The following is a 72,089-nucleotide window of genomic DNA, read 5'->3' as shown; positions in this document are numbered from 1 at the left end:
GGGTGTTCAATCTCTTATGAAGTTGTTCGACCTAATATTGAAAACAAAAAGAATATCTGATCAGTGGAGGGTAAATACTCTAATCCTTGTATAAAAACAAAGGAGAATACAAAATTGTGCAAATTATAAAGGCATTAAATTAATGAGTCATCCTATATAACTTTGAAAAAAAATGATAGAAAAAAGATTAAGGAAACCAAGATGATCGAAAATCTATTTGGATGCATACGTGTAAGGTCGATAATAGAAGCTATACATTTTCTCAAACAACTGATTGAATAGTATATGACAGAATCTCAATGCAAATTATGTATAGAATTATGGAGGAGAAAGGTGTTAGCACAAAATATATTGAATCAATTAAGGATATGTATAAGGATGTAATGGCAAGAGTGAAGACTCTAGACGGATTAATCGAAATATTTCCTATAAAGATAGGGTTATATCAAGATTGAGCTCAAATTTCATATCTTTTATACTAGTCAAAAATGAACTCACTGAATACATCTAAGACACGTTACCATGGTCTATATTGTTTGCAGATTGCATTGTTTTAATCGATGAGACATGTGAAAAAGTATATACTAAATTCAAATATTAACTAAAAACATTGAAAGTAAAAGGTTTTCAGCTTAGTAGAATAAAGATAAAATATATGAAATTTAACTTTAATAATATTAGATGTAGCAAAGCAATTGTTAAATAAAAGATGACAAGTTATTTATAACTGAGAGTTTTAAGTATCTTGGATTGTTATTGTAAAAAGATAGAGGGGTTAATAGAGATGTTTTATATAGGATTCAAACAACATGGCTACACAAGGTTATGCGAACTCATGTTGCTAGCCAAAATATGGCCTCCAACCACTTTGCAACCCAAAGATCACCTTTGTTGGTGCACACTCCGATAAAACTTACTAGAACTATCATAGCATATCTAAAAAATTTAATGACATTTATGAAAAGAGCAAACATTTTATTTTTCATATCAAATAGAGTGTTAGCTACAATAAATTATTTTAAATAAAAAACCACTTAATCCCTCACAGTTTATGCTAGTCACCAAGTGAATAAAAACCCCTAAATAATCCTTGCTAAAAAAGTATAATTGCAACATATTAGAGAAATTGGTAAGCTAGATTCTCATGAAAAGGCTAAGAGTTTGAATAACGAGCTACATAACTCAAATATAGAAGCAAATAAGATAAGTTTCAAAAACTAGCAATGCACATATAAGTGTAACATGAGATATCGTTAACATGAGATATCAAGATACATGAACAGTGGACATTAGAATATTATCTTCTATGATCAGCATCTCACACTATTAATCTCGCCAATGGCAAACTTACAAGTGCTTGCAGGAGCCATGGTCAATATCCAAAAGCAAATAAGGTTAAGCACATCCCCAAGACATACACGAGTGGCCAACGGAGAAATTCTCACTACCTTAGAGTGGTGTACACACTTGCCATAATGTGCTATAAGTTTACTATGTCTTCCCAACAACAATGAACTCTGTCATTGCCAAGTATGACAACTTAGATACTAGACCATATACTATAAACAATCAATATTGATCGCCCACAATATTGGGATAAATAAGTTCATACAATGTCAACAAATAATGAAAAAGTCAAATTGGATTTCTGTCTGAAGGATATCAAGTGATAAAACTAAATATATGATACAAGTTGTTCTCATGGACTATAGAATAATGACTGAGTGACTCAAGTCTAGTATTGAATAGGGCCAATTATAATTAATTTATCACACTGATCAAGTTCATTAAGTAAAATCATAAAGCTACTTTGTGCTAAACCTAATACCAATGATAGATTAATGTTGAGTCCACTAGTCAACATTATATAATAAATCATTCCTTAGTATTATTAAATTATATATCGTACATACTAGTTATTAATGCTAATATATCTTGGGCTAAGTTTATTAATATAGTTGAATTTAGAAATTGTAGATATATCGTACATACTAGTGATCACGTTCAGTCGACTGATTCTTCCAAACGACTTAGCCACAACCTTCCTTCAATGCTTCAATCTGATCCATCGATCCCATAAAATCCAGTTGTTCAATCGACTAATCTGCCTGATCAGTCGATTAAACCTCAAACCTTCCTTTACTGAGCGATCCGAGCTTATCCGATCATACTTTCCAAACTTGTTCGGTCAACAGATCATCCAAATCAGTCGATTAAACCTCCTGATCATTCGACTAAACCTCTATTTCCATTTGAGTTTGAACACAACCTAATGTGTGCTTTTCTCATGATCGATCGACCAAACCTTTCAGTCGACCGATACTGTTGTTCAATCGACCAAACCCTTTAGTCAACCCAAACTTTATTTTCCTGCAAAGTTAGCATAACAAGAATCCTACAAGATAGAGCTAGAACAGTTATATAGATGCATGAGTTATTCTGGCAATTAGACTATCTAGTCTCGACTTAGAATTCCGAGTTAGTTTCTTAGTCAGACCATCGCCTAAGTGTTTTGTCCTAACTGGGGCACGTTAATCAAAAGTAGTAATAGAAAATATTGTACTTTAATCGACCAAATACATTGGTCGAAGTTCACTCCTCCAAAACTTCTCATTATCTAAGGTTCACTCCCTTAGAATTTTCCACTTGCTTGGTTTTTACTCCTCCAAGACTTCTCACTACCTAAGGTTCACCTCCTTAGGATTTTCCTTTTGTTTGGAGTTCACTCCTCCAAGATTTTTCACTAGCTAAGATTCACTCTCTTAGGATTTTTCTTCTTATTTAGAGTGCACTCTTCCAAGGTTTATCACTACCTAAGGTTCACTCTCTTAGGATTTTTCCTCTTGCCAAGCATCCGGTCACCCTTGACCTGTCAAAACTTCTCCCTTGTTAGTCATCCAGTTAATCTTGACCTGACTAGACTTTCTCACTTAACTAGATCAACCTTGACCAGTCATGACTTCTTATTGACTTGGTCAACCTTGACCAAATCTCATTAAACATATTAACAAACAAACATCAAAACCCTGAAAGTCGATTGCACCAACATTTATCCATCAAGGACCAATTGATCACTTATTTAGGATACCCACAGACTTGACTAGATTAGGACAATGTTAAATTGATATTCTATTACTTGAAATAATTAAGGTTTGGCTATAAATCTAAGCAACCTCACTAACTATAACATTGCAACATGAGTCAATACCATATGTATCAAGGTTGGCCTAATTAATTATTAGATCAAAATAAGCAATAGAAGTTAATTCATGTACAAATTATTCTAATTAATTAGAAAATGACTGCCTAAATGCAAGGTTCATCACATTCGATAATTATTGAAATAAATCATTTAACATTTAATGAATCTATTAAAAACATAGCAAACCGACCCCACCTAGTATGATAAAGCTTGATTGTTGTTGTACTAAAAACATAGTACTCCAGAAGGTTTTATTTATATGCACATAAGTTAAACTATAGTATAAGTTATACCATGTTAAAAGTGCTAAGCACATTTAAAATATTAACAAATCAAATTATTATATTAGCCTAATAATGTGGTTAATAGTTTTAAGTATTTAATTATGGACGACTTCTAATTAACAAGTAACAACGGACTCCAATTAATCCTATTAATGATGTCTCTAATTTATCTAATTATAGGTTAACTCTAGCATAATTATCCAATTAACATATTATAATATTTTATTACTTGTAACGCCCGAAAAATCTCAAAAATAATTTTAGAAATATTCTATGATTTTTCTAGAATTTTAGAATATTTTTTCTGGAATTTTTGGATTAGCGGAATTAGCAAAAATAAATAAGAATAAAGTGTCCGAGGCGGGATTTGAACCCGCGACCTATAGAAATATGCAATTTTTAAGATATTTCCAATAACCAAGTGTCCAGCAGATCTGTTTCGAAAAAGAAGGAACCGAATTTTATTTATCGGCGAGTTAGGTCTAGGAATCACTTAATATAAATAGGAGGCTTAGGAGGGGGTTTTGATTATCTTCGAAAACCCTTCCCTCACCTCTCGCCCAGAACGTCGTCACCCTCTTTTCTCCTCCCTCTCGGCGTCCCAAACTCGAAGAACGAGGAGTCCGTCCCTTAGGATCACAAGGAAGGCTTCCGGAGAACTTCTTCTACAAGGACGTTCCTCTCCACGAGAAGAACGCGTAGACATAGAAAGATCGCCGAGAAGATCTTCTTCTCTAACGGAAGAATTGTAAGGAAATTAGCGCAGAAGGTAAGTACCTCTCACCTGCAGTATAAGTAGCTCCGTTCGTATGCATAAATCCATAGTTTTAGTTATTCAAAAAGTTATGTATGTATGTGGAGATTAGTTTCTCTTACAGAATGTTTATGAAAATAATTTACCTTGCCTGAGTAATTATGGACTCGAGTTCGTCCATGGGTGGGCTCCCAAGATCGCCCCTAGGCCCGAGATCACCTAGTATATGCAAGGTTAAAGAAAAGAAGTATTAAAGAAAGTATTTTACTTTTGTTTATGGCATGTGCTTGGACTCGAGTTCGTCCATGGGTGGGCTCCGAGATCGCCCCTAGGCCCGAGATCGCCTAATAGTACCCTAATGGGTTCGGGATTAGCTACCTCGGATCTATTTAGGGATGCGCGCATAGTTAGCACAATACCGGGCCCACAGCAGGATGATTACTATTTTCACTTACTATATGTATAAGTTTTCAAAAGTTCATTACTAACTTGAAGTGAAAGTAGTTTTTAAGATCATGTTTAGTTCAGTTATGAATTTAGTCCATGTGCTTGTTATGATGCGTATGTCATGATATTTATCTAGCTTACATGTTTCAGTAGCAATAAATGATAAGCATGAAGATATTTTCTTTCATATTTTTCAAAAGCCTGATTTTAAAATATGCATCGTTTTGTGAGTAGGATGGTACTTACTAAGTTTTATGCTTATAGTTTTATTTTCCTTGTACTGCAGATAAGGGCAAAGAAAAATTCGAGTAGCGGAGGCGGCAGAGACGATGCGAAGTGTGTGATGTGGTGGAACTTAGAATAAAGAGCCTTGGGAACTTGCATCATTAAGAATGTTAAAGACTAGTCTTTATGAGTTGTTTATTTTCCGCACGTTCGAAGGTTAACAACTATGGTAGTCCTATGCATTATATTACCCATTTGGGAGCATGTGTTTACTCAATCATCACATAGAAAGAAATTTTAAATTAATAGTAGATTCTAGCAAGTATAAGTAACGGATCGCCTTAAGGGTAAGAAGGGCGGTCGTTACATTACTAAACATATACTTTCACATAATTAATTTGATTACTCAAACCTATTAATTTATCTAACATATATAATTTATTTAATCAACAAATAATCATGATTTATCTTTTAATCAAATCATGATATTTTATATGTTCAGATTTATATCAAATACTTAATCTAATTAGTTGAAACTTTCAATTTATCTAACAATTATATAATTTATCTATTTAAATTACTCATTATTCTAATTAGTAATCTATTATGTTGATTGATGATGTCAAGATATAGCTCGGACCGAAGGGCATAACTTGACAAACCACTGAGCAGGGAGAAGGATGGGTAGTCGGGCGATTGTGGATCTAGCCAACGTATACACCACCACAAAAGAGGGTTAGAGGGTGCTAAGGAGGACCACGACAAAACCTCTCTGATGCTTAAGTCAGATGATGAAGGAGAGATTATACAAAACTTGCAGCAAGGACTCTATTTCATCTTACCTCCTTCCATATTCCCACCATAGTTTTATAAGAGATGTCAAGGTAGTTTACCACTAGGAGTCCATCTTTCTTTGGAAGGTACCAGTGAATTTATTGCAGTTTACATAGATGACATATTGGTATTTTCCAGGTCGGAGAAGGAACACATCAAGCATTTGGAGATAATGCTAAATATTTGTGAGAAAAATGGGCTTGTCCTGTCCCCTACAAAATGTAAGCTGGCGGTACCAAGAATCGAATTTCTAGGTGCGGAAATAGGCGAAGGAAAATTACACCTTCAACCTCATATCATAAAGAAGATAACGGAATTCAAGGACGAGCAACTCAAGGAGAAGAAAGGATTGCGTTCCTGGTTAGGCATCCTAAATTATGCTCGTACTTATATTCCCAATTTAAGTTCAAAGCTAGGACCTTTATATGAAAAGACTTCACCGCATGGTGATAAGCACATGAAGTCTTCTGATTAGGCCTTAGTAAAACAAATTAAGGCCCAGGTCCAAGAGCTTCCGGATCTTGAGATTCCTCCTGAGCAGGCCTATATAGTATTGGAAACGGACGGATCTATGATGGGCTGGGGTGGAATCTGTAAATGGAAAAAGACAAAGTTTGATTCAAGGTCCACTGAGAAAATTTGTGCATATGCACATGGCAAGTTTCCTGCAGTAAAATCAACAATTGATGCTGAGATATTCGCTGCTATGGAGACAATGAATGCCCTAAAAATACATTTTCTTGACAAGGAGATTACCCTACGTACAAACTGTCAAGCCATAATAAGTTTCCACAACAAATCAGTAAGAAACAAGTCATCAAGAGTTAGATGGATTGCCTTCACCGATTTCATCATCGGAACGGGGGTAAAGGTTAATTTCAAACACATAGATGGTAAATTAAATTTATTTGCTGACACTTTGTCAAGGTTAATTATGGAACCCGAGAAGGTGGCCGTCCTTACTGAAGAAGAGGAGTCTGCAGCTGTAACTCAATAGGAAGAGGCCTCAACCTCCACCCAGTATCCTTTGCTGACAAGATATGAAAACCTTATTTGCGAATCTTCAAAGAGAATATTTTCCAAGGAGGAACACGACAAGCGAGGAGATATGGCAAGCATAGAGGATCAAGCTTTAAGTCATGTTCTAGCAAGCATGCATGAGCTGGAATTGATTCTCTGCATGAAAGAAGTCGATTTTTCTCACAGAGCAAATGCAGAAGATGGAAGACAGAATCATTGGAGGACGCATCTACTAGCTGTAAAGGAAAGTCGACGTAACCTTTGGAACGTCGTGGAGCGTATGAAAAAAATCAGCACTGAAGTAAAGATGGTCCGCCCGTGAAGCTGGTGGTGAGCCCAAGGTGAGTAAGCAATGTAAATTATTGAGTCACTTAAATAATTGCAAAAGATTGAGCCCCGAGGAGCCGTCCTTTGCGAATATTATGAGCTGTAGGATAAGATGTGTGAGTTGTAAAGTCTTAAATTGGCCGACAAAGGTGAAAGATCAAAGGACGATGGGGCTAAAAGAGTGCACCCGCTTTGATTCTTGCACAACTTTGTTCGTCTATATAAGACTAGTGAGTGTTCAAGGTTCAAGCAGACTTGAGCAACACCAAGTCGCTTGTTCTAAAAGTAAGAGTCCTTGTGTCGAAGAGTCTGTCTGAGTCTGTGTGAAAATCTTGCTTGAGGGAGAATAAATTCTGAGCTTGTCTCAAGTTTAATTTTCATTTCCAAGTCTAAAGGATCGCTTACTTGGAAAGGTCGCCGAGACCGAGCGAAGCCTCCGAAGGCTTTGCCGGGACCGAGCAAAGCCTCTGGAGGGATCGTTGGGATCGGGCGAAGCCTCTGGAGGCGTCGTCGATCCCAAGCAAAGCCTCCAGAGGCATCGTCGAGACCAAGCGAAGCCTTCGAAGGCTTTGCCGAGACTGGGCAAAGCTCCGGATGCGTCGTCGAGCCCAAGCAACACATCTGGATACGTCACCAAACCCGGGTGACACCTCCGAACACGTCGTCAGTCCCACGCAAGGCATTTGGAGGCGTTGTGGCACCAATATCATTGTGCGAGTGTCGATCTGCGAGCAGAACGAGATGTTTCAACCGTATCAGGCGAAACGGCTCGAGATTTTAATCCATGAAAAGGTCTGTCTGGATTCTGACGAGTTCCACGACCTCTTTGGCTCCCGATCAGATGCCTTCATTGGGCATGGATTTGAGAATGTCATGAAGCAGTTCAAGGCTCCCCCCAAAGGGATTCCAAATAGCTTCTTAATACAAGGTCGTATAAGAGCTTCCTCGCGAAGTGTTCGATTCGAGCTCCTTACCTCCACATTTGCATGACCCCAACCTTAGGAAGTCTTAATGTAGTCTTCCCATCTAGGACCTCCTTCTTGTGTTTGTTTGTTGGGTGTACCATTGTTTGTTTGTTAAGTGTACCATTGACATTTGAAATTTTGCTAAGCGTGCTTATTAGTTACCACGTGACAATGCATAAGTGCTTTAGCTTTTCTTTCGACTCTCTACTTCTTGATTGATTGTTTGTTTGGTGAGAGTCAACTAAGTTAGGGTAGAGTGATAGCTTCATGACCTTGAAGGAGGAAGGGAATCCACAATAAGAACTCAAGGCTAGCTTCGAGCCAACTTTTGAGAAAAAGAGAGGTAACAAGCGTCCCAGACTTACTTCGACCATAAACAAGAGAGTCAAGTGACCCCTTCTATTAAAGGGATGAAGTTCAATCTCGGGGTAGCCTTGCAAAAACCCAAGAAAGTAGGGCAAAGTTGACCCCTTCATAAGTGGGATGGAGTTTGACTTGCCAAAGTCCAAGAAAGGAGCGATGAGTTGATCCCTTTGTAAAGGAGGATGGAGCTCAAGTCCGAGAGAGGATCGAGTCGATCGCTTTGAAAGACGCAATAGAGCTTGATCTCGAACCTACCAAACTACGGGAGAGGAGGGCTGAGTCGACCCCTTAGTAAAGTGGATAAAGGACCTGCCAAAGTCGGAGAGAGAAGGACCAAATCGACCCCTTCATAAGAGGGAATGGAGCTCGATCTTGGACCTACCAAAGTCTAGGAGAGGAGAGCCAAGTTGACCACTTCGTAAGGGGGATGGAGCTCGATCCCAAACCTACCAAAGTCTAAGAGAGGAGGGACGACTTCACCCTTTCGTAAGGGGGATGGAGCTTGATCTTGGATCTATCAAAGTCCCATAAAGGAGCGTTGAGTTGATCCCTTCATAAGGGGGATAGGGGGATAGAGCTTAAGTTTGCAAAATAAAAGAAGTTATATTAAAGCAAATTGGGAAGCAGGGCTTCCTTTTCATCTAATAACACAACCTACCAACAAGAAAAGAGAAAACAAAAATACAACCTGCTAAGAAGAAAAGGGGAAATAGATTCTTATAATGCAACTGAAATCCTTGATAAGCTTGAAGATGACAGGCGTTGCATGATTAGGACAGCCATCTTCCCTGCATATCCGCTAAGTAGTAGGCTTTCGAGCAAAGCCTCTTGATCACCTTAAACGACCATTCCTATTTGGGATCCAACTTCCCACCTTATCAACTGGTTGCATATTTTTTCATACTAGATCCCCAACTTGAAACATGCCAAGAACCACTTGCTTATTGTTCGCCCCACATACTTTTCGCTTATAGGCTTCAATTCTGACCCTGGCTGTGTCTCAGCATTCGTCCACCAAGTCTAAGTGGACTCATCATTTTTCTCCATTAGCATTCTACACTGACCCGAGCCATTTCCATTCCGACATCCACCGGCACTACCACCTCAGTCTCATATACCAATTAGAAAGAAGTCTCCCTAGTAGCCGCCTTGGGTGTTGTGGGTAGGCCCACAGTATATTGGGTAGTTTGTCCAACCAACTTCCCTTTACATGATCCAGTTTGGCTAGGAGTCCTCATACGATGTCTAGGTTTACAACGTCTACCTGGTCATTGCTCTGAGGATATACCAGTCTAGGTAAAGGTCTGCTATATTTCGAGCTCTTGACACCAGTCCTGGAGCTTTTTGCCTTAAATTGTCTCCCATTATCTGATACTATCATCCTTAGCACTTAGAACCTACAGACAATATTTCCGAACCACGTCCTCTATGATTAAAGCCAAAAGTTCAGTTTGCACCCTTCTAGAGTAGTTGACAACTACTCTGAGGAACTTTTATGAAGACCCCAATGGGAATGGCCCGATAATATCAACCCCCATTTGTCAAAGGGACAAGGGGATATGACCGCCTTTAGGAGCTCGACCAACAATGTTGACAACCTATGATGCTTCTAACAGCTAAGGCAAATTCTAACCAGCCATGATCTACCCTTTTCTACAATTGATAAAAAATACTTAGGTAGCAAAACCTTTCTAGCCCATGCTCTTCCCCAAGATGGCTTCCACAACAATTTTCATGAATTTCCCACAATATGTACTCCACTTCCGTGGACTCACACCTTAGAAGCGATCAAGCGAAAGCGGTCAAGTGAAAGACCTCTTGTACAAGATCCCATGGATTAAAGCGAAATAGGTGGTCCGCCTTTAGATAATTCGTGATTTACAACCCTTGGGTGGAAGCTCTCCCTTCTCCAGAAATATTATAATGTCGAACCGCTAATTTGGAGGGTCAAGCATGAGGAATCCCCATGTCATCTGCCAAGTTAATCTGTGTCCTAATCTTAACTTGCACTATTGTGTCCTGAGTTGTACAACTAGTAGAGATACTGGCCATCCTGGCCAGCTCGTCCGCCTTCCTATTCTCTTCTCAAGATATTTGCTTCAAAATGATCTCGCTGAATTCCCCTTTCACCATCTCATAAGCTTTGTATATTTCCGTTTTAGGCCTTATACGAACTATTTATCTGAAAGGCTAGTAGTTGAGAATCTAAGTGTTATATGACTCGGGTAGCCCCCATGTTCCGAGCGGCTCAAAGTCCAATAAGTAGGGACTCATACTCAATTTTGTTGCTAGTGGCCTAGAAGTTATGTTGCATAACTAGCTTTATCTCATCCCTGCTGGTGATACTAGGAGAATGTCGACTCCATTCCCCTCGCTAGTGGACGAACAACCAATCAATAAAGATCTTCTACGACTCCGCTTCCTCCATGCTAGCTGTCTTGGCTAGGAAATCGACTATAGCTAAGGCCTTGATCATTGTCAGTGGCTGGTATTGAATGTCATATTCACTGAGTTTTATAGTCTATTTGATTAGTCGATCGGACGCCTCCGAGTTAATATTCATCCTAAGGCACTATCGATTAGGACGACAATAGGGTGGGATAGGAAATATGACTATAGTCGTCAAGCTATAATAATTAATGTCATTGTTAACTTCTCCAAATTAGTATAAGAGGTGGCTAATTGTAGATGGGTTTCTAGACTATGTCGTCTCAGCAGTTCAAGACGGAGTTGACTGCCCCTTTCAAAGCCAATAAGTACACCTATAGTGGTTCTCCCTCCATCGGTTTAGACAAGACAGGGAGGTTAGTCAAATATTCCTTGAGCTTGGAAAAGGCTTGATCGCAACACTCGTCCCAACTGAAGCAAACTGCCTTTCACAAACCTTTGAAGAAGGGCAAGCTTTGATCTACCAACCGAGAGATGAATCTTCACAAAGCAATGATGCAACCAACTAGCTTTTGCACTTCTTGAGTGTTTCTTGGAGCCTTCATATTCCGAATAACTTATACTTTGTTTAGATTAGCTTTAATAGCCCATTCTATCACCATGTATCCTAAGAACTTTCCACTGTGAGCCCCAAAGGTGCATTTGCACAGATACAACTTCAGCTCGTACCCTCCAATTGTAGCGAATGTCTTCTCCAAGTCGAGGTCGATGACCTGAGTGGACTTCACAAGGATATCACCGCATACACCTCCACATTGCGCTCATCCTGCTAACTGAAAACTCGGTCCAGTAGTCGTTGATCGGTCGCACCCCTTTCTTTAGTCTAAATGGCAAGATCCTATAGCAAAAAATTTCGTCCGATGAGATGTAACCGACATTATCCTAGTCAACCTCGATCAGTGGTATTTGATGATGGTCTTAGACATGGTTTAAAATTCCAATCCAAGTCGAACGAAACAGATGAGATTTACCGTTCCACACGCTGTCCGGCACCGCATGCCACTGCGATCCCATAGCGACCTCTGCAAGTCTCTGTGAGAACACCCATAGATGGCGAGTGCATGATGCAGAAAGCATAAGGTTTTAATAAAATCTTATGTTAATAATTAACCTTAGATTAATAATTTCAATTAACTCCTAGCTATAATAAGATAATCTAAACAGGCTTAATCAAAGACTAATAAAATTATCTCATTAATTTAATATATATATATATATATTATTTATTTTAATTTTAAGAATATATAATAAAAATTATTTATTTACCATAAAGAGGCATGGTGATCCCATGTTTTTTTTATTAAAAAAATTATTTTTTTGTATTTTAAATTTTCTAATATTTAGATTAATTTTTTATTTTTAATTAATATATTTTTATATTTAAAAAATATCAACTATATCAGCACGATATAATACTAAAATCGTATCGTTCCGATCATAAATAAAACTCCAATACGGCTCGAGATTTTAAACTATAACCTTAGTAGGTGTCCACGGTACAAAAATAAGCTCATGACCGATGGTGAGTCAACGAGCTGATTTATCCTCAGGAGCGGATAGTAATCTTTAGGACAAACTTTATTCAGGTCCTAGAAATCTATACACATTCACTATTTTCTTGATGCCTTAGGGCCTATAACCATGTTAGAAATTACACTTCTCAAATATGCATTGCTTCACGTAACTTGGCCACTTCCTCCCATATAGCCTAATCCTTCTTGGACCAAAGTGTCTTCTCTTCTCTTTAACGAGGCAAGCGATAGGTAACACATTAAGGCGATGCTCCATGATTCACGATGGTATTCCTGTGAGCTCCTGTATTGACCAAGTAAAAATGTCCTGATTCCTAACAAGGCAATCCACTAAGTCCTTCAAACCCTATAGCAGGTCGGCAGCAATCTAGGTAACCCAATTTCGGCCGTCCGAGGAATTCATGCCCAATAAAGCCGAATAAGGATCTGGATATCAGTTAGGGTTCTTCTAAATCCATTTAAATACGATCAAATGCACTTTTAAAAATGATGTTGAATGAACTCCCAAAGACAACAAATACACGAGCGACTTCATAATTGGCGATGACAGCTCAAATTACTAAGGCATCATTATAGAGCCAGGAGACTCCTTCCAAGTCAGTAGGCCTAAAGTTGATAGCCGGTGTTTCTTCTGCGCTTCTGTCTATGGCGCAATTCTCCATCCTCGACGTATAGGCCCTCCTAGATCTATTCAAATCGTTGTCAAGGTACCTTTTCCCGAGATCAAGTTGATAGCCCTTCAACTAGGCAGGTTGTCATTACCATCCTGCCTTCTTTAAGGTTCATATTTCCCCACCTCCGTATCGTCTCGTCAAGCGTCTCTTTTCCTTGCCTTCTCGTTGGCCTCGAGACTTCAGTGTTTATTGCGATCTCACCGATACATCTCCCTGTGCTAGAAGAGATTAGAGATAAGGGTGAGTGTTGAGAACGTGATGAATCTCCTCATCTAGCTTTCAGCACCCTCCTGTATTCTTGATGAAAATGCAAAAGAGTCTCAAGCGAGGCTTGCTTAGTCAGCTATTATAGCCCCAAGGTTGTCGGAGGAGTTAGTTATTCTCCAAAATCTGCACAGCCTTCTCTTTTGATGTCCTCACAAGGACATACATCAACTAGTAGAATGGAAAGGCATTGAATCGACTAAAGACATCAACTAGCAGAAAATGGGCAAGTCTTTAGGGTGAGTCAATTGGCATTAAACAAAATAATTGGTTGGAGCTTATCTAAGGTCATTTTGAATACTAAAAATTAAGGGACAAGGATAGCTCATCCAATAACAATTCTACAACAACAAAGCTCTCCTTTTTTTGTTATTCCACAGCTCATATTGGATTTCTTTCGGTCTTTTATTTTTTAGTTCAAACTTAAGATCTTTACCATCATACTTCATATTTTTATACAAAAAATTAACTTAAACTTACCATTTTTATTCTATTAGTAGTTTCTTCACATGGACAACAAAGGTTTCTTGTCAATGGTTTCTTCACCTCAAAAGGAGAAAATATAGTAGTTTTGTATAGATTGACTCACCTTACAAGTACATGAGCTATGAAATAGGAACCTAGGGATCAAACATATTAAAAGAACTAAGGCATTTTTAATTTTGTTTATAATTTCTTATTTTATTTTCACTACTTAATTAATTCATAATTAATTTTTTGCATTTATTTTTTTAATTGTATTTTTTAAATTTTGACTATTCACTCACCCTCCTCTAGCCATCATGATTGATCTTACATTTAGTATCAAAACAAGGCTACTCTTGAAGGACTAACCACCAATAAAGTTAACTATTTATACATATGGTGATGCAAGAGAACCTTAGCACCACACGACCACCTTATTATGATGCGTAAGCTTGTCTTCCTCAAAACTCTATAGTATTTTTTTTATGACACTTTACGAGATAGATGTTAAGAAGGATTCGAAGCACTCATAGACTAATTTGGAGATCCCATTGGTTTCAACAAGTAGAACAGCAAAATGAAAAGAAGAGGACAAACTAATACCAAAGTTGCAATCATGCTGCAATACCGACTCTTGCCAAGACATAAATAAGTTCAGACCCTTCAAAAGAGCAAAGGAGTTATTAGAGAACTTAATTAATCTTCATAAAGGTAAGGCATAGCCAGCAAAGCCAAATAGGGATAATGTCGGATGAAACCGACAAGGGCCTAACTGGGCCATAACACAAAGCACGATATTACAATGGCGAGGTGAAGTGAGGTCAGGTCATGCATAACAAAAATTAAGGAATTCATGTGCTCGATAGATCATCAAAATTTCACCGTGCACAGCTTTCACCCAAACCCTCCTCCCTAACCTCCTAATAAACCTATTGACTGGGGAGCCTCCAAGGCGAAAGAAAACCTCCCATAGGGGAACTTGGGCATTGGACTGGCAGTAGAAAGGTTGCGACTAGTCATGAGGCCACACCATAACTTAACATGGCCTCACCTTATCATTCTAACATTGTGATATGCCTTCGAGCCCATTTGGGCCCTTTTTGGTTTCATCTGGCATTATACTCTGCCTTAACTTGGATTTTCTAGCTTTTCCTTCCTCACGTTATTATTCTGTCTTGCACTACTTACCACCTCGTGTACTATTAATCCCCTTCTAATTGAAACTGCCACTATATAAGTGCCATTACACTCCTATCCATTTATTAATTAACAAGACGACTTATGCTAGAAATTCTAAGAAAATGCAATGGTTTTTGTCTACACTAATAGAGGAAGTCTATTATAAAGTCATAGAGATTGAATACACCTAAATTTGAAGAAAATCAAAGATCATCAGTTGAATTAAAATAATTTTTCTCTAATTCATAAAATTGTGAGAATTTGGCTCCTTCAGCAAATATGTCCACCAACATCAACACAAACAATGTAGCAATTTAAGATAGTGATATTCTCGTAAATAAAGTACATTTTATTGAACCACAAGACATAAAACTTGACCTTACAAAATCTCCTAACAACTCCTAAAGACATGACCATAAGAGAACCCCTTGATAACATAATCCTAAATGATATTTGAGATGAAAAGAATAGAATACTTTTTATTAAAAGATGAGGTATATTTATATACAAGACTAAAAATCTACCTTGGAAAACTATCTACAATTATATTAGTTAATTAACAGCTAACATAATTGACAACTAATAGATATATACTGCTATATACAACTAATATCATCAATCTTTACAAATCTTGTAGAAATCAAGTTTTGTTGAATCTTTTCACATATAAAATGACAATCAATTTCAACGTGCTTAATTTGCTTATGAAACACAGAATTCATCACACCACAATTTTGTTGGTACTGAAGTCAAAGTCTTATTTCAGTCACAGACTGTGTCATAGTCCTATATTCTAACTCTGTACTGGATCGTGATAATATTTTGCTTCTTACTCTTACATGAGACTAAATTTCCTCCAACAAAGATACAATAACCTGAAGTAGATCTTCTATCCATTTTGGAACTTGCCCAATCTGCATCTGAAAAGCATTCAATATATGAGTGTCCATGATTCGCATACATAATACCTCGTCTAGGTGCTCCATTCAAGTAATACAAAATTTACTCTACCGCTGCCCAATGATAAACTGTTGGAGATGACATAAACTGACTGACAACACTAATTATGCAATATCTGAACGAGTTACAGTAAAATAATTCAACTTCCCAACCAATCTTCTATGTTTCTCAAGATGTTCGAATAGTTCTCCATCTCCTGTGAGATGCATGTTCTAAGTCATTGGAGCATAATAAGGCTTTGCCTTCAATTTTTCTATCTTAGTTAATAGGTCGAGGACATATTGATAAAAATAAACCTTTTTTATTCTTTGTAACTTCAACACTGAAGAAATACTTTAGCACCTCCAAGTCCTTCGTATGAAATTGAGTATGAATAAAAGACTTTCGGTAATAACAATATCATCCACATACACAACTAACAGGATGATATCAGCTCTTGATTGCTTGTAGAACAATAAATAGTCAGATTTGCTTTTCAACATGTACAAAGACTTTCGAATACAACAAACTCGCCCTAACTCCCCCTAAGCAACAAAGCCAAGAAGTTGCTCCATATACACTTCTTCCTAAGATCTCCATGAAGAAAAACATTCTTGATATCAAGTTGATGAAAAAGCCAATGATGTGTAGCAGTCAATGAAATAAACAATTACACAGCTGTCAATTTTACAAAAGAAGAAAAAATATTAGAATAGTCCACATCATAGGTCTAAGCAAAGCCCTTTGCGATAAGACGAGCTTTCAATCTGGCAACTGACCCATCCGAGTTGACTTTAACTACAAACATCCATTTACATCCAATAGTTCGTTTTCCTAAAGGTAAATCGACCAAGTCTCAAATGTCATTGTCATTTAAAGCATTCATCTCCTCTATCATTACATCATACCAACCAGGATAAGATATAACTTCACAGATAGTTTTAGAAAGAGAAAAGAGTCAAGTGAAGCAATAAAAGAATAAGAGGAAAACAACAAGTCGTTATAAGAAACAAAAGTAGGATAGGTATACTAGCATTTTACCTTTGCGTAGCGCAATAGGAAGATCGTCGCACGAGATTGGATCTGCTGACGAAAGAGGCGCAAGACCTAAATCAAGAGGTTGTCACCTAGAGTATAGTTGAATAATAGGAGGCTCAACAGGATCTGGTTCCGAGATGGGTGTGGAGGATTTGACAGAATATACTAACAAATCATCATCCTCCCCCTACAAGTCGGAATAAATGAAGACCGAAAATAAGGTGTGTCTTCCATGAAGGTAACATCAATTGAAACAAGATATTTGTTAATATTGGGACAATAATACCTATATCCTTTCTAAAGACCAGAATAACTAAGGAAGACACACTTCAAAGACTTGGGGTCTAATTTAATGATATGCGGATGAGCATCTCGAACAAAACAGGTCCTACCAAATATCCTAAGGCTAACAGGAAACAATGACTCATTGGGAAAAAGTATTTTGAAAGGGATCTCAACATGAAGAACAAAGGAAGGCATGCAGTTAATGAGAAAATATGTTACACAGACTGCATCAGCCCAAAATGTTTTAGGAACATTCATTTGAAATAAAAGGGTCCGTGCAATTTGAAGAAGATGTCTATTTTTACGTTTTACCACATCATTTTAGAATGGAGTATCAACACAAGAAGTTTCATGAAGCATGTTATTCTGACCCATATAAGATTAGAATAAACCGAGCATATATTCTTTGACATTATCACTTCGCAAGGTACGGATGAACACATTGTACTGAGTTTTAATCTCAACGCAAAATGCAAAAAATAGATAAAATAATTCAGAACGATTTTTCATTAAATATAATCAAGTTGCATGAGAATAATCATCTACAAAAGTAACAAAATATTTAAATCCAGATTTAGACAAAGAACATGAGTCCCAAATATCAAAATGAACTAATTTGAAAGAAATAGTAGCACATTTATTTACTCTAAGACTCAAACTAAGACCGTGATGTTTTGCAAACTGACACGACTCACAATCTAATGAAAATACCTTACAGTATTGTGAAGAAAGCTTCTGGAGCAAAGGAAAAGATGGATGACCCAACCTACAATGAGTCTCGAAAGGAGAAACGACACCCGAGCAAGCAAAAGATTTTGAGAGTGACGTGTCAAGAATGTAGAGACCTCCAGATTCATATCCTTTACCAATAATCTTTTTCGTCAAAAGATCTTGAAATAAACAATGATCAAGAAAAAATGAGATGCAATAGTTAAGATTACGAGTTAGTTGACTAACAGAGAACAAATTAAAAGATAAATTAGATAAGTATAAAATAGAGGACAGAGAAAGCAAAGGGGTAGTATTAATAGTGTCAGACCCACACAACACAAGATGGTGACCCATCAACTAAAGTAATGGTAGAAGTATTAGCTTTGAACTAGAAAGTAGAAAAAATACTAGAATTACCTGTCATATGATCCATGACACCAAAATCAATGACTCATTTAGAGGATGAAGAAATAAGACATGCTTTGTGTTTACCTGAATCAGCAATAGCAATTATAAAGGAAGATGAAGACTTGAGTGATTCCTGATATTCTAAAAACTTGGCAAATTCATCTGCAGAGATAAGAATCGATTTATCAGAGGTATCACTGGTGGATGCAACGTGGGTCAAGTGTTTTTGTTGATTTTTGTACTGAAGTTTTTTGCACTCAAACTTTGTATGGTCTAACTTATAACAATAGTTACACACAATATCACCAGAATTCGGCCTTCGAGTTTGAAAGTCCTATGAGCTTCCTCTTTTGTTTCCACTGTGACTAGTTGATCTTCCAGACACATAATTAGTATTGTGACTTATCAAAGCACCACTAAGCGAAATGGGTGTATTACTTTCTATAAGGAGAACGCTCCTAAATACATATTGTAAAGAAGAGACCTCAGAACTAGAAAAAACTTATGACTTAGCAGACTCAAAATCAGGAGATAGGTCAGCGAAGAAGCTCATGATAGTCATCTGTTATCGTTGGCATTGTTGAACCTTCACATTAGGGCTGAAGGACAGCAAAATATTAAGCTCCTCATATGTCTTCTTGAATACCATAAAATAATTGATCAGAGACTGATCTTGTTTGTCCACACGGTAAAAAATTTTGCAAACCTCATACATGCTGGAGAGATTCTTTTTTTCAGAGTATAAAAATTCTAAATAATCCATCAATTCTTTAACAAATTCATAGTGATTGATCAAACCAATTATTTCACTATCAATACAATTCCGAATCTCAAGGAGCAAGCGAGCATCCTCTCTAAGCTACGTCTGCTTTGAATCATCTTTAGGAGGATCATCAGTCAAATGACCATCTTTATCAATACTCCGAAGATAAAGACGAACAGTCTTACTCCAGTCCAAATAGTTCGAACCATTCAGCTTATGGTATGTGATTTTAGACATCGCAGATATCACATTCATCATGATAGAAGAATTATTTTCAACCATAAGACTTTATCCCAAAGGAAGTTAAACAAAAAAAGAATCCGAAGGAAGACCAAGGCGCAACTATTGATGGGCGGCAAGTTGATGGTCAGAAAGGGTAGCGATTGCTGCTGCTTGGTGCACGGAACGACATGAGTAGGTGCTACTACAGGAGTTGAGAAAAGCAGAACTAATTCTCCCCCTGTTGCTCTTTGCTGTTGTTGCTGTCTTCTCTCTGTTGCATTAGAGCGAGAGGTGGTAGCGTGATGCAGTGATCACAGTGCCGAGGAAGGGCGGGCAACAATCGGACAAGGGGATGCGAGTCTCGTACAGTAGTTGAGGAAATCACTCGCTCTCGAACGAGTGCAAGCCGAAGCTTGGGTGAGTTCAGAGACAGGCGAGAGGCAGCCAGACGAGCGCAGGGCTGAGAGCTCGTCGAGTTGATGCACAAGCATCTGAGGCAAACACGAGAGAGTTCGCGGGATGTACTGACAAACAAGGGAAGAAGGGGCGGCAGTGGATGGCTTTGCCCCACATGGACAGGTGGAAAATAAGAGGGTAGCAGCGACGGGGATGAAACCCTAATTTCGAATCATTAATGCTCTGATACCATGATATTTGAGATGAAAAGAATAGAACATCTTTTATTAAAAAATGAGGTATATTTATATACAAGACTAGAAATCTTAGAAAATTATCTACAATTATGTTAGCTAATTAACAATTAACATAATTAACAGCTAATAGATATATACAACTAAAAGGAAATTAAACAAACCAACCAATGAAATAAGAATGTAAGATCATCATACAATAATTAATAATTCAATTAATATGTGTGAAACATGGCCAGAGTTCCTCAAGTTGGTTTTCTTCTCTACTTCTTGCATTGCACTGGGATTTCTATTGATATGTGTGAAACATGGCAAGAAAGTTTCAAACAAGACTTGGATTTAAGTTTGTCGACTACTAGATGAAGATAATGTTAGATCCTACTCTACAAGAGAGGGCTTGTGCGGCAATAGTGCATCAAGCAATGAACATGATTAGACAAGGAAAGCATATCTTGGAGTCATGAGGTTAGTGTCCCTTGACATATGGACAAATGGAATGCCACATGATAAAATTGTTGCTTTGCATGAGAAACCTACTTAAGCAGTGATGGCATTGGAGGTCTAAGAATGTGAGAGAAGAAATTGATAATCAAATCAAGCAATGAAGGGCAAGGTTCAAAGGACACTAGCTTAAGGCTTATCATACCTACCACCGAGAGAGAGAAACCAACATGGACACAATCACTTAATGAGTGAGGTCACACAAATCTACAATGTAGGTGGATGAGCTCCAACTGAGAAAGTGAGAGATAGAGAGAGAAGGTAGAGAGAATCAAAGAGTTAGAGGGGATGGTCTCCCCTAAGGGAATGCCTCTTTTGAAAGTCTCTAAACAAGCTATAGAATTTAAGAAAAGAAATGTTGTAATATATATGTTAATGGGATAACCATTATATGGGTTCATGTAAGACTCTAAACATAACTCTAAAACTAAAAGACTAATGTAGGACTTATCCCACTGCATAATAACTTATTACCCTATATCTCTTAACAAAATGAAGCATAGAAAGTTGAAGAGCATGACTATATAGTTTCAAAAACCCAAGTACATGTGACTCATGAATAATAAAATTGCCAGAAAATCACATAAATTGTTTGCAAATAAAGAAAATCCTCAAGCTACAAGAACATTACCTAAAGATACGGATTTGGTAAATGGGGAGCTATTATTCACGTGATTCTCCTTAATCCATTTTTGAATCACAACCACCATACTGTCAACCTCTGTGAAAAATGATTCTGCCTGATTTGGCAACAAAGACGCCTCAGATTTTGAAACCTTAGCAATTTCACCAACTGCCTGATATCAAGTATTTAATAATCAGAAATATTTTTAAAAATAGTACAATTGTTATCTGAACATGATAACTCAGTCACTGTAAATTTTATATGGTAATAAGATAACCAAGGATTTGTTATAGAAAACAAAATGTGGCAAGAATCTCCATGTTGTACATGTACCGGACTTTCCATCAACCAACCTATAGCTTAGCCTACAACATGATTCAATGGGGGGTCTCTTGGCCGATGTTTATTCATTTACATCAGATATTGATAGCCAAATAAGGAGTCAAACGTAAGTTTTTATTAGACAAAATAGGAAACATGAATAGAGTGAGATTATCACAGCAAAATGAACTCTTGAAATGGAACTTAATTAAAATGCAATAACAATCTTTCTATTTTATGCTGACTAAGATTTATTTACATGATCCACCACTATTAAGTCTAATATTGCCTCGGTTTATACTGCTGATACATTCTATCAAGCAGAAAAATCCTAATAGTAATATCTAACACGAGATTTGAGATTTTAACAAATGGAGGTTTCATTTATAACAAATATATATATATATATATATATATATATATATATATATATATATATATATAACAAACACATTCTCAACTTAACATATTGAGTCACACTTCCGTGAGCCCCAGCACAACATACATTAATTCATCAACCAAATTTGTAATTTGTTTAGCTATATTTTTAAAATAAGTAAAATTATATTAGAAAAATTAGTTGTTAAAAAATAAATATATGGTTACTAGACAATAGTGAAGTGACATATGAGGTCAAATGGAACAAATTGTCAGAAGAATCAAAAATTTGGTCATAGAATTTTTACAGGCCAGATTTTTTTTAAATAAAATGATAAATATTAAATTTGAGAGGACCTAAAAAGTTCATATTCCAAGGAGTCATGGTATTTGTTTACAAAAGCTAGTACCAAAGAATCAAATTCTCAAGCATAGCTAGTTCCAAGGCATAAGTGAAATTCTCTTGGAGATTAATGTTCATGAGAGTATGAAGACCAAACTATGTATATAGGTGTTAGGTGTAGCCATTATATTGTCAAGTAGAAGTAGTATTCGGAGAAATATTTGAGCAATAGTATTCTTCCCCGAATCTAGTTATGAGTATCCACTACTCTTCGATTGAATATTATTTCCAACAAAGTGGTACCAAAGCTTGAATGCTGACCATGTTGTATTTTTCATCTATCATCTCACCAACAAGTATGGGAATTGGAGCATCGAAATGAAAGCTTTACTTAGATATCAAGATTTTGGAGATTATTGATAGAGGTTGAGTCATATTAAGATGAGCAAAATCTCACCACAAATCAAAGGACGATGAATGATCATTTGCGCTAGCAATTCCAAATAAGCTTGGGATATTCTCCAAAATCCATACCGCAAAAGTTGAAAAGGTGACTCCTCCAATCCTTGAGAATATAATTTCAAACATCAAAGATAAAGTTCAAGCTTATGCCAGACTATTGCACAAGGGTGTTAACTATTATAAACCAACCAAGAAGGAAATGTGAGGAACTAAAAGAAAGTGAGATCGTGGAGAAGATCCAACAATATTTCAACTGTTTTTTTTTTTACCATATTGTGGCAACTATGGAGGTTTCTAATAATATAAAAGGCATGAAGTTGGACGAACCAAGTTTCAAAATCTCAAGATGTATTGAAGTTTCAAACTTTAACTAGGATAATATTGTTCAGTACCATACCAATGTTTCAACGTATATTACTAGTGGAGGATTGGAGAGGGAAAGAGGAAGGAGATGATAAAGAAGAACAAGAAACCAACTATATACGTAGCTTTGGACTTTATATTTCATATGAAATAATAGTGTTGACATTATATTGTACAAGCAAAAGCTACCAAAAAAATATTATTGTAATTCATCTTGACACATTTTATAGCATGTCAAGAGATGTCAAATGTTAGTATGACACTCATTGACATAATTGGCATGACACGGGGTAGATTATCTATACAAGTACCATTGACTTTCAATAATTTATCAATAATTTATCAAACCATGGGATGAACTTAAAGGTTCCCTTCAAGCCCATGAGATTAGAATTAAAAAGAGAAAGGAAAAGCTATTAAGTAACTTTACAAAGCTTTCCATCAATGATAAAAAGAACCAATCATGATTATGGAAGAGGCCACAATGGAAATTTCAAGCATAGAACGTGATATTTACAACGGCAACGCAAAAAGTAACCACAATATTAGAAGAAGAAGTCAAAGAGGTAGGCATCAAAGGTCAAAGAGGCAAATTTTAATGTTTCAATTATAACAAATTTGACCATTATGCATTTGAATGTAGCAATAGTCAATCAAACCAAGTGCAAGAGAAAACCAACAATACTAAAAAAAATAGAGAATATTTGTTAGCACAAAAGGAGGAAGAAAACACCAATGCAATCTCATGGTACCTTGACTAAAAAGCAAATAAACATATAGGTCGATACCAAACTTTGAAAATTGGAACAAATTAGATTTTTAATCGATTAGCTCAAGATGTATTGGGGTTTTGTGTTAATGCCAAAGATGTATCAATCACATGAAGAGGTAGAGAAGAGGGAAGGAGAGAGAAGAAGAATCATTGCTCCATTTTGAGAAGTCATGAAAAAGTTGAGAAAGGCATCATGGAAGTCTAAGAGATAAGGATGAGAAGGGGAAACAAGCTAGAGGACACAAAAGTCATCTAAAAAGCATTCACTACCTCGTAGCCTTGCTAAGAAACTCTCATTGATAAGCCAAGAAGCCTTGATCGTTAAACTATGAACATACAAATGTTAGAACTTTCAACCTCCTCTACAGTTAGGCAATTTAAATGTTCTGATGAGTTAAGCAAAGAGTTTAAGTTAAGTTTTTTTATCTAATTTGTGTGTTAAGTTGCACACGATCTACCATATATATAGTTGACTTAGCAGGGTTAAGGTGTGATGGCTTAAGGTCCATAAAGATTGAAGACAAATGGCGTGAGCATCTGAGAGACTGTAGGACAAGTTCCATGGAAGTCAGAGAAGGATGGTGTGAACATCTGAGGGACCGCAGAACGAGTGCACCAAAGCATGGCAACCTAAGGAGGTGAATTACGTAAGGAAAAATGTGAACATCCGAGGGACATAGTTTGACAGAAGAAGACCTCAAGGTTTGGAAAAACCCGATATGAGTGAAATGACCAATACACATGGGATAAGGGTACATGACAAATTAGATAGACTCGACCGTATATGTGGTTGAAGTTAGGGGAATCAATCGACTAATGTTGAGATCTAGTTAACTGGTGGATGAAAAAACTACACCCAAGTGTTTTAATGTTTTATGGTTTAACCCATTAATTTATGGTTGTATATCGGTCGAGTAGTAGCTGAAAGAATCAATACCCCTAATTGTTCTAAGTTTGTGGTTTGACTAGTAAACTAGAAATTGAGGACTAGTCAACTAGTGATTTAATACCCCAAATTATTTGAAGTTTGTTCAGAGTTTAGCAAATGAACAAGATTTGTAACTCGACTAAGATTCATTTGACAGAGAACAAAATATTTTTTGGTCAACTAACGCAGTTGACTCAGCACCCAATGATCAACTGTCAAGTAATACTATAATGACCAATTCAAACACAATCAAAAACGAAAGCCTCAATGACAAGATTGGAATAAGGTACCATAGAGTAGTTGACTAGTGGATCACGAACAGTAGACTCATGGTTACGACATCAGCAAAATATAATTTGAGGAGAAGACTATAACAGGAGCTTGAGGGGTTGCGAGAAGAAAAATTAAAAGTGAAAATTGTGTTATTACTCTACAACATCCAAAGCTTCATTTTGTTTACCTTTCCTCGGTTTTCCCAAGAGTTATCCACCTAACAAATCATAGGCCGTGGAGTAGGAGTCTAAGGGTTGTCGATCCACATAAAATTAACTGAGCCTTCTAGTTTACGTTTATTTTTGTGTTCTTGTAATTTCAATTGCATATATTTGTCTAACAGAACAGTAACAACGCAAGAAGTGGTATTCACCCTCTTTACCACACTAACACTCGATCCAATAGCAAAGTCTTCAAGCAACGCCACAAAACCATTGTTATTGGATCTCATTAGGTTCAAGACCTCGATGCTAGTGAACTACATAGAAGCCCTCATCACATTGCAAAAACTTTATGGATCATGCTTGAGGTTATTGCTAACCTTTTCACATTGTCAAAAGACTCATGTGCCTGGGACATCACCATGATCGCAAGCAGAAGCTACGCAGGAGTGTTCCGAACGTTTCAAGCTTTTCCAAGTGTCGTTCACTTCAAAGAATGAAATGTTTCACTCCCACCAGCTAGCACAAAAATAAAATACAAAACCACAATGGACACAAGCATGGTTTGAAAACGTGTACTATGTCGATCAAAATAGTATAAACATATCATTCTGATAAATTACCAAAATACAATACTACTCAGTATAGAAAATATCTCCTTCCTCCTTTAACCTCCAGTCTATCACTAACAATCCGACATCAGGCATCGGAATGTCGGTACAATACCAAAACAGTATCGTCCAATCGAAGATTGAAACTCTAGTAGTGCTCGAGATTTTAAACCTTGGCACAAGCAAATGTTCATGGAGCTCAATGAATTGGTGACTGATTATGTTTCATTTAAAGATATTTCTAAGGATAAAATTCTCATTCAACATAGAAATAGAAGCCAACATCTTTTTTCTAATGCTTATTATGTGTCTAACTTAACAACAAATTCTTAGTCTTGGCAGACATGGATTATGATATGCAAATAAAAGATAGAGGGTTGTTTTTAAGGAAAACAAGTTTATTCAACATGTATCTATAACAAAGAAGTGTGTTTGTCTACAACATCACTCAATTTTTGTTTGTCAAATGTTTAACTAGTTGAATGTGTGATGACTCTTTGACTCAAGCATATATTATGATGTTTTAAAAGTTTTACTAAGCAAGAAGACCGTGGAGGGGTTGCCGCATTAATGTTCCTAATGAGATTTGTGAAGGATGTGTTCTTACTAGACATTCAAGGCAATCTTTTATGAATTAGTCTTTCAACCAAACAAAGGAGCCACTTTAATAAATTCAAACCAATATTTGCATGTCAATCACTCAAACCTCATTTGAATGTTGCTAATATTTTCTAGCATCTATTATCAACTTATGGTAGGAAAACATGGTTGTAGACGGAGAAACCAAAGTTTTGTCATTTATTCAAAGAATTCAAAGTTTTGGATGAGAACAAAAGTGGTTACAACATAAACATGATGAAAATCAAATCATGGAGGAAAATTTGCATCCAAGTAGTTTTAAGAATTTTACAGATTTCATAGCATAAAAAAGGCTATTAACAGCACCATACTCTCCACAACAAAATAGAGTCAAGGAGAGAAAGAAGTGAACCATACACAACATAGTTCCAAGTATGTTAAAAACTAAACACCTGCTGGAGGAGTTTTAGGATAAGGTCATCAACTATGCAGTTTATTTAATTAATAGATATTGACTAAGAACTGGGAAGCGAGAACTCTAATTCCCTGTTTACTTAGGAGGACGGAAAGAAAAACTAGAGAAAGTTTTCCCGAAGGAAAATTTTTCAGCATTTATTTCGTGAAAAATAATGAACAACTCATCCATTCCGTTGTTTAACTATTATAAAATAATGGATAGAGAATTGATCCACGGATTATTATTTTTATATTTTTTTTATCTGCCCAAATCGGGCAAAACCATTTTTGTATTATTTTTATATTTTTTTTATCTGCCCAAATCGGCAAAACGAACTTTCCTTTCTCCCTTGCTTTTTCATTTTTGTAACCACAGGGGCCTTGCATGGCCACCTCACACGCCCTGCACAACTGTATTTTTTTCTTCCCCCCTTTCCTTTTTTTTCTCTTCCTTTCCCTAGGGATTCTTTTCTTTTCTCTTCTTTTTCTTTTCTCTTCCTTTTCCCTAGGAATTTTTTCCACCTTGGATTCCTTTCCTTCCTCAATCCACACCTCAGAGTAAACAGAGCATAAAAGAAGCTTGGAGTATATACAAGCCAAGCATATTTCATGCATCTTCATCAGCTATAACACTAGATCTAAAGCATATAAACTTAATGGTCCAACGGAGAAGAAGATCATCATAAGTCTGAGATGTAAACTTTCTTGCAAATGGTACTTGGAATTGCAGTACCAACATAATAGAAGAATAAGAGCAAGTTATGGAGCAAGAATTGCCAACAATCCTATGTCCAGAATCTTCATCAAATGAAGATAATCCAATGCAATAAAATAAAAGCCAATAAGTGAGATTTATAAGAGATTATATGAGATGACGACTCCCCTTAGTCTCATTTTTCTTTTTATCAATGAGGATGTTGTTAGTTTTAAAGATGCAATCTTAGATGTTAGGTGATGAAAAGCTATGGATGAGGAGATGAAAGCCATAAAGAGGAATGAAACTTGGGATGTTACTCCTCTACCAAAAGACCATGAAATTGTTAGTGCAAATTGAGTTTAAATAGTCAAAAAGAATGTCAAAAGGAAAGTGGAAAACAATAAGGCATGACCAGTGGCAAAAGGCTACAAGCAACAAGCCGAAATTAACTACAAACACCCTTTTTCACTTGTTGCTCAAAGGAGAGAATTCGGTTAGTACTCTATTGTGACTCAAAACAAATAGTAAATTTTTTACTTGATGTGAACTTTGTGAAGTTGGTCTTTCTAATGGTTATTTGGAAGAAGAGATATTTGTTGAAAACCCATTAGAGGTCAAAAAGGGAGAAGAAAGTAAAGTTTTAAACCTAAAGAATTCACTGCTTAACGCAAACATATAGAGCATGGAATTCAAGGATTAAAGCATTCTTCAAGGTAATAGCTTTGTACAATGTTCACATGAGTATGCTCTCTATGTGAAAGACAAGGGTGAACAAATATTATTAATCTTTGTATAAGACCTTATCTTGATAAGGAAGTCTCCACAAATAATTAAAGAATTTAAGCAAGCCATGCTGAAGGCATAGAACTTTTATTCTACTTTCTTAGGTTAGAGGTCAAGAAACTTGAAGAAGGCATTTCTATTGGGCAAACGCACTATATGAAAATGAAGTACTCAAGAGGTACAAAATGAAGAATTGTAAACTAATTAGCACATCGGTTGATTGTGGAAGTAAATTATTCAATTTTGATGAAGGTAAGGTGATAGACCCCTACAATTTATAAAAAGTTAGCAAAATGCTTGAGATATTTGATTTGCACAAGACCTGTCATACTTTGTCATTGATTTAATGAGTCAGTTATTAGAGAAGCCGAAGGCAACACAATAGAAGGCAGTTAAGAGGATTGTATATGACATTCATGGTACTCTAAGCTACAATTTTACTTATTTTCTAATAATTTTCAACTTGTTGAATAGTTATATAGCAATTTTGATGGATACTTAGATGACTGAAAGAGCATTTCTGAAAGTTTTCTCTATCAATAATATGACATTTTAATGAATGTCAAAGATACCCTCTTGTGGAGTCAAGTATGTTGTAGTTTCTACTTGTGTTAGCCATACAATATGATTAAGAAGCTAATTGCATGAAATCAAGTTTGCCTATGATGAAACTACAAGAATTCGCAATGATCACAAATCGGCAATTCCTTTGGGAAAGAATCTGATTTATCATCAAAATAGCAAACACATTGATGTGAGCTTTTAATATGGGAACACGTGAAGAAGAATAATATGGAACTATTATATGTGAGGACATATGATCAAGTCATCAATATCTTTACTAAGGAGTTAATTTTTTCTTCAAAAAATTCAAGAATCTAACTTGGCATGAAAGGCGTAAGAGAAATTAAAGACAATTAAGTCTAAAAGGAGGAAATGCTGGGGAAAAAATGAAAATTTTAATTTTGAGAGTACCAAGTTCATTGTCCAAGGAGTCATGGAGATGAGTGAAATTCTCAATGAGATTAATATTCTTGGGAGAATAAAGATGGAAGTTTATATAGGTGTTGAGTACAACATGATGTAGTGTAGAGAGTACTAAAGTGTGTTTGCAGATATTTGAGCATTGTTTTTCTTCCACTAATTCAATTGTGAATGTCTACTACTCTTCATTGCATATTATTTCCAATAGGTTGTTTATTAAAAAAAAAGGAAAAAGAAGAAAAAAAATCCATATAGTTGCTTAATTGAAAGTTCATGCTACATTTGTTATAATCATGGTTTAAAATCTCGAGTCGTGCCGAGATTTCGGTCCTGAAGCAGAAATACAGTTCAATACTGTATCATACCGATATACTTTTGATATTTTTTAAATATAAATATATTAACTAAAAATAAAAAAAATTAATCTAAATATTTATAATAATAATAATTTATTTAATATACATATATTAAATTAACTGAATAATTTTATTAGACTTTAATTAAATCTATTTAAATTATCTCCAATATATCTAGGAATTGATTAAAATTATTAACCTAAGTTATTTAATTAAATCTAAGATAAAATTTTTACCCCTCCACGCTGTCAGAGACCGCAGGCCCGATTGACGCTTCCGGACTCGTCGCACTGGCCCAGGCGATGGGTCCGGACTCATCACCAAGCCCACGCAACGCATCCGGACTCATCGTCGAGCCCCCGCAACACGTCCAAACTCATCGCCGAGCCCCCGCGACATGTCCAAACTCATCGCCGAGCCCACGCAATGCATCTGGACACATCGCTAGGTCGGCATGCTTCCGAACTCATCGTCGGGCCCGCACGACGCGCACCAAAAACGTGCTTGTGTCGGTCTAGTCTGTGCGTAGAACGAGATGTTTCACCTATATCAGGTAAAACGGCTCGAGATATTAACTTATAACCTTAAAAAATTATGGTAAATTTAGCAAGTATCCCAAGATTTATCTTAGGCTCATATTGTGCTAAAATTTAACAACCATCCTTGAGTTTGACTTAAACTCATATATTGTTCTTGAGTTCATCACTCAGCTCATTGTTGTTCGAGTTCAGAGAAACAAGTAGTTTTTGAAAAATCTAAAATAACAAAGAAAATTTAGCCTAGATAAATAACGTGCTAATTGCAACAATTAAGCATCATTTGCAAGGCAACCAGACTAAAACTGACTGGGAAGCATATCAGGTTCAGTCAAGGTCACTGGAAGAAATAAATATATTCAATGAAATAAAAATAGCTAAATTTCTGTCATCTTCATATCTTAGTGTATCTTGGTTATTCAAAGATTCGGGAGGGTGTTCCTATCAAGCTATGGGTGAAATGATCAAAAAGAATCATTCAAATAGATTACTGAAATTTGATACTATGCGGCACCAAAATGATTATCATTTCATGTCAACACTCAACACCCCTTCGTATACTAAAATTAAAATAATATTGATCTTTTTTCTGTTGTAGTTTGTCTTTATACAAGATCATATCAAAATCGCAGCATTCCAGATCGAAAGCAAGCATTAAACTATATAGTTGTTATCATTTTCTTTTCCTTCATCTCTTTCCTCCTTCCACCTCTAATTTACTACTATCAAAACATCAACACAATATTGATATAGTATCGTTCCAGTCAAAGACACGAACACCAGCAAGGCTGAGATTTTGAACCTTGCTATGAGATGCAAGAATTTCAAATACACATAACAGTAAACCCCACCCAACACCCAAAATATAAGAAGGGACATTTTTAGGTTTTCAATTGTTTAAAATCAGAAGAAAAAAATTATATATTGTAACACCAAATAAACACCACCACCGAATAAAAAGCAAAATATGAAGCAGAAAGAAAAAAAATGTACTTGTTGTACAGGTTTCTAGTGCTAGCAAGCATAATGATGATCAAAAGAAAGGCAAACCTACCTTCAGAAATGGAATAGTTAAATTTGGGTGTTGATGCCTACCAAGTACCTCCAGCTCTGAGGAAATAGCTCGCATCTGTGCATGGACCATGCCACTTTACATTAAAATAAATAAAACAAAAAGCTGCTTAGTGTAATAAAAATGGCTTCTATTAAAAATAAAGAGTATGAGGAAGTCGGCAACAAAGTGGAGGCGTTTTGATCTAAATGGGTTTTGATGTAATCAGGTAAAAAGAATACTATTCCATGATGGCATCAACATCAGCATCTTCTTGACTTGACATAATGTCACCTGGACACCACATCAACCATTCAATAGCAGAAAGACAGAAACTTGACTACTAGAGTTACCACCAAATTGTGGATGTTGTACGAAATAACCATTGTGCCAGATTTGAAAACACATGCAAACATGGTGCTAAATCGATCAATTAACTATAATTTAAACTATGTTATCAAATTGTCAAACTTCTAACAAATCTGAAAATAATTCAATTGTTAAGTGGCCACTTGCAATTGTCAATGTATGTCTAGCTCATTGGTCAGTTGTTTTGTGTTTCAATTACCTCTTCTTATCCATCTAAGTTTGTTAAGAGTTTTGTTAAAGGTATTTCAAAATAAATATCATTGTTAAGAGAACTCGCTGAGTAATAAAAATCATGAAGTACATAATACTCTGAGATTTCAACAAGTGCCATAACACGATTTTTCAAGAACATGATAAATTTAATGTTAAATATTAATTTTTATAAAGGAAAATAATAATAATAATTTGAACCGGTAAAATATCAAATTAAAGTTTTTCTTAAAATCGACAAAATAAAATGAACTGAATCTGTTAGTGCAAGAAGCACTAGATCTTGCCTAGAGTTTCGATGTTTGACAATACACCTAGGTCTGGTCAGTTTGACCAAGGGTTGATCCAAACAGGACCTGATATTTGGATGTGTAGATGTGAGTGAAGTCTAGTCAGATGACTAGCGAGAAGTCCTAGTCGGTTATACTAGGCAGTGGAAGTCCTAATCTGAACGATTGGGCAAGGGAAGTCCTAATGAGTGAAGCTAGGCAAGAGAAAGTCCTGGTTTGGAGGATCAGGCGGAAGTCTTGGCAGAGTCGAAGCACCAGGTGAAGTTTGGATTGGTCTGGAGGACCGAATCGCAGCAGAAGTCTGGGCTGGTCTGGAGGACCGAGTCGCAGCAGAAGTCTGGGCTGATCTGGAGGATCGAGTCGCAGCAGAAGTCTGGGCTGATCAGAGAGGACCGAGCCGTAGCACAAATCCTGGCGGCTGAGGACAGAGCCGAGCAAAAGTCCAACAAGTCAGGAGGACTTGGTTGGCACAAATTCTCTCGAGTGGAGTGGATAAGGGCGCGTTCCTGGAGTGGAACAGTAGGCGTCAGACTAACCCAGGATTTCGATAGAAATATGAAGTTAAACCTACAAGGCGAAGTTAGACTCGCAAGGTAAGGTTTAGGTTCTTTGTTTGTTTGTATGTTTGTCTTGCAGGAACCAGGAACTGGAAGCAAGATGGAAGAAACAGAGGTAAAGCAAACAAAGACAGTTAAATCAAGCCCAGGGTCAACTTAGATCAAACCTAAGTCAAAGTGACTTAAGTCGACTTGAGGGAGTCGAGTCGACTTGAATGGATGGAGTCGACTTGAGATGGAAGTCAAGTCGACTTGAGCACCAGATAAGAGCCGCGGAAGCCAAGTCTAGATGCCACATCAGCTTCGAGTCGACTTGAATAGGAACTCGAGTCGACTTGAAGGTCAAGTCAGCCGCGGAGAAAGTGGATCGGGCTTACGTGGAGTCGACTCGAGATTGGCCCGAGTCGACTCGAGCAGGCTATAAAAGAAGGTGAACGTGCATGAACAAGATATCAATTGACAAGTCGTCTCCTTCATCTAGTGGCAGTTCTGAACACGAACGAGGCCAAGTTCTTGCAACCGGGGAAGATCCAGGAGGAGTGCGCGGCGCTCAGGACTTCCAGATCAGCGACCAAGAGTTTAATTTTGTTTTTACTGTCTTACTTTCTTGTTATCTTTATTGTTGTTTATTTTGAACTGTAAGACGGGTTTCTCCGCCTCCGAACAAGGTTCGGAAAGGAGACCACTAGTGGACGGGCGCCTCCTGTGCATAGGCCTTGGACGTACTAACCCTGGGGGGTTAGGAACCAAGTAAAATCCGCGTATCCCTGCATCTCTATTTAATTCCGCTGCAAGTGTTTTTGTTAGAAACGAACGAACGAGAAAAAGCGACAACACGCTATTCACCCCCCCCCCCCCCTCTAGCGTATTCCAGCGATCCTACAGAATCATTAAACATGAAATTTGGGCATCGTGTTGAAGTCAATTGGCTTTGGATTGAATCCATCATGTAAGCATTGAGATTTGGGTTACGTGGGTTCAAATCGAATTGGAGTTGGATTTGATTTGGTCAAGTTATGGCTAACCAAATTTTAAATAGGTAAAACCGGTTCAATTGGTTTGAAATGTATTAGGAAAATTTGAGAAATTCTTCTCTTTCCCTTGTGTTTTCTCTCCCACCCTGCATGCCCTGTGCCTTCCATGCGCCAACCTTTTCCCCTGACACCTCATTCTCTTTCTCCTTCTTCCTTCCCATTTCTTCTTTTTTTCCAGCACCAGAACTCCAGAACTGAGTGGCAGTTTCTTCTTCTTCCTTTCTTCCAGCCTCCAGCACTGCAACGCTTTTCTTCTCCTCCCAGCACCAAAAACAGCAAATCCTAAATCAGCCTCAGCAGATGGAAAGCAGATTACAGATGTTTTTCTCTCTTCCCTTCTCCCCAGCAACAATTCTTCCTTCCATCCATAGCAGCAGCCTTCGTCCTTTTTATTTTCAGCATGCAAGCAACAGATTCTTTTTTCCCTCCTCCTTCCATCCATCAACAGCAGTACCCTTCTTCTTCTCCAAGCCACCAATACCAGCAATCCCATCTTCCTCCTCCAAGCCACCAACACCAGCAATCCCTGCTGCCCTTTTTTCTAGCAACAGCAACAAACAGCAGGTTCTTCTTATTCTTCCAGTCCTCTCCCAGCCACTCATCACCGGAGCCAATCGCTGACATCCTCTTGAGAGAGGATAGTGGTTGCTGCTGCCAGTCACTGGAGCCACCATAGCCAAGAGGAAAAATGAAGCTGGCTACTTGACTTTCCTCATTTTCTGAATCCTTCAGTATCCTTAAATGAGATTACCGTTCGTACATTGGCCAAGCATTTAATATCAAAATAATAGTATGTTGATATCAAAAAATAATGGATTAGTTTGTACTAATTATGATTTGTTGTTTAGGTTCGATTAGCCGAGCGTTTCATATCAACAAAACACCTCCATTGTCTCGTCGGTCAAAGGAAAGTTGCAAGGTATATATTTTATGTTATTTTATTCAATTTCTATTTAGATTAGGTGTCTAATTTAGAAATAAATAAATAAATTTGTTATTCGATAATAATAGTTGTCGTATAGGAATTGGAAATATATCAAGGTAACAGGATCAAACTTTGAGTTTTAGATAATTTTCAAATTTTATATTATTATTATTGGATATTTATTTTTAGTTCTAAATTATTTTTGTATTGTGTATGTAGGTACAAGTTTGAGTAGAGCACATTGATTGCTTACACTATAGTTCCTTATGCATGAATAAATATATAAATGGATTATCCATACTTGTATAACTGTTTTCAAAAAAAAATAAAAATGGCGAAATGAGTCATACAATAATTGAGCCATTAATGGTTAAATAATTGATATTACTTCATATTTACATGTGGATTTCATCTGGGAACGATTGTTTCAAAAATTAAAATGGCATTCTGAATTATATTTGTCATTAGATTGTTTGACTTTCCATACTAGATGATGATCTAGATGTAGATATTTATATTTTTATAATGTATTGCTCTTTTCTGCTAACCCTATGATGATAATTAAATTAACATAATTTATATTAAGAAGTTGATTTAGGTTGGTCGTTCAGACTAACTAATAAAATGTGAACTCAGAATAGAATAATTGTTATAAAGCGAATTAAAAGTAAAATAATAAAGATATTAAATAGAGAAAAAAATACTAAAAAGTAAAAACTCTGAACCTAGTCTTATACCAGAGCACTTGACTGCTCAAAGGCTAGTGTGGTAGCAAGTGGTCACTCACGGTCAATATATACTTGCGTATTGGCGTTATCTTGTTGCATTCCATCGATGAAGGGACTTTTAGCCCATATGTCAGATGACATTATTGCTCTCTAAGGGTACTGATTCATCTACTTCTTAATTAATTTATCAAACTTATATCATTGGTGATATTTATACATAGTTGATACTATTAGTGATAGCCCTAGAACCAATTATGTAATAATTGACTAGGGACTTTGTATCATATTATGTTATTAATAAAGGGAAGGGTTTTTGGTTATTATACTTACTTTATGTTTGTGCCAAATAACTAAGTATAATAATATCTTTGTGTAGCTAGTTCTAATCTACATCATATCAATTATTTGAATCGATAGTGAGATGATGTAGAGAACTCTACTCTTAATCATTTCTAATCAAGCATTAATATTCAAGGACAATATTAATGCGTTGAGACTGACATGTAGGTCAACTGGATGACTTGATCTCACAAGTCATAGATATGGGATATCAAGTTGGCACATGGGTATACATTAGAGAATGTATACTGAATTGACCCGCCATGAGAAAGTTGCATGGATCGTTATATAAATGTCATAAACTTTCTCATGTGACTATTGGTATTGTAAAATAATAGGGAATCTTATTGTATTACAAGAAATAAGTCCCTATTTATACACGAATATAGGGACCTATTCTAAAAGAATTATTCTAGAAAAAAAATATTTATGCCTAAAAGAATATCTATCCCTAAATATTCTAACACTCCCTCTCAAGCTGGAGAATATAAATCATATATACCCAGCTTGTTACATATGTAGTCAATTCGAGGACCTCTCAATTACTTGATGAATATATCTGCTAGTTGATCCTGTGAGTTAACAAAACTAATAGATATTTCACCATATATGACTTTCTCTCTGACAAAATGACAGTCGACTTCAATATGCTTTGTCCTCTAATGAAAAACTGGATTCAAGGCGATATACATAACAGCTTAATTGTCACATATAAATAACATTTGTGTGACCTCTCCAAATCTTAACTTTTGAAGTAACTGTTTGAGCCATATAAGCTCTTGACTAGCTATAGCCATAGCTCAATATTCTGCCTCTGCACTGGATCTTGCCACAACATTCTGCTTTTTGCTTTTCCAAGAAATAAAGTTATCTCCGACAAATATATAAAACCCAGAAGTAGATTTCCTATCAATGGAAAATCCTGCCCAATCTGCATCAGAGTAGCCTACGACTCGAGTATGTCCTGTGTCTTCGTATAAAAGACCCTATCCTAGAGCGCCTCTAATATATCGGATAATGCGAGTCACAGCATCCCAATGTTCCTTGCATGGAGAGTTAAGAAACTGACTTACTACACTTACTGCAAATGAGATATCCGAACGAGTAACAGTAAGGTAGCTTAGTCTCCCTACTAATCGCCTGTATCGTTCAGGATCTGGAAGAGGCTCTCCCTGATTTGGCATGAGCTTGACATTAGGATCCAAGAGGGTGTCGACTGTCTTTGATTTTAACATGTCTGTTTCTTCTAGAATATCCATTGCATAATTCTTTTGGGATATGATAATTCCATCTTTGGACTATGCTACTTCTATCCACAAAAAAATATTTGAGTTTGCCGATAACTTTTGTCTGGAAATGTTTGAAAAGATGTTTCACCTGTGAAATCCCGAGATTATCACTACCTGTGATAACAATATCATCAACATAAACTACTAAGTAGATGCACCCAGAAGATAAGTGACGATAAAAGACAGAATAGTCAGTCTCACTCTGAGTCATGCCAAACTATTGAATTACAGTACTAAATCTACTGAACCATGCTCTGGGAAACTGCTTGAGATCATATAAAGATTTTCGCAGACGATATACAAGACCAGAAGACTCCTCCTAAGTAACAAAACACGGAGGTTGCTCCATGTAGACTTCCTCGACCAAGTCGCCATGTAAGAAAGCATTTTTTATGTCTAACTGATAAAGAGATCAATGTCGAATTGCAGCAATGAACAGGAATAAACGCACAGAAGACAACTTAGCAACAAGAGAAAAAGTGTCCCTATAATCCAATCCGAAGATCTGAGTATATCCTTTAGCAACGAGGCAAGCCTTAAACCGATCAACCTTTCCATCTGGACCAACCTTCACCGTATATACCTATCGACAACCGACAATTAACTTCCCTGACGGTAGAGAAACGAGGTCCCAAGTTCCGCTACTTTGTAAAGCACACATTTCATCGAACATAGCCTGTTTCCATCCTAAATGGGCAAAGACATCACCTGCAGTCTTCGGAAGAGAAACAGATGACAAGGAGGAAAGACAAGCAAAATAGGAAGGAGAAACACGATGATAACTCAAAGAAACATAATGAGGAGAAGGATTACGAATGGAACGCATACCTTTCCGAAGTGCAATGAGAATATCAAACTCAGGAGATGGGACCAGAGGACGAGGCGAAAGACTTGACTCCAAAGATGTGTTCATGGCAGTGTCAGTGGTGGGCGGTGGTAAAGCAGGACGAGAACAACGATGATAAACCTGCAATGGAGGAGATGTCTTCGGAGGTGACAGAGACTCCTCCGGAGGATAAAAGATAGTCATTGGTGCAAGCGTAGAAGAAGAAAACTCAGACGGAAATCCATTGGGCCCAAAAAATGAAACTGAATCAAAGAATGTGACATCAACAGAGATGAAGTAACGACGGAGAGTAGGGGAATAACACTTGTAACCTTTCTAAGACCGTGGGTACCCAAGGAAGACACATTTATGAGACCGGAGAGAGAGCATGAGCAAAACATATAAAACCAAAAACCTTAGGTGGTAAAGGATGAAGAGATCAATGAGGATAAAGAACATGATGAGGTATTTGACCTTGTAGAGTGAAGGAAGGCATGTGATTAATGAGATAGCATGCAGTAAGTACAGCGTCACCTCAAACTGAAGAGGAACATGAGAATGAAGAAAAAGAGTCTGAGTGGTCTCAAGAAGATGGCGATTCTTGCGTTCAGCAACTCCATTCTGTTGAAGGGTATGAGGACAAGACGTCCGATGCAACACACCATAAGACACCAAGAATGTCTGAAATAAAGTAGATAAATACTCACGTGCATTATCACTCTGCAAGGTTCGAACAGAAATACCAAATTGAGTTTTAATTTCATAGAAGAAAGATTGAAGAAAAGAGAAAACAACTCCGAACGATCCTTCATCAGATATAACCAAGTACAACGGAAAAAATCGTCTATAAAGGTAACAAAATATTATGACCCCAATGTAGAAGAAACACGACTTGGTCTCCAAACATCGGAATAAACCAAAGCAAAAGGAGACGTAGCCCGACTCACAATGCAAGGGCTTCCTTTGCCATCCTTACGAGTTGGAGGTTTGTTGTTGTTTCAAGAGACCAAAGTTGATGAGTCAATATGGTTGGAAAGAGGCACTGTCAAGACTTTGGCAGGGACACGAAGGAGAGTCGCTCAGATACTGTCCACGATAGCCTCTGTAGGGTTACCCAGGATATGATCACGAACATGAGAATAATCTGTGGGCAAACCATATAAAGTCAAAGACAAAAAAAATGTCTTCCAATTTTTAAGCTCTGCAATAGAAGTAGTCGCAGGTGGAAGCAGTTCATTGAAGTTACAAAGAAGACTAGACACCGAACCCAGATAAGTTAGCATAGAATCCTTAATCTAATGGGCACTGAGAATGGTCATGAGATCTTCACAAACTTGATAGTATCGCCGAGAGATATTTATAAAAAATTGTTGAGCCTGTGTCCAAACAGCTTTGCATATTTTGTGAGTGCGGAAGACATCCCTAAGAGATGGATAGATGGTGGCTCGGATAATACAACACAATTGAGCGTCAACCTTTTTCCACAGAGGACAATCGACAACTTGAATATCTTCTTCGGTTTGGGTGAGATGTGTCTCATAACCCTGTCCAACAAGCCAAAGTTCAATGTGAGAGCTCCAAGAGGAATAATTTTTACCATCCAATAGCTCGGAAGAGAGTGGTGCAACATGTGGTTGGTAAAAATTGAGATATCCGATTTCGGAGTGCCGGAGGTAGCCATGGCAGGAACAGAGGTGGAAGCCGAACAGAGATGGAAACCCTAGCGCGCCGCCCTTCTTTGCAACGAAGGCTATTTTTAAGAAGACAATCGAGCGCGTAGGATCGTGCTACTGCTGTGACTCCGGATCATGTTGCGACTTTGAAGCCGGATCGTGCTGTCTGACTGGGTTGTCCGGGGCGAAACAAAGGTGACGTCGTCGAGAACTGTGGAAGTCCTGCGCGCGTCGGATGAAGGCATCGCGAACGAGGGCAGAGACATGTGGCTGCTCGGTGAGTAACTGGTCAGCATTGAATTGCGCAACCATAGACTTGAGAACCTCGTTACCTATGGAGGGGAGGGCCTTCTCGTCGGGGCGAGAAAGAAGGCGGCAGAACAGAACAGGGAAAGCGGCGGTGGTATCCTCGCTCGGGAGGAAGGAGACTTGACGGACGGCCACTCTCTGCAGACAGCGCGCGAACGCCAGTGCAGAGGTGCGCGATCGAAGAGGTGCGCAATCGGAGCAGAAATGCACAATCGCCGGCAGTGCTGGAGGGCTTCGGTGCTCCCTTTTTGTGATCGTCCCCGAGCGTAAATCGTGTCGCATGCGATTTCCACGCTGGCAACGATGCTTCTTCGGCGGACGACGAGCAGAGCCAACAACGATCAAGAGGCGAATGGCAGCGACTTGCGGCGAGCACTAGATGCCCCGGAGGCTACGGTCGACGCCTCGAAGAAGAAAGCACGAGCGACGGTGGAGAAACTCGTCGCGAAGAACAGAGTGCACGTGGCGCGATGAACAGAAAAAATCGCGATGAGCGCGATTAGAGTTTTAGGGTCGGTGTCGACCCTAATTATTTGGCTCTGATACCATGTAAAATAATATGGAATCTTGTTTTATTACAAGAAATAAGCTCCTATTTATACACGAATATAGCGACCTATTTTAGGAGAATTATTCTAGAAAAAAAAATATTTATCCCTAAAAGAATATTTATCTCTAAATATTCTAACAGGTATGAATAGTCCTTTAACCTGAAGTCACGATGATTCCCTACATAAGGAGTTATGTACTTTGGTTTCGTCAAACGTCACTCATAACAGGGTGAACTATAAAGGCGATCACTCAGTATATAACAAATTATACGGAGGGATGTGAGTGACATAGATGAGATCTATCCCTCCCATATGACGAGTGATATCTTGAGGCCTCTTGATAGAGTAGGACCACGAAATGCATGGTCATGCTCAAATGAGTCAATATAAGATATTGAGCTCATTTGCTTGAGTAAGTCTACTTGGAGATCAAGAAACATAAAGATTGATAAGAGGATGACACAATCTATGTTTCATTGATCAATATAAATATCGAGGATAGAAGGGCATGATCATACATTATCATAGTTACGAAGGTTATGTCGGATCTCGACATTCTTGTCACTTGGGTAGCAATGATACATTACTAGATGTCACTCATTGCTTATGTTTCTAAAATGAGTTTTAGAGATATTGCTAACGTTACAAGAACCTATTGGGTCACACATAAATAACATTCTATTTTGGAGATGGATTCATTTTGGTTTAACTAAAGGAACAATTAAGCTCATTGGATAGCCAAGACTTAAGTTAGACTCAAGTTGGTTGAATTTGAGTTAGACTCAAATTAAACAAAGTTAATGAATGGAGGTTGATTCATCATGCATGATTAATGTAGATTAATCATGCATTGAAGAAGGAAATGTTATTATGCATGATTAATAGGATTAATCATGCATTGATGAAAGAATACCAAAAGTCTAAAAACCTTTGGTATTCATGGCTTGAGTATAAAAGAGTTTTTCATCCAAAAATTCATAAATTTTTCATCCTCTTGCCTTTCTCTTCTTTCTCTTAGCCGAAACTACACTAAGGGGTTGTTAGCACAATCCAAATTTTCTCCAAAAAGTGAGTATTAGTATGAATACGCAGAGGCACGGACACTTGAACGTGCAAGAGATCCGATAAAGTTTGGATGAGCGGAATAAGCGAAGGGCACGCAACAAAGGTATACCCTATTAGATAAGATTTTATAGATCTAACTTGTATGAATTTTCTTTCACATGGATCGCTCAAGGGATCTTTTTTCCGCTGTGAATTTTGTTTATCACATAGGATTCCCTACAGATACTTATATCATTGGTGATATTTATTGATATTTATACCATTAATGTTATTTATACATGCTAATTGAATAATAATAATTGAAAATGACCTTAATTGGTAATAAAAGATTATGATAATTTAGGTTGATAGTAATAACTTTAAGATTTGATAAAAAACAAAACAAAAATAGTAGATGAATATAGATACATTTATACACCCATATATGTATAAGTTAAAGAATTTTAAAAAGTAATTAAAGTTGTAATATGAAAATAGATACAAAAATAGTAATAACTTTAATATTTTACTTCCTTGACCTCCTAATAAGAATAAATTCATACATCTTTTCTGATTAGTCACTTATCAACAAGTACCCTTTTGATATCATAGTAGTTTTAGCTAAATTATAAAGTTACTCAGAGATCTTGACCTTCTTAATTCATGACTTGATTTTTATTTTGATGTATTTCCATTTTGTTCATTTGATCTTTTGTGTTTCTACGATTTTGTTATACTTGTAGTAAAAATGTTTAAATAAATATATAAAATTTGTTAATTCTTGGTTGTCTTGTTCCTATGCCTCTAGTTCCCTTTCATTATATTGTCACCAAGTGGATACCTCTTGGTAAGTGGAAATTACGTACCTCTTGGTAGTGGAAATTACACTCCGGGGCATGACATTTAACTCATATTTATGTTCGTCATTGCAAGAATTCATTTTAATATCCAATTTAATTGCTTGAATAGGACAGGTTCAGAGGTCATTTGGTGGGGGAGGGATAAGGATGCATATAAAGTAAACCAGTTCATAAGGCCAAAAGATATTATTTTATTTTACTATTTTTATTTAACTTGGCATATTTTTGCCTGAGTCTTAAAAGAGCTCATTGTTTAAGACATTACTTGATAATAGAAGTTTTTCTCCTGATCTTTCTCTCTAATCTCTCATTGCTACATTAGCAACTAGGGCATACGACTCATATGCATCAAGGACATAATATAGGCACTGTAAATTTCCTAAAAGGATAAGACAATTCCTATTTATTGCACAAAGTAACACAATTTAGCCCCAAAATAGCAACAGGCAGTGGGATTTTCATCTGAGGCAATGCAGGTGTCCTCAGTATAAAGAATACTAGTTTCTTTTCTTGTATTTTCAAGATATTTCATGGTGTTTTAAACAGTAAAATAACCACGGTATCTCCAATCAAATAGAAATAATAGAAACTTTTTTAGTACCGGCTCTTCCATCAATGGTATAACATCACAAGCAGATCCAATATAGGAGAGCATAGCAGCAAGCACATCAGGAATATGGGGATTGATGTCTAGATGCCTCAACTGGCGACACAGAGGATCAATAATATAGTCAGCATTTGCCACAACAAATTTGCCAACCTATTTCAATAGTGCAGCATCAGTGAAATAGCAAACAACTTTTGCTTAAAAATTTCTTTTCTTTATAGCACTTACAGAGGCATGACCAGACGAAATAGAAAGCACTCGAAGAACAGCATCTGATGCAATTTTTATCTCACCTCTGGAGGTAACTAGATTTCTCAGTAATAAATAAAGAGACGAGTGGAGAAACCCACTTCGTACAAAGTCATTCCCAAGAAGTATACCAAAGATGCCTACTCCATCTAATATTACCTGAATTAATTGCAATGAATGAAAATCAATATAGAATCCTAGAGAAAAAACAAGAAATTAGGTCAAATCTTAAAAAACCATATTTCCTGGTGCAGCATGATAGTGTCACGGAAGAAATACAATGGTTGCTCCAGTTCCTCTTCATCTTCCAGCATAAGCTCATTTTGATTTTGAGGAATACCCCACACTTCAGAGGACAAGTATTCGTGCAAAATTTTGCCGACAGAAAGAACTATATGATCCCAGCTATTCTTTTCCATTCTAATGTTCCAAGTTGCACAACGAGATTTAAGCCATAAAGGCCTGCCATCATCATAAGTAAAATCTTTTCCTTGAATGACATCCCCCTTAGATATTTTGAACAATTCTGAATATGTATTAACTGATTGTTCTGACAATCCATACATAATTTCATTTAACATGCAAACTGCAACACTTGTCTTGCGTAACAAATTGCCTGAACCATGTTGATGATACCAAGTTATCCACCCTAATTTACCATATTCTTTCATACGAATGTTCTGTGTTAACTGGCGAACATGATCTAAAAGTTGGTCTACAACAACTGATAAAGACATGATGCTCCTGTAGCCTAGCAATAAGACAAACAGAAAACCAACAAAATAAGACATGTTGCTCTTCTGGCCTAGCAATAAAACAAGCAGAAAACCAACAAAGTAATTGCCAACAATGATGGCTGGGGGGAGTTCTCAAAAGAAACAAAATATTGCTTATAATTGATTTAAGCAAAATATAAAAATATCAAATCTCACATCCAAAACCAAACATTTACCTGAAATTATTGATAACCCAGTAAGTCGAAGAATTCCAGCAAGCCTGAGGTACAATTTTTGACTTCCAACAATACCAAACCAAGGAGGCATATGAGGGAATTCCCGAACACAATCTACAACTGAAGAACTTTGTGAATCCTCATCTTGCAAAATAGAAATTCCGGGTACTATAGGAGGAGAAGCATTATAAATAAGAGAACTTGAAGAAACCAAAAGGCTGCTAGCTTTCAGCTCTGCAATAGAGAGCAAGTATCCAGTTGAAAGTGGATTTAACCATCTTAGTTTTTTCATGGAACCAGCATACTGTGAATTATGACTCAAGCATAATGCTAGACATTCCAAAAAATGAGATGAATTGATCTGCCAAACAAAGATATGGTTATAAGTGAATTAGATAATTTGTAACTTCTGAAGAAGCATACTAATTACACTGTTGCTAATTACACTGTTGCCTAATTTGTGAAGAGACTATCAGAAGACGCAACCATTGCTGCTTATGAAACTAGTTTTGGAGCTGGCCAGCTGGTTTGGTAAGAGCTGGGCTTTGGTAAGAACTGGGCAGTTGTGGTTCGGGGGTCTTATATAATGATAAGTTCCATTTTGTTTTCTGATTTAGGTTCAAATAGTAGATGATAGGTAGAGTTGTGAGATTTTTTTATGAGATTTTTAGAGGTTTAAACATGATTTAAAATCTCAAGCCGTACCGAAGTTTCGAATTATGATCGGAATGATAAGGTTTTGGTACCGTATCATGCCATGTCAATATGGTTTCGATATTTTTTAAATATAAAATATATTAATTAAAAATAAAAATAAAATAATTTTTTTAAAAAAAAAAAAAAAATATGGAATCACGGTGCCTCCATATGATAAATAAAAAGAATTTTATTATATATTTTCAAAATTAAAACAAATAAAATATATATATTAAATTAATAGAATAATTTTATTAGAGTTTGATTAAATCTATTTAGATTATCCTACTTTAGTACAAGGTGGAATCCTATTTAGATTATCCTATTTATAGCTAGGAGTTGATTGAAATTATTAACCTAAGTGTAATTATTAATCTAGGTTGTTTCTTTTGCATCCACCAACACGCCCGCGGCGTCCCTATCGTGATCCGCAGAGGTTGTCGTGGGATCGTGACGACGTCCGCGGAAGCCCGCGGTGTCGAGCAAGTGCAGGCGTTGGATGAAACAACAAATTTCGCCTATTTCGCCCAGTACAAAATGAAATTTTAAACGATGATTTTAAATGTACATGTAAATATCATTCTTTGTAATATATACTCGCTTGCCTTGTAAGTGACAAAAATATATTTGCTATAAAACTAACCCTACATAGAAAAATAGTGATACAAGGAGAAACTAAATTGGATAAAGAAAGTTATAAGAAGTAAGAAAATCACAATTTATGGTTCTTATCATGTTTTGAAATCTTGTAACATGTTGGACAAAATAGTCAAAATATATCGTTTCGATAAATCACCGAAACTCATACCACTCGGCAATAAGGTTCAAAATTTCGAATCGTGTCGTGGTTTCAGTCTTTAATTGGAAAGATCAAGTATAGTGCCGACACTCCGATGCATAATACCAGTGATAGATTAGAGGTTGAAGGAGGAAAGTAATAAAACAAAGAAAGGAGACATTGTTTCTGTTAAATAGCATCGAGTTTTGATAATTTACCTAAATTATATGTTTTGACCGTTTAGCTTGGGATGGTATAAGATTTAAAACCAGGCTCTGCATAGATAATGTCTCTTCCTATATTTCATTTCCTTCCTTCTTCAACTCCAATCTATTATCGGCATCATACATCGAAACATCGACACGATACTAAAATAGTATCATTCCAATCAAAGACTGAAACTTTGACACGGCTCAAGATTTTGAGCCTTGGTTCTTATTATGATTTCAAATTTATTTCCATGCTGGTCAGCAGGGACGAAAGTTGATGTTTCGTCTCCTAACCAACATATGAGAAAGCATGAGACGAGACGACATGATACAGCCATGAGAAGCACTCCACTTTCTTCCACAAACAGCAAAACACACTAGGGTTCCCAGATGATGAGACTTCTTCAACCTCTTCATCCTCTTCTTCTTCCACCTATACTACCTCTTCCTCCTTTAGTCCACCCTTTCCTCCTTTTCCACCGTTGCCTGATCCTCCCTCATAGTCCTCTTTGTCCAACTCCTCCTTAGAGGGACCAACACCTGACCATAATGTCGATACTATTGTGAAACAATATCAATCCTTTATACAGCTGAAACTCTGAATCATATCAAGACTTTATACTATGGTTCCCATAAATCAAAATTTATACTACCAGCAATGAGGAAACGTTGCATGAAGTTAAAGACATAACATACTCTCAAATAATTACAAATATAAGTCTCAAAATAAAACCTAAACCTGCATAATAATGTTAGACAATATCAACTACAAATCCTATTTACTTTAATAATGTTAACACTTTATATTTTTTTCTAAAAAATTTCTAATGTTTCTTGTAGATAGCAAGTGCCACATGCAGGAAGTTGCACATTGTACTCACAACTTCTACGATACTAATTGTAAGTGTTGCTGCAATTCGAAAGCCACTTGGAGGCAATCATCAACAAGTATATTACTAGCATGCTTGTGGACGGATCTACATGATGACAACTAAATTGCCCCATTATGGATTTGCTGAACAGGAACTATGTAAGATAACATTTGACCTTTGTACTTACAGGAGAGTGAAAAAGATGATCTATTAAAAGGTCTGGACCTGCAAAATACATTAAAGATAGTAATTTCTGGGCATGTATTAAAGCGGCTATTTCGTCATTTCCTAGAACCACACGTGGAAGCTCTTTAATGAGCCTGTCAAAATACAAAAAGATTTTGCAGCAGTAAGAGTACAGTCCATTTTATGAAATTATAAATAAGGATTAAAAAAAACCTGGAAAGCATCTCAGACACTTCAAATTTGGTTACAAATTCCTCATCCAAAACAAACAGAGACTCAAGGGCTTCTCGTGCAGAGATGGACACTGCTTCATCATCATCACTAACCAGCACACATAAACACTCCTGCAATAATTATGTGCAGGGATAAAGTAACCAGAAAATTCAACAAAAATAAATTTTAAGTGAGCATATTTGTGTGACTAAGGAGTTAGCATATTTGTGTGACTAAGGAACTAACTCAATCCAATCTGTGTAGTAGATGGCCTACATAATTCTTCATTAAACTTGAGTAGAACAGAGTGATAAATTAACCATGATAGTAAAATAATGAGCTATTTGCCACAACTACATAAACAGTGGTAGAACTTCCTGAGTTATATGTCAAATGTTGGCTACTATAATAATCCCCTCCACTAAAGATTCATTATGCCAAGATATTCCAACCACAAAAATGTAACAGCAAGATTGATCAATCAATTGATGAGAGATTAGGCCAAATATGTATTACTAGTGGGGAACACCAATATTCTGAATTCATATGCAATGGTGCTACGAGCCAAACTAGAATAGGCTATGCAAGATTCCTTATTTTTTTGTAGAACAAAAGCAACTGTTTAATGATGCAAGAGCACTCGTGATCATGAGATTGTCCAATTAAAAGGTAGTACACCATCGCTTAAGCCAACACATTGCAAACAATAAATGGACAAGTCATTTTCATGCTTAATTATATAAAATACTAATTTATTAGAATCCAGAAGAATAAAAGCAATTCATGAACAGACTCCAGAAATAATGCAGTATATAAGAACATATAGAGCCTAGACCACCTAATAGGAGGCATGATGAAAGCTAAACAAAAGGAACTTGTCGTTTGTTGCAGTGAGTCTCCAAAGTCATTGCAGTGGTGATTGTTGCCTTGTCTGTGGTCAAGCAAGCTTAATCGTCTCAAACAGTTCACAAAGGTCATGTCAAAATTGTTGCAGTGGTCTCCATGCCAAGAACTCTTGGACAAGTTCCACGCACCAATCGACAAGCAGAATGAGATGTTTCCCCTATTTTGATTTCAATCCTAGGAACTAACACAAATTTTCATCCTTAGTAATACTCAGGGTGCTTCCAAAAAAGTCCCAAGAATTGCTATCAACACTAGAATCACAAACCATTCTAGGAATGCAAATTCGTATATCCTCTATTGTACGACCCAAGAAATCAAGCCTACTAGAAAATAAATCCCTCATAACATGCATTATGAATACATAAGATGCATCATGATTTCTATCAATGGTTTAAAATCCCATACCATGTAGACACAGTCAAAATATATCGTTCCAATAAATTATCAAAACTCGATACTAGTTGAGTAATCTAACCTATCATTGTGTCAATCATGAATATCGTGTCATACTCGACACTTCTTGACACGCTACAAAATACTTTTAAAAAAATTGTATCATGTGTTCATATAATACAATGTTAAAATTGTTGGTGCAAGAAGCACTAGATCTTGCCTAGAGTTTCGATATTTGACAATACACCTAGGTCTGGTCAGTTTGACCAAGGGTTGATCCAAACAGGACCTGATGTTCGGATGTGAGTGAAGACTAGTCAGGTCTGTTTGACCAGATGACTAGCGAGAAGTCCGAGTCGGTTAGACTAGGCAGTGGAAGTCCTGATCTGAAAGATTGGGCAAGGAAGTCCTGGTGAGTAAAGCTAGGCAGGGAAAGTCCTAGTTGTAGGCTAGGCAAGGGAAAGTCCTAGTTGTAGGCTAGGCAAAGGCAAGCCCTGGTTTGGAGGATCAGGCAGAAGTCTTAACAAGGTCAAGTACACCAGATGCAAGTCCATGCAGTGTTGGAGGACCGAGAAGCATGGCCAAAGTCCAAGCGAATACGGTCAGAAGGACCAGAGGTTTGGTGAAGTCTAGGCGGTCAAGAGGACCGAGTTCTAGCAGCAAAGGACCGAGTTCTAGGCAAACGGGAAGTCCAACAAGTCTAGAGGGCTTATTGGCAAAATTTCTCCCGAATGGAATGGGTAAGGGCGCGTTCCCGAAGTGGAACAGTAGGCATCAGACTAACTTAGAATTTCGGTAGAAATCCAAAGTTAGACCCACAGAGTAAGGTTTAGGTTGCTTGCATGTTTGTATGCTTGTCTTGTAGGAACCAGGAGCTGGAAGCAAGATGGAGAAAGCATAAGGGAAGCAAACAAAGATAGTTGAACCAAACTCAGAGTCAACTTGTTCCAGGCGACCAGAATGGTTCCAAGCGACCAGATTGTTCTAGGCAATCGGAATGTTGATTCCAAGCGACTCGGGATCGGATAAACGCAGCGGAAGTCGAAGTCGAAGTCTATCAAGACTCTCCACGTCAGCACGGAGTTGACCAGAATGAAGATTCCAGTCGACCGGAAGCGCCGAATCAGCTGCAAAGATAATGGATCGGCGGTCTACGTGGAGTCGTCCGGAACGAGATTCCAGTCGATCGAAATGGGCTATAAAAAGAGGGTGAACGTGCACAACCAGAATCATCAATTACAAGCTCTCCTCTCTAACCAGTGGTGATTCTGAACACGAACGGGGCCAGGCTCTTGCAATCGGGGAAGATCCAGGAGGAGTGTGCGGCGCTCAGGACTTCCAGATCGGCTTCAAGTGTTTGGTTAATTTCTTACTTGTCTTACGTTGTTCTTATTTATTGTTATTGTTATTTGGACTGTAAGACGGGTTTCTCCGCCTCCAAACGAACGTTCGAAAAGGAAACCACTAGTGGACGGGCGCCTCTCGTACATAGGCCTTGGATGTACTAACCCTGGGGATTAAGAACCAAGTAAAAATCCGCGTGTCCCTGTGTTTGTTTACTAATCCACTACTAAGTTATTCTGATAGAATGAACGTACGAAAAAAGCGACGACCGCGCTATTCACCCCCCCCCCCTCTAGCGCGTTACACAATCCTACAAAAATTACACAATTCAGATGTGACACAAAGTTCAAAATTATGTATAGAATTGTGTTTTCTTCTTATTTTTTTGTATCCTTCCCCTCTAATTCTCCATCAGCACCATATGTCAAAACACCAACACCATACTAAAACATTGTCACTCCGATTAAAGTCTTAAACTCTAACACAACTTAAGATTTTGAACCTAAATCAGTTCTCATAAATTTATTGTTATAACAAGGGATGGAACACTTATCCATAGTTTAAAATCTCGACCTGTATCGGAGTTTCGGTCTATAATCATAAAAATACAATTTCGATACCGGATCGTACCGTGCCGATATGATTTCGATATTTTTTTAAATATAAAATATATTATACAAAAATAAAAAATTTAACCTAAATATTTAAAATATAAACGCAGTGCCCCCATATGGTAAATAAATAAAAAAATATTATATATTTTTAGAATTAAAATAAATATTATATATATATATATATATTAAGTTAATGAGATAGTTCTATAAGGGTTAATTAAATCTACTTAGATTATCCCTATTATAGATAGGAGTTGATCAAAATTATTAACCTAACTTTAATTAAAACCTAAGTTTCTTGCCTCGCACTCATGCGATCCTGTTGCACGTCTGACCGCCGATGCGGCCCTTCAGTCCATGAGAGCAACAGCGACACCAAAGCCGCCCTTCTCACGCGACGCCTCTGCAACGGTTACAAAGCTCGTACGACGCCTCTTCGGTAGCCACAAGGCCTAGCACAAGGCGTGTTGATGTCTGCGCCATGTCGGTCTATGGGAAAAACGGCACGAGATTTTAAACCATGCACCTACCATGATTGTTACCACCTTCCTTAGTGGTTGCTACTCTCCATCTCGCTATAGTCATCATAGCCTCACTTTGTAAAACCACTTCCATGAGCCTTTTTCTCTATAGTGGAGCAAACAATAATATGGCATGAGTTTCCACACGCTCAACAACCATTATTGTTGCAAATATAACAAGGAAGGGAGGAAAAGTTCATCAACTCATATTAGTAGTAATTTATTATATGCAACTAAATAATTTCTAATCTTCTACGATACTACCAAATTTGAATAAGTAATCAATATTATGAAAAACTTATAATGATATATATAAAGCTAATATAATACTCATTAAATTATTAAAAAAAAAATAGTGTATAATAATTTTAATATTAATTTTTATTCATTTTAATAACAATTAATATTATATGCAAGATCGTATAACTTAATTATTAAATTGTATAACTTAGTTAATATTAAGATAATAACTTATTGAATTTTATTTAACTAGTCAAATTTAACATAACTTTTTCAAAAAAAATAATATAAATGATAATTTAGTTTACATACTGATAGATTTTGATTAATATTATATAATCATAAATAATATATTGAAATTGAGTTTAGTTATTTAATTATAACTATAGCTCCTTATAATTAACTAATAGTTAGTTAATTAATATTGATAATATTTGTTAAATAAGTGAACATTTGATAGAATAATAGTTTTAGACTTTATAAACAACTAATAAATCAATAAAGCCTCTTTGATAGGAAAATTGTTTTTCAAGTTATTATAACCTTAAAACGCAAATATAGACATGTCAAGCAGGTTTCACCGATCAGCCAGTGAATTTATTAAGTCTTTAGAGTAGTTAGAATTGAGTACACTTGAGTAACAAATTAGGTTTTCATAATATCTTTGAGTTGTCAGTAAGGTTGAAGGAGAGTGTTAGGGACCTAATTATAAAAATAACATATATAAAATATATTTTTTACATTGATAAATAATAACTATAAACTATTTAGAGACCAAAATTTTAATAATTTCCAATTAACTTCTTCACTGTCTTAACTCTTCCATGGATTCTTTTTCTTGAAATTAAAATATTATTTTATATATTCAATTTTTTCTTTATTATTTTAATCCCTGAAGTTTCTATAGTTTTTCACCCTCAATGATATACTATAATGGGACGTAATAAATCAAATACACTTACCAAAAGCATCAATTTGCTTCTTTGCAGTGTCTGCCTGCAATTGGAAAGAAACCCTTTGATGCCATCTACAAGAGCTTCTCTGACTTTTTCAGAAGGATGAACAGAAAGCTGAAAAAAGACAACCAAGGGTACAGTAAGAAACCAACGAGAAGAAAGAAAATCAGCTGCCTACAAAAGCTCAAAGGGTGTAACAAGAATAAACAAATGAAAAAAGAAGATGAAGATACATACATACGGAAATGCAGCACGGATGGCTTTATCTACATTAGTAGAAGTTTCATCAAGCCAGACCTTGGAGCGATGAACAAATAAACTTCTCTTGGTCTCACTGTCATCAGTAAACTTCCCTTCATAAGCAACCTTTGGAGAAGAATCCTCGACTAATTCACGGAGCAAATCTCCAGTCACATTTGCTGACTTAATATGGGTACTATTAGATGGTAGACTGCGCAAAGTCTCTAGTACAGATTGGATAGATTTATTTTTCTCTGGTGACAATATCATAGTGTCATTCACAGACATCTCAATGGCATATGGATTTGCTTTATCATTTAAGACAGTGATCAAGAACTCAGTTAAACCATGAAGTGCATGCTCAGTAGCTCCAGTGCTTCCAGCAGCACCACTTATAGTATTTTTTGACTCACACAAAGCCTTTGTAAAACGGCTTACAACACCAGGTAAAAAGAAAGCAAGTGCATCAGCAGTACCGACCTCAAACAACATAAACAAAAAGTTAGAATGAGAGCATTTCAAGTTATGGGAAAACAAACTTACACAATTTGACAGTGAGAGAACATAATAAGCATGTCTGCATTCCTCCAGGATAAACCAACATAACTAAAAAAATAAAGGTATAACAACATAACTTAGGCTATTTTGAGGCAGTTGTCTAGGCGGTTTCAATAGGGGGTCACTTCACCTAGTGTATAGGCGGCCCCTATTAGACAACCCTTTTGAAAAGCTCTGGGGCAGACCACCAAGGTGACCAAGTAGGTCTAGGAAATAAAATTGGTCATTTTATAAGTTGTTGACCAATTTGATATTAGAAAGTAATCCTCCATATTAGCCCACCCAACTCCCCTCCCCTTGTTCACACGAATCACGGGCCCGATGCAACTTTCATCTCCCATTTCCACCAATATAAACCACCTACAACTATTTCCAATAATTTTTCGACCAACTTTTCCTCTCTTTCTTTCATAGGTGTGTTCTCACTCCTTTTATTCTTCTAGTCAATTATTTAATCTACGCACACTTTGAATATTTTATTATGATTTTTGTTTCATTAGTTCAACAGGAAATACAAACGTTTCGTTGTGTTGTGTTTACTGCTTACATATAAATTATAAATTATTTACTTATGATTGTAAATCTATTTTGATGAAGTAAGGAAACAATTGCTATATATATATACATAGTCATTCTTAATTATGTGTTGACTGCTTCCCTTGACCTTTACCCTTGTAACTATAACCAATTGATTGTCTAAATATTTAGTTGTTGCTTTTTAACATGTCAATACTATGGCTACCATGACCTCTTTATTTTCTCTTATTACCCTTCAAATTCATACCCTTAGTTTCATCATTTTTACACACTGTAGAAATAGGAGATTTAGTTTCTGTATTTAGAAAAGATTAAGATTTATTTAGTTTTTTGGTAATACTAAATTTAGGAAATTACAATCAACTAATTGATTGTCTATCAACTAATTGATTGTCTTCCTAATTTGTAGGAAATTACAATCAACTAATTGATTGTCTATCAAATAATTGATTGTCTACCAAATTTGTAGATATTTGGTTTCCTAGTTTTAGTAGATGTATACTCTATATATTAGGATGTAAATTTTTTCTTGAAAAAAGTAGAGAAAAAAGGTGATCATCAATTTCTTCATGATATCAGAGCTATAGTTCGTCGTTCGTTTTTCTAGATGAACTTTTCCTTTCGTTCCTTTTTTTTGTTTTCTAGCAGCATGACGTCTCCCTCGACTTTCTCGGAAGTGACTTCTAAATCAAAGTCCACTTTTGCAGTTTCATCCATTCCAGATTTTTCTTCACACCTTGTTACCAATCACAAATTGAATGGCCAAAACTTTCTGCAATGGTCTCAGTCTGTGTTCATGTTCGTATGTGGCAGAGGCAAGGATGGACATCTCACTGGTGAAATCATTGCTCCAGAAGCCACAAATCCAAAATTTCACTCATGGAAGACTGATGATCATCTAGTTATGTCGTGGTTAATAAACTTTATGACCACTGAAGTTGGAGAGAATTTTCTGCTTCATAAAACTGCCAAGGAGATATGGGATGTTGCCCGTGAAACTTATTCCAACCAAAAATCTACTTCTCCGACTGAGCAACATACTAGCTTTTTTGCACATCAAGGTACTCTATCTTCTGCTTTGTGCGTTAAAACTGATCAGCCAAGGATGTGGATTGTTAATTCAGGAACCTCAGACCATATGACGGGAGATTCCAGCATTCTTACGAACTTTCAGCCTTGTTCTAGTCACTCATGAGTAAAAATTGTAGATAGCACAATTTCTCCAATAGCAGGAACAGGATCTATACATATTATAGAAGACTTACATCTTCCATCTATTCTTTTTGTTCCAAAGTTGAATTGCAATATACTTTCTATCAGTTAGATCACTCGAGATCTCAACTATTTTACTAAGTTTCATTCCAATTCTTGTGTTTTTCAGGCAATGGATTCGAGGAAGGTGATTGGTAGTGCTGATATGCATGGAGGACTTTATTTACTCAAACAAAAGAACCTCCCAGGTAGACAAGTTCATCAATCAAGTTGTGATTCCGAGTCAAGTCCAAAGTCTGTCAAGTTTGCTTCTAATTCCATGTCTGTTCCCAATTCTAAGTCTGTCTTAGTAGAAAGTCAAGTCATGTTGTGGCACTATCGCCTTGGTCATCCAAACTTTGCTTATATTAAAAAAGTGTTCCCTCATTTGTTCATCAATAAGGATTTCAATTATTATCAGTGTGATATTTGTCAACTAGCAAAGCATATACGACATGTATACTCAAGTTTATCATACAAACCATCACATCCATTTTCAGTCATTTATAGTGATATTTGGGAGCCATCACGTGTGAAAAACATCAATGAGGCTCGGTGGTTTGTAACATTTATCGATGATCATACAAGAACCACATGGACATTTCTCATGAAAGAAAAATCCGAAACAGCCATAATTTTTCAATCCTTTCATACCATGATTTCAACCCAGTTTAGATATCAAATCCAAGTTCTCAAAACTGATAATGCAAAGGCCTATTTCAACTCCATTCTCGGTCCTTACTTGTCAAAACATGGAATTGTTCATATAAGTTCTTGTGTAGGCACTCCACAACAAAACGGAGTGGCTGAACAAAAAAATAGACACTTGCTTGAAGTCGCCCATGCCAATATGTTCACTAACAATGTTCCTAAACAGTTTTGGGGGGAGGTTGTACTTACAGCCACATATCTCATCAACTGGATGCCAAGTCGTGTTTTAAAATTCCAAACACCTTGTCATGTTCTCACCACAACACATCCTCAAATTCTTGCTTTCACCTGTGATCTTCCTCTTCGGATCTTTTGGTGCATCGCCTTCGTCCACGTTCATCATAGTCATCGTACCAAACTCGATCCAAAATCACTCAAGTGTATTTTTTTAGGATGCTCTTCTCATCAAAAAGGTTATAAATGTTATTCTCATATTACTAGGAAAGTCTACAATTCCATGGATGTTACCTTCTTCGAGAGTCAATCCTACTTTCCCAAATCCGACATTCAGGGGAGAATAGTTCCAAAGAATATTAAATTTGGGATCTACTTCAGGATACTCAATCGGTTTTTGTTCCATTCGATCAGCCTTTAAATTCCAGCATTACACTTGATTCTAGTGCTACTCCTTTAGATTCCAGTACTACTCCTGTCCTTGCACCTTTTCAAACCCCAGTCACTATAAAAACCCAAAATCCATTGCAACTTGATACCAATAATATTGAGCTTCATGTCTACAGAAGGAGAACAACCCAGCAAACCGGAGAATTTCTGCAAGCTCAGCACTCTCAAACACAAGAACCAAACCCCACTGTATCTGACACTCACGATGGTATGGATTCCTCTCCTAATTATACTCCTGCTTCTATAATTAATGATTCAGATTTGCCCATTGCTCATAGAAAAGGGATCCGTAGACGCACTGAACATCCAATTCAAAGATATGTTGCATATGGAAAGTTGTCTCCATCTTGCAAGACATTTGTCACAAATCTGGACAGTATTAAAGTGCCCCTATCCATTCAAGAGGCTCTCATAAGACCAGAATGGAAGAAAGTTGTAGAAGAAGAGGTTCGGGCCTTAGAAAACAACAACACCTGGGTCTTGACAACATTACCACCTGGAAAAAATCTGGTTGGGTGTAAATGGATTTTTACCATCAAGTACAAAGCTGATGGGAGTATAGACAGGTTTAAGGCAAGACTTGTGTCTAAGGGGTTCACTCAATCCTATGGAATTGACTATCAAGAGACCTTCGCACCAGTGGCCAAACTAAACACAATTCGAGTGTTACTGTCCTTAGCAGTAAATCGAGATTGGTCATTATATCAACTTGATGTCAAGAACGCATTCTTGAATGGAGATCTCAAAGAGGAAGTCCACATGAGCATACCTCTTGGACTAGAAAATAAGTCAAACCAAAACTTGGTATACAAATTAAAGAAGTCATTGTACGGCTTAAAGCAATCTCCTCGCGCATGGTTTGAGAGATTTGCTAAGACTTTGACAGCCAATGGGTATTCACAATGTCAAGCAAATCACACATTGTTTGTAAAAGGTGGATCAGGAGGAAAAATGACAATTCTTATAGTCTATGTGGATGATATCATCCTTACTGGAGATGATTAAGAAGAAATTCTTAGGCTAAAAAAACTGCTAGCAACTGAATTCGAAATCAAAGACCTTGAGACACTGAGATACTTTCTCGGAATGGAGGTGGTTCGATCAAAGGAGGGTATTGTTATATCACAAAGTATATACTTGACTTGTTGAATGAAACCGATTTTCTTGGTTGCAAACCTGCTGATACACCTATGGATTCCACAAAGAAACTGAATCGAAGTGAAGAAGGCACACCAGTTGACAAGGGTAGGTATCAAAGGCTGGTTGGAAAACTCATTTACCTATCACACACTCGACCCAACATTGCTTATTCGGTGAGTGTAGTCAGCCAACATATGAATTATCCAACCAAGGATCATTTAGATGCAGTGACTAGAATTTTCAGATACTTGAAGATGACTCCTGGTCATGAATTACTATTCAGAAAGAGTGCAAGTCGTGTAGTTGAGATTTACACAAATGCAAGTTGGGCAGGAGAATAGACTAATAGAAGGTCAACTACTGGTTACTGCTCCTATGTTTGGGGGAATCTTGTCACTTGGAGAAGCAAGAAACAGGTTGTGGTTTCTCGCAGCAGTGCATAATCGGAATTTCGAGCTCTTGCTCTTGGTATATGCGAAGGAATGTGGTTACAAAGATTGCTAAGGGCATCTCCAATGGGGATATTTGATGGGGGATATTTGAAGAAATATCCCCACATATCCCCCATTGGAGGGGATGTGAATAGAAATCACCGGAAAAAAAGTTTTGCTCGGTGATTTCTAATTATTTTATTATAAAAAATAATATAATAATTAGAATTAAATAATATAATAATATTAAATTAATTTTATTTAATATTAAATTATAAATTATAAATAATTTTATTTAAATGTAAATTAATAAAATGACGATGGGATTTATAAATATTTAGTTGGTGAAATATTTAATTATGATATTTGGAAGTGAGATATTTGATAGGTGGGACCCATAAATATTTGGTTTGTGGTATATTTCATTATGAAAGTTAGGATATTTGAGGAAAGAGATATTTGATTGATGATGTGGATGTGGGGACCACAAATATTTAGAAGAAATATTCAATAGCATTGTGGATGCCCTAAGGGAACTCAATATTGAAGATCAAGCCCTGGTGAAGATGTTTACTGACAGCCATCAGTATAGCTAAAAATCCAATGCATCATGATAGGACGAAACATATTGAGATTGATCGTCATTTTATCTCTGAAAAAGTCAACACAGGAATCATTCCTACAAGATAGCAAATTGTTGATGTCCTCACCAAGGCACTTCCAAGAGTCAGTTTCAATGATTTGAATTCCAAGCTTGGTTTGTATAACATATACAACCCAGCTTGAGGGGGAATGTAGAAACAGGAGATTTAGTTTCTGTATTTAGAAAAGATTAAGATTTACTTAGTTTTTTGGTATTATTGAATTTAGGAAATTATAATCAACTAATTGATTATCTATCAACTAATTGATTGTCTTCCTAATTTGTAGGAAATTACAATCAATTAATTGATTGTCTATCAAATAATTGATTGTCTTCCAAATTTGTAGATATTTGGTTTCCTAGTTTTAGTAGATGTATACACTATATATTAGGATGTAAATTTTTTCCTGAAAAAAATAGAGAAAAAGGTGATCATCAATTTCTTCACACACCATATTAATCTTAATTTCTTTCTCTTTTCTATTTTAATAGGCACTAGGCCAACCCCCTACCATTTAACCCGTCTTTTAATACCTTAGTAATTAATACTTAAGAAACAACACATCAAAATAAAATTATAGTGGTGTGTAAAAAAGATAAAAATAAGGGTATGAATTTGGGGCAATAAGAAAAAATAAAAAGGTCATGATAGCCATAGTATTGACAGGTTCAAAAGCAACAGATAAAAATTTAGACAATTGGTTATAGTTACAAGGGTGAAGGTCAAGGGAAGGAAAAAAAAGTTCTTGAGATAATTTAAACTATTCATCTATTCAGATGACCATGGAATTACTAATAATAAGGACTCACATCAAGCTCAATGATGGAAAATAACCTCCACATAACTGAGCCTCAAACAGTTGGACAAATGCCATGAAGGAAACTAATGTTCTAACGAAGCAAGCAAGCATCATAACTACAGTCAAGAACTATATGTATTACCTTGGCAACAAGAACACGGAGAGCAAGAAATGCTTCTTTCCGTATATTTGCATTTCCATGATGTCCTCTCAATGCCTCAAGCTCAGCAGCCTTTTATAACACAAGGCAAATGTAGATTTATTTAGTAGAATACAACTAACTAATATATACACATAATTGCAAATCCAATTGGCATATGTAACCAGATTTAGAAAAGTTTAAAATAGTGCAAGAATTGGGTAAATGGGATGAAAGATGTGTTTCTACCTGGTGAAGAAGTGACAGCCAATGCCCTACTGCAGCAGATGCATTCTGTGATTGGAGAAATGCAAGCAAGCATTCTTGTGGTTCCATCTGGTAGCTCAAATGAGTATTGTAGGAAATGGATGCAGTAATAAATGGTTCAATTGTAGGTAGGGCAACCCTTTGCTTGCATATGCAGGAACTATTAGAGCAAGGTTGTAAAGTGAGGAGCATTGCCTTAAAACATTTAATTATTCCTCCACGAAATTCTTCAGACGCCTCAGTAGGTGAAAGCATAGCTCCATAGTTGAGTTTCTTCAACACCACAACCATCTGAAAAGTCATATGTCAGTATTTCTACGGGAATGTTAATGGATGGCCTAAGTCAAGACAAAATGGTGCAAATTGAAGAAAGATTGATGTGAATTTGTTTAATGATCCTATTTCTTCATTCAATTTATACAAGTGAAAACACCAATATCCTAATATAAAGCTCTATGATGCAAGCAGATAACAAATGAAATGTTGACCAATACACATAGCATAGAACTGAAAGACAAGGAGGATTGTTTTTAGCCAATAATCTCAAAACTGTGTTACTTTCTCTAAATTATTGGTATTTTCAAACAATTCTAGATCATTGCAGTATTAAGACTTACAAGTAACATCCCAACAATTTGAGAATGGCTACATGGATCTTATCCCACCCTTGAACACCTCCATATGGTTATATTGTTATTGAAATATAGATCTTTTAAATCACTTTAAATTGCATTAACTAATATGTTTATATGATCTCTTTTTACACTTTGCGCCTTCAACTCCAATCAATTCAACATGGGTAATTATAGAATTTATTCATTTTACTGACGATATTTATATCCCTTAAAAAGATTTCAATCATTATCATCAAATCTCTCTAATAACAGTGTTTTTAAGTTTATTTTCTTATAAACTCAAATGTGCATCTTAGCATTCTCTTCTTTGATACATAACTATTTTATATAATGTTTCCTAACTGTTGAACACTGAAAAATAAAATAAAATCAGTTGTAACACGATCTTATCAAGCTTTGCTTCTTAAATTAAGAGGTATGTGAGGATCATATAGAACTCTGAAATTTCCTCACAATTTTAGCCATGCACCCTTTGTCCTATTAATAATGTTTTCAAAACCTCACTGAATAATATTTCTAAGATATCTAAATCTGTTACTTGCAAATGTTTACTGTTTATCAATCTTAATTATTTGCTCACTTTCTTTTCTTATGCTGGAAAATATCTTGATAAGTTCATCAAGCACTAATGTGGGGGAAAAAAACTTAAGGTTAACTCTTTATGTGAATCAACAAGTCTAGGAAAATTGTTGTTCCAGTCCTAGTATCACCAAAACTTAGTAATTATTTTTTCATGCATGACCTTTATAACTGTTAGGGGCTTTGTCTATTTATAAATGTGTCATTTTGTATAATGTATTAGTAGAGGGGGGCCTGTCAACCCCAACTTTCTAGTATTTGAGCCTAATTTTGATCCATTATTTTTTTATCTCTTTCCCATCATGGTGCATTCATTAAGTAGTTTCCATTGGTAGTGTAGATTTACAAGATACAGTCACCACATCTAACATGATTTGAGGCCAAGATTTCTTCTTGCTCCTTTAGATTACCTTCTACTACAACTGAATTATCTTCTAACAGACATAGCAACTTTAGGATTTCATCAGCTACAACACTGCCTCCCATCCAAATGGTAATAGACAACTCTTGCATTAGTAACAACAACACCATACCATCCAGGCTGACCTCAAGCTCAACATCCTACCTCCAGGAGAATGACCATCCTCCTTGATATGACTGGTCTTACCTTCCTCAGGCTTCACTCTACTCCCTTGTCAAGCTCCTCACAATGGTGGAGTTGTTTGTGGCTTCTCTGATGGATGAATCTTCCTTAACCTTCCTTACCCACTCCTTTAGCCATCCTCTTACAAGTCACCGATGACCACCAACTAAGCTCATGATTCCATGATTCCTGCTCCACCTTCTGATGGTTCTTGGAGAGCACACATTAATTTGCACCTTTGTCGCTCCTCTACATAACTAATTGCATCTTTTTGTGACTCAAAATATACTTAGATTTTGAATATATAGTTCCTTAATTTACACATTTAACTAGGTGCTCCTCTTGATGTAGACTCCAGACTACATCAACGACTACAAGGCTAGTGAAACCAAGGTTTAAAATATCGAACCGTGCCGAGGTTTCGATTCCCGACCAGAACGATATAGTTTCGGTACCGTATCGTACCGTACCGGTATAGTTTCAGTATTTTTAAAATATAAAATATATTAACTAAAATAAAAAATTTAATCTAAATATTTAAAAATAAAAAATAAAATATTTTTTAAAAATAATAAGATAATTTTATAGATTTTAATAAAGTCTATTTAAATTATCCCCAACTATAGCTAGAAATTGATTATTAAAACCTCAATTAACCCTAAGTTTAAAAAATCAAAAAATCAAAAATCGCAAGCCCAGATCACGCGTGACCCGCACGCAGAGGCATCGCCGGGCCCGAGCGGCGTCGCACGGCCGGTGCCAATGCCGGTCCGTTGGCGGAACGAAAAATTTCGTCCGTATCGCGCGATACCGCTCGAAATTTCAATCCCTGAGTGAAACACCATTAATCTTCAAATCTACTCTTCAAGAAGAATGCCTCTGTCTTATAGGTGAGTCTTCTTAACAATAAGCCCTCATGTAAATAGTTTACCAACTAAAGAGTATTTACATTTACTTTAAGTGCAAACCTCTCTAAGCATCTTGTTCTTGACATCCTTGACAGTAACTCTATTGCCAGGATGACAAGTATCACTAGGTAAAGACCTAGATTCTAGATTACATGACTTCTGACCATGTCTGTTAAAAAAATTTCTTTTTTCAATCTTATATCAACACCTTATCCTACTAATGTCACTGCAACAAGTTCCTCTTCACGAAAAGGCATAAGCAAGTTAATCCCACTTAATTGTTACCACTTTCTTCTATTCTCTATATCCATAAATTTCCTTTAAGTTTGCTAAATCATCAAATTGCTTTGTAACCTTCACTAGCCTTGTTTCTCTTCAAGATTTGTGTACTGGAAAAGTGATTGGAAATGCGACTAGAGGATCTTATACCAACCAATGTGCACACTCGTCCACCCTAATGGCAAACCATCGCTAGATACAGAATGGTCTGGATTAGTCCAGCTTGCAAAATCTCCACAAGATATTACCAGAATTTGTCAAGTCTTCTTCAGAATCTTGGGTATCAATCATGCCAACTAGGAAAGCATTTGTATATCTTCATTCTTGGTCAAGTAAACAGACACATTTTTGGACCTTTTTCTTATGTCCTCTCTAAATTTTTTAGTACGAGTGATGTTCCTTTAAAGTTGTAGGTAATTAATTACTTTCAATGACTATTCTCACATCAATTTGTTATTCTTAATGAAAATATACCCCACTTATACTTTCTTCTGTGCTGAGATAAAGCAAAGTTTATAGTCTTCTTATGCCAAAAAGTGGCAATGCTAAAGACTATTTCTCTTGTAATTTATAAGTCTTTCCTTCCTGCTCAAGGTATCCTACATCGTTCATACATATCAACTCAGTATTGCAGAATGAAAGAATAACATTTGATGGAGGCTGAACATTATTGCACCATATAGGAGTTCCTTTACAATTCTAAATAATGCAATTCTCACAACAAAGTTATTTTATAAATTGTATGTTTTTCCAGTTGATGATCAAATACCCTTTTATATTCTCTTTTCCTGTGATGCCACATATAGTCTTCTTTGGATGTGCTTACTTTGTCAATATCTTGTTCCCAAGAAAAGAGAAGTTGTCACTAAAGTTTGTCAAGTGTGTTTTTCTTATGTATTCTGGATCAAAGAGGAAGTATCATGTTTATTCTCTTGAATTACATAGAGCCTCCACTTCAATGAATGTGAAAATTTTTAGTCCACCTTATCTACCACATCCAAGGCAATAGCTAAGGTGCTTCTTCCTACTTTGATGTCTATTTCCACCATCTTCTTACAAAGAGCATTTGACACTAGAAACTCAACCATCAGACATATAATTACCAGTTATGATCAGAGCTTGTTAAAATTGACTAGGCATATCATAAACAGCTATGATCAGAGCTTGTTACACCCTTAAGACCATATTGTCATACCAGCACCATCCATTTTCTCACATCATATCCTGAAATTTGACTTTCATATTGTAGAGAGGATAAGTCCTCACAACTGCAATACCACAGATCTTTTTTCTCATTATGCATCTTACAGTGCCTTATCACCATGATACTTTGTTTTTATTTCTTCCTTGACTTTGGCTTCAGTTAAGGTTAATCAAACTATTACAAAGGGTAGTGCACTCTATAGTACACTGAAACTAATTACTCTCACTTTAGGCAAGTATATTATTTGATGCAAGTGAGCATTAACTGTTAAAACATCTCACAATCATTCAGTGGATAAGCTCAAAACTCAATTGCTAGCAAAATGGTACCCTCAGATATATGGTGTTAAGTATATGGTTGCCTTTACTTATAGCTAAGATTACTGCAGTTTGTCTCTTCCCCACCTTGGCAGTCATATCTCAGTGGCCACTAGATATGTAGGTATAAAGTTCTCTCTAGAGTAATTTGGTTCAAGTGTATATAGAGCAATCCCCTAGATTTGTTGCTCCAGGAGAGGATATTATGTGTGTGTATATATATGCAAGCGTAGAAACAATCTTCAAGGGCATGATATGGTAAATTCAACTCTAACCTTACATGACAGATGTGTATCATTTCAATTAATGTTTGCACTACTTCCCAGTTGGAAAGTGTACACTCGATGTTTAAAGAGATAGGATTATTATTACAGGTGATGATGATACAGATAAGAATGTTGAAAGCCTATGTCTACTAGCACTTCTAACTAATGTTTACATTAGGTAATTTGAGGTAATGTCTAGGCATTGAGGCTGCTGGATTAATGAGAGACATATATACCTTACAACCAAAATTTATACATGATATGCTTGAAATGGTGTGCTAGGTGCCAAATGTGTTGGCATTCCTATGGATTAAAATATAAGGCTAATACAAAGATGGGCAAGTCATTATTTGAGCTATGAAATATCACAAATTGGTTGGTAAATTGAATTATCGTACAATTACTGCAACAATGTTCCAAAATGCAGCTAAGGCAGTAGCTTATGCAATTCTGATAGGAGACCGCATGACAAACTTAATATGCAGTTCCATTCAAGCTTTAAGAAAGTGGTCCAGACAAACCACTTACCTGGCTAAGGTAGCCTAGGCGGAAGTATCAATGAGCTGAAGCTGCTCTAGGAGAATTCTTCATGAATTTCTCCTATTTTGTCATTGCAAAGTGCAGGATTTTTTCTCGTCAAAACGAGGTATTGTATGTCTTTCTATCATAACTTTTGATTTAATTCTAACGATGTGAAAATATCTCTATTTCTTCATATTCATTCACTAGTTGTCTTATTAAATAAATACTATCTCTAGTGGATTTGAGCATAAAATCAAATTATTTTCCAAAAATTCTTTTTTCAACTCTTATCCTCTAGCTCATTATTTCCCAAAGTTTCATGGAATGACTCATCATTCGATCTCTCTACAACTAAAACAACATTGTGTCTCATAATTATTCCTATAAATTGAAATAAAAGCCCCTGTTCTCTAATAATGAGACAGTTTTTACTTTTTAAATTACTTCAACGATCAAATTATACTTTGTTCACCTAAGTTCTCCCACGCTTCATTAAAATATCATCCTAACCTATAGTTTTACTTGCCTTCATTTTCTTGAATTTTCTTTAACCTCATTTTAGAAGCAAATGTATGACCCCTTTATCATTAATAAAATTGATATTCATCATTTTCGCATATAGCATTCTTTTAAAATTCTACCTTTTCTTAGGCAATTGAATAGAAATATTTTTCTCATTCTTAGCACCTAGACTATCATATTTTTTGAAATCATGACCTGCTTTAGCCTTTGCGTATCTACAGTTCTTTGTCTCATATAAATTAATTTAGACTAATTAAATCTCTTTTTTTCAATAACTCTGTGAATTTTAAAACAAGGATTTTTTGGAGTAACAGCCTTTTTGTACTTCTTCAATAAAAAGTGTAACTGACAAAAATAAAACAGATGATCTTTTCGAACAGAATACAAAGGGAAAAATTATCACAAAATCACAGACCTGATCCACAGACCCCAGATAGCATTTCTTAAAGAGCTCTTCAAGGCACATAAGCATCCCTTCAGCCACTGAATCACGGATCTCAATAAAGCCTAATGGATTGCCATCTGAATTAACCTTCTTTTTTCTGCATTGCACTGCTGAATCCAGCAGTAGTAGTAAAGGCATAATGATATAGCTGCGTGCAAAGAACACACCAAAATTATAAATTCCATCAAGAACAAACTGTAAGCTCTAGTACGTCTATAGTAAGGAAAACAACCATGAGGAATTAATACTGATAAATCAGCCATGTCAGTTGGGCACCAAGAACTGAAGACAAGAATCCTCCGAGAGGAGTTCCACAAGAAAACTGCAGGAAGTAAGAAAATTTCGAACTCGTACTCGAGTCATTGAAGGCTCTAGACCAAAAACAATCTGATAAACGGGGAAGGGGTGGGCTTAAGGGCGAGATACGGTCGATCATACCGAAGACACAACAACCTCTCAAACATAATCGCACTGAAACATCCAATAAACGAGAATAGAGAGAGAGAGAGAGAGAGAGAGAGATTACTCAAGGGATGTCTGCAAGGCAGGTGCAGGAGTACGGCGGAGAAAATCGGCCATGTCGGCGAGGAAAGCGGCATCTTTCTTTGGGTTGCGAAGAAGGTCAAAAAGCTCGAGGCAGTATGACTTGAGGCGGGCGAAGTCCAGCTCTATGGTTTTCTCGGAGGGAGGTTGGAGCTCTTCTTCCTCCATCGCCATGGTGCCGCGGTGGGTTTTCCCACACTTGTTTCAGGGTTTTTTCTTTCTTGCAAAGTTCCAATTTACCCATAAACTTGGTGTTATTCAATAGAACCTTCCAGCCAAAACCAGACGCACACGTCGGCTGCAAGCTTCAACTTAAATTCCTTTCAGATTAATTATCATTAGTTTTATCATTCTGGAAAAGTAATCCAACCATTTCACTAATTGGATTCCAAAATGCGTGTATCTAATGTGAGTTTTATGTTAGTTAATAAAATAAGTAATCATCAAATGCAAATATTACATTTACTATTGTTGTATTAAATTATATTTACTGAATTTAGTTACCAGCCAAGGTTAATTATATTTACTATTGTTCATCATTAAAAAACTAAAATTGATCACATATTTAGAAAGACATCAACTTAAATTATCCATTGATACCATTTTTGTAAGAAAATATCACGACTTGGAATGAGTTCATCGATCCTCTTCTCTCACTGGAGCTGCATGACGTATTTTTTACAATCGTCATGGGTTTTATCGTCGAAAATCATTGTTTGAGGAAGCTTAGACTCGATTTTGATACCTAGAGTATAATTTTGAAAGTGTGATGTTGCAAGTGGAAGTGGAACTCCAATTCATTTTTTAATTATTAGTTCGATTTTTGGACAATTAAGATCGAAAATTTTAAGCTTCAATTGATTAATTAAGTTACGTTGTGTTATTAAATAAGTGTTGAAGAAAACAGATTCGATGATCAACGGATTGTTGCTCAACTAAACCAAAAGTTAAGGTCGAATTTTTGAATTTAAATTTGTTTTCAACTCATTAAATTGGAAATTTAAACTTTTGGATTGTAAAAATCAACCTACATTAATATTTAAAATTTTTAAAAATTTTAACTTATAGTTTTTAAGTATTTTAAAGTTTTTGGAATTGGATAATTTGATTTTGAAATGATTGATGCATTATAATTGTGAAATATATTTTTTTTAAATTATTATGTGTAATTGTGAAGAAAAATATAAAGTTTGGTATTTTAAAAAATTTCGTTTGAATTCGTTTCTTTTAATTGAAAATCCTGACTATGTCACTGTCTGATGGTCTCTTGACTTCATCCATATACTTTTTTCCATGTTCAAATTTCTTTTAGACATATTAATAATTTTGCACCAAAAATATTAAGTGGCTCTAACGATCTTTAATTTGTGCCAAATAAATATGGTTATACATTAAATGATCCCCTGAATCTATCTATATAAAATGAATCATCTAAATCCATCAATGAGATTTTACCCAAAAGTTATTAATGAGTTGACAAATGGAGAAGTTCAATATGTATTATTAGTGCAAATTTAAATAAGTTAAGATAGATTGAATGTATAATAAACAAAAGAAGTCCACACATGTCAAATTAAATTGAATGTCTGGTAGGGGTAAAAATTCAAGTAGGTCATGAAGGATCAAAATGATTGGCACGTGAGGGAAGTTCAAACAAATTACGATAAATTCTCATAGGGCACACTTCAAGTTTGAGAATGCTCAAAAGGTGCATCGAAGTTTCATTTTTTCCAAAAGGTGCACCTAATTTCCATGTTACCCCTCTAACACTTGTTAACTTTTCCTTTTATTATATTTGAGAGGTATCTTAAAGGCAATCACCTTAAATATTATTTTATTTATTTGACAAATAAAATTTACTATTTGAGTGTTATAGGTGTGTGATTTGATCTTAAACTCAATTACTTAAGTCCATAAGACAATGCATAGTATGAGAGAAATTATAATTGGATTACAATTAGTGAGTATCTTATCATGTGTAATTATATACGTATTGAAATCTTCTCTAGTCAATGAATTAACTGAACATCATTAATTCTATGAGACTAACACATGTTATATTCCTTAGTCCATCCAAGCAGTCGATCCTCGCTAGCTGAAAACATAAAAAATGTTGAGAGTTAACATGTAGCTACTAGTTAAAAGTAACTAGTTCATCGAATGTGACATACTATGAGACTTTATGTGGTTCTTTATATATCAATGAGATCTCATTACAACTCAAGTGTAAGTTTCCTTAGAAATGATGAAAATGTTTTTGAAAACTTATTATCATAATAGATAAACATAATCATCATCGTTCATTGGGGTCCCCTGCTTGTACCCATTCATTCATTCATTTGCGCGCCATTCCAAGTAATACGAGGTAGCAAATCTCGACTACTCGGTTACTAGGTCTTCTTACTATCCTTCAACCTAGGGGCGTTCATTAGGTGCCCATCCCTTGGATCCCTTTCGGGTTCCGGTACAAGCCATTCATTAAAGTAAAATAATGTACATGCTTTCACTTTCTTTTAACATTCAGACATCATCTCATGCAACATGTCATATCATAACATGATTTCATTTCATATCATTAGCATGAGATAAACATATATCATGGATAACATCATTGAAACCCTTGTTTGACCTAAACCCTAACCTTTCCTTAGGGTTATGCAAAACTTATAGGTTTCTTTTCCTTAGGCCTTGTAAACTTTTACTACATGAAACTTAAACAAGTTTAATCATGGTTATCCATTTCATAGTTGATCACATAAGAAACCCTAGACCCAACCAAAACCCTAATTTCTTAAGGTTGATCGAATCATCTTAGAGTCCCCTTTAAATTCATAATCTTATCATGAAACCCTAATACATTGATCATCATAGGAGAACATCAAATGGTATTTAAACCCATTAGCTAGATTTAAACCATCACTTGAGTTTCCTACATGGTTTGGCCGAACCCTTCATGGCTTGAAACCATAGGTTAGGCTTAACCACTTGATACCCTAAGTCTTGTTAAAGTTTCTCTAATCCTTGAAACCATTTGTTAGGGTTAGATCATCACTTAACTTCTTTGTTTCATGGTTGGCCGAAACCCCCACTTGGCAAGAACCCATTGATTAGGTTTAAATCTAACCACATGAGACCTTAAACCATAATAGGAGTTTATTACATAGCATTTACCACCTTAATTAGGTTTGAAACCTAACTTAATTCCCTTAACCTTGATCTGGCCGAACCTTACATCCCCATGAAACCATTGATTAACTTTAAACCTAGCCACAATAAAACCTTATATCATGTTAGGAATTCATTACATAGCTTTTGGAACCCTAATCAAGTTGAACCTTAATTTAATCCCCTTATACATGAGTTGGCCGAACCCTTTAAAAGCAAACAACATGGAGTAGATCCAATCAAATGAATTCTAAAACATGTTAAACCATCTCATAGCATATCCAATCATTTCTAGGTTAAACATAACTTGAAACCCTAAAGTTTTTCTTTCATGGCCGAACCTTATCTAGCATGGATTCTAGGTTTTTGACCACATGAAATCTTGGTCTAACAAAGGAAAGTATACAAGCATTACTTGCTACACATGATTAAAGGATAACATCATTTAAAAGTCCATCCTTCTTATCTAGCCGAATATTAACATCATGACATGGAACCCTAGTTTTAATCACATGGTGAAACTAACTCATATAAAACTTTTTCATGCATCCTTTATAACCATAGCATGCTCACAACCATCACTTTGAAACCCTACCATAACATAGCCGAAAACTCAAAGATTCATAGTATAAAGCCCTAACTTTAACCACATGGAAAAACAACAAGGTTCTTACTTAAACATTTTCATGAAACATATGGTACATACTTATCCAAACATACTTTTGAAACCCTAATATACCTTCATGGCCGAAACCTTCAAGAAAGGTTTCTTCATGCTCATATACCACATAAACTTTAGGAAAACCATGAAATCATCAACATAGCTATTATGTTGCAAGGTGAGGAAACTTACCTAGCCTTTAGAGAAGTTTTACCCTAAAGAAGAAGAAGATGAAGCCTTTTGAAAGCCCTTAGCCCCTTCCTTGTTTCTCCTAGACTCTCCTAGCCTTTCTAGAGCCCTTCCCTTTGCTCCCTTAGCTTTGTTGATGGGGAAACCTCCAATGGAGCTCTCGGCCACAAGAGAAGAGAGGAAGAAGAAGAGGTTTCGGTGGAAAGAATGAGGGAAAAAAATGCATTTTCGGTGAGAAGGGCTTTATAAGGCTTTAGTGGAGTTGGGGGTTACAATCCATCTCAAAACTCCTCTCTTTAAGTCCTATTAAATCATGAAGTAATGACAAGAAAATGCCTCTTCACTTGTCCTTATACCCATTCTTGTACCCTTAGACTTAAGTAACATGTCCCCTATGCTTTTCACAAGAAAAACTTGTCATCTCATTTGGCTATCCCATGCTTCTACTAGGCTTGCCATTCCTTGAGGTCCAAGGATCAATCCTTGGTTCCTCCATTATTTTTCTCTTTTATTTTTGCAAAGCCCACATGGAATTAAGCCCATTTAATTTATCCATTCTTTAAGGCCCAATTTCATTCCATTTTATCATTGGCTAGCCCATATAGGAGAAGCCCATTAAGAAAACATTTAAACCATAAAGCCCATTAGGACAATTATCCTACTAATGGCCCATTAAAGCTAAAAGCCCATTTAATCATCAAGGCCCATTTAGAAATTTTACTAAATTTCTTTTAATCTATCATTCATCATTATCCAGGAATTATTGAAGGAAAATTTCGCGGGTATTACAATAAAGAGGTTAGTAGGAGTTCGATCGTATTCCTGTAATTATATGTGATAACATATTAATGAAAGGAAATTATATATCTGCTCTACAGTTAGTCAAACTATGGTTAGTTAATTGTTTTCCATGAAAGACATGAGAGAAGAGACCTAAATCCTTGAGATTAAGATCTATAGAGATAGATCGAAGAGGTTGCTTGATCTTTCGCAGTCTACACAAATAGACAAGGTGCTAAAAGGGATTTAGCATGCTTGAATCCGAGAAAGGTTCACCTTTCGAAGTCTACATGTCTACGGACAAGAGACGAGAGGATTTACATGAGTATGATTCCTTATGCTTCGGCAATAGGATCAATCATGTATGCTATGATGTGTATGAGGCCCGACGTATCATGTACTCTGAGTGTCACGAGTGGATACTGGTCAGATCCAGAAATAGATCATTGGGCAGCTGTCAAAATAATTATTAAAGTACTTACGAGGAAATAATGATTTGTTTTGATACATGGAGAAAGTAATATAGTTACACGCGGGTATACGGATACCAGCTACCAGACAGACAAGGATGATTCCAAGTCCTGGTCTGGGTACGAATACACTTTAAATTATGATGCAATAAGTTGAAAGTGTTTCAAATAAGACAACATTGCAGCTTGTGAAGCAGCAAACGAAGCGGTTTGGATCAGGAAGTTCATCACTGAACTTAGAATGGTTCCAACCATTGTTGAAGCGTTACTTGCTTACTATGACAACAATGGAGCAATCGCGCAAGCGATGGAACCTAGGTCTCACCGTCGATCCAAACACGTGCTTCGGCGATATCAATAGATCAAAAGATCATTCGTAGAAGAGAAATACAATCGAGAAGATTCCCATCGAAAGGAACCATGCAGATCCTTTAATCTCTACCTCAAAATAAGTTTGAAGAACACATAGAGACACGTGGTATTGGATACCATGGCGATTGGCCTAAGGCCAAGTGGGAGTCTGTTAATTTGAGGGGTGTCCTAAGGCAATCGCCTTACGATTATACTATTTATTGGATAAATAGCAATTCACTATTTGAGTGCACATTCTATATGTGTTTGATTGGATCTTAAACTGAAATACTGAATGTCCGCAATACAATTCATAGTGTGAGAGAATTTGTGATTGGATCACAACTAGTGAGCATCTCTACACGTGTAATTATGATTGCATTGGAATTATCCTTAGTCGAGGAGTTGAT

General features: G+C 36.3%; 1 protein-coding gene across 1 annotated transcript; it reads right to left on the bottom strand.

The window, feature by feature from the left end:
- Positions 1-21,111: 21,111 nt before the first annotated feature.
- On the bottom strand, positions 21,112-66,238 carry LOC141813062 (uncharacterized). Its single transcript, XM_074700965.1, has 14 exons — positions 66,047-66,238; positions 65,491-65,668; positions 59,243-59,551; positions 58,997-59,086; positions 52,157-52,639; positions 51,926-52,033; positions 46,946-47,076; positions 46,734-46,866; positions 43,992-44,352; positions 43,289-43,790; positions 43,019-43,202; positions 42,785-42,943; positions 31,183-31,257; positions 21,112-21,297 (listed from the first exon to the last, which is right to left on the bottom strand). Exons 1-14 carry the CDS (start codon positions 66,235-66,237, stop codon positions 21,112-21,114), a joined length of 3,090 nt encoding a protein of 1,029 aa, XP_074557066.1. The 5' UTR covers position 66,238.
- Between the last annotated feature and the right edge of the window lie 5,851 nt (positions 66,239-72,089).

The sequence above is a fragment of the Curcuma longa genome, chromosome 20 (genome assembly GCF_044706935.1).
Source record: "Curcuma longa cultivar G26 ecotype Majalengka, Jawa Barat chromosome 20, ITB_CL_G26_1.1, whole genome shotgun sequence".
Lineage (NCBI taxonomy): Eukaryota > Viridiplantae > Streptophyta > Magnoliopsida > Zingiberales > Zingiberaceae > Curcuma > Curcuma longa.
The sequence above is the reverse complement of the archived record's forward strand: the minus strand, read 5'-3'. Positions and strand labels throughout refer to the sequence as shown.

Excerpts from the sequence above, each read along its gene's own strand:
- LOC141813062 (XM_074700965.1), bottom strand. The coding sequence starts at position 66,237 with ATGGCGATGGAGGAAGAAGAGCTCCAACCTCCCTCCGAGAAAACCATA. Across the intron at positions 43,203-43,288 it reads CGTGACACTATCATGCTGCA|TCAGGTAATATTAGATGGAG; the intron begins CCAGGAAATATG and ends ATTGCAATTAAT. Across the intron at positions 42,944-43,018 it reads TTTCGTCTGGTCATGCCTCT|GTTGGCAAATTTGTTGTGGC; the intron begins GTAAGTGCTATA and ends CTATTGAAATAG.